This window comes from Trichechus manatus, unplaced genomic scaffold (genome assembly GCF_000243295.1).
Source record: "Trichechus manatus latirostris isolate Lorelei unplaced genomic scaffold, TriManLat1.0 scaffold00148, whole genome shotgun sequence".
Classification (NCBI taxonomy): domain Eukaryota; kingdom Metazoa; phylum Chordata; class Mammalia; order Sirenia; family Trichechidae; genus Trichechus; species Trichechus manatus.
The window spans coordinates 2,100,910-2,172,998 of record NW_004444084.1 but is presented as its reverse complement, the minus strand read 5'-3'; the positions used below and the strand labels follow the sequence as shown (position 1 = coordinate 2,172,998).

The following is a 72,089-nucleotide window of genomic DNA, read 5'->3' as shown; positions in this document are numbered from 1 at the left end:
ATGGTCAGCCTCTGCACATTTATACTTTATAATATAACTTGAAGCCCACCCAGAGTATTCTGTAAGGAAGGTTACCTGGGGACAAGACCCATAATTCTAATATTCAGGGAGAAGATCATAAATTTATGAAGACAGCTAAGACAATAGCTGAGCAGTCTATTTGTGGAGCATAGCTGAGAAGTCTAAGCAGTTTATTGCATTCATATCTAGCAGTAAATCTTGAGCATGCAAAGTAGGTACTGGCGTCAGTCTCCAGACTTCTGCATTAAGGGATTGGGCATAACTCCCCACAATGAGACTGAGGGAAGTCTTGTTTCTAATTTCAGGGGAAATCATCAGTGTGTAGCAGAGTGCCTGGGATACCATAGTAATAATAATATAATGTTTATATAATTTATTATTTATAATAATAAATATTATTATTAGTCTATTACTATCATAGCATTATTGACCTATCAGAGCTGGGGTCAAAATTAAGTTTGCTACTAATGGAGTTTGGGAGAAGCAGGGTAGACTTTTATTTTAAGACAGCAATGGAAACTAGGTGGCAGAGAAAAGTTTTCTTGTTCTTTGTAAGTCATATTATATAGAGAGTTGCTTTGTACACCTGATGAGTTTGTTATAGGAGAGAATATGGTGAATATTTACCATTGCTCTGAGCCCTGGGAGGCTAACCTCTATGCACTGCATCACCTGGGCTTCCTGTTGGGTTGGTCAGTTGGAGGCACTGGCAGAAATTATGTTGACAGAAAGAGAGAGGTCAGGGAGTTTATCAACCCATTCTTGTCTCTGCGGGGCTGAGGATTGATAACGCCTGTGTTGCTCTGCCAAAGACCATGTTCCTTCTGGGCATCCTTCTGCTACAGCAACAGCTATAGCTATGGCTACACTTCTCTGGTAACTTTTGTCTCCCTTGGCCGCTAACGCTTGTGGGTAGATTGGCTTCTGCATGCTTTTGGTGTGACCATTTCTTATTGGTTTCCCTTAACCTAGTCCACACATTTGTAAATATTTCTTCATTAAACTCGCCTCAGATATCTATATGATTGTGCCACCTGTTTTCTGCCAGGACCTTGACTGATACAGATGTTTTGTAGTTTTGTACTTTTTCTTTAGGAGGCCTTTCATTTCTATCTCAAACTACTTGAAATCACAGGATTTTATTGATATACTCCTCATTTGTGCGTAAAGCTGATTGAGTGAGCCAGAAACTATTTGTTAGGATGGCTGAGAGGTTTTATTTCCATCCCCCAAAATCTCGATCGTTTGCTAGATTTAGTATTTCAAGTAAGAAGTGTATTTCCCCAGACTTCCATAGAAAGCATATAGCAATATGCTTTTAGTAATCATGAAAGCTACATGTAAATATTTAGAGAAAAAAATTAATCTGAGGCTATATTAAAGTTTTTTATAGCCAGTCATTTAGCAAAATGACAGACTAAAATGCATTTGGATAATCCATGATATTTTGGAATGGGAAACACTCCTTGTCAGAGATCACTGGGCAATCACATTCAACAAAGCCAAATCTAGGATTTGTTTTATAAATTGAAAGAGCTACTGTACACACACCCTCTCTTCCTACATAGTTCCCTTGTGAATTTGCCTAATTCCCATTTAAACTAGAGATATGGTCTTTGAAAATATGGTTATTATAAGAGGGAAACGGTTGCTTCAAAATATCATTGAAAATTGGTACAACCACTTTGGAAAGCCGTCTGGTAGGATCTACTAAAGCTGAACATATGCATACCCTGTTGTTTTTATTGTTAGGTGCTGTTGAGTCGATTCTGAGTCACAATGACCCCATGTGACAGAGCAGAACTGCTGTAATCTTTACAGGAGCAGATTGTCAGGTCTTTTCTCCCGAGGAGTCACTGGGTGGGTTCAAACTGCCAACCTTTTAATAAGCAACTGAGCGTTTAACCATGTTGCCACCAGAGGCCCTTATGCATACCTGAAAACCAAAAGCCAAACCTGCTCCCGTCGAGTTGATTCCGACTCACAGCGACCCTACAGGACAGAGTAGAACTGCCCCATAGGGTTTCCAAGGCTGTAATCTTTAAGCAAGCAGACTGCCACATTTTTCTCCCATGGAGAGGATAGTGGTTTCGAACTGCTGACCTTTCGGTTAGCAGCCAAGTGCTTAACCACTGCACCACCAGAGCTCCTTCATGCATGCCTTATGACCTATCAACTCCACTGCTAACTATAAACTCAACATGACCTAGAATATTAATACAAGCAGTATTCTTAATAGTCTCAAATTGGAAACTACTTAAATGTCTTTCAGTATTAGATTGGATCTACAGACTGTGGTAAATTATTCCCCCAAAGGAAAACTCTATCACAAAGTGAATGAATTATAAAGAATTACATAAAAATATATAGATGAATCTCATAAACATAATGTGGAGTTAAATAAGTCAAACACAAGAGTATACAACGTATAATTCCGTTTATTTTAAGAACTAAAAGAGGTAAAACTAATCTGTGGTATCAGAAGTCAGGATGGTGGTTACCCCTAGGAAGGTTAATACCTGAAGAGGGCACAAAAAGGAATTCTGGGTGCTGGCAATTTTCGTTTCTTTTTTTGATGTGTGTGCTGGTTACCTAGCTGGGTTCACTTGGTGAAAATTCGTCAATTGGTATTCTTATGTGCCTTTTCTGTATGCATATTATATGTTAAAAGTCAAAACCCTATTTTCCATAACAAGTTTAAATATCAATTTTCTTTAATATGTGACAGTGCTGTTCTGTCCATATTAGGATGACACTGTTGTTCTGAGTCCTGTGTTCTTATACCATTTTTCCTTTCATGAGCCTGGGGGCTTGTGTCTTCTTGGGAGGTTTGAGCTATACATCCCATATGTGATAGTTGCTCAAGATTAAAGTCAGAATCTTGGATTCTGGTAAAGAGTTTTACTGAATGAAAACCTCAGGATAACCTATGACCCTGATGTCCTTAGCACTTTCTTAAAGTTAGATTGTGTACGTTCATGAAGCAATACACTCTAGTTAACATAGACTATTTCCAGATTGAGGTTAAGTAACATTGTACTTATGGATCTCTGCCTCAGTGTCCACAAGAGGTTAAAATAAAATACTGAAATATATGGTTCCTCAGAAAAACATTCTCCTTGGTTCATTAAGAATATTTTTTCCATCTTTCTTTGTGACAGTTTGACCGTTAGTTATTTCTACAGTTGAACCTGCTGTTTTTAGATCAGGATCAAACTGGTACTGATTTTTTTAAATGAAAGAAGTAGAAAAATCCTGGAAATAAAATGAAAGATAATTATCATGTCAGACAAATAGATAATGGTTTTCCACAAGAACTCTTAAAAAAAAATTTCTGTGCACAGAAATTTCTCATCTAAGTTTCAGTTCCTAAATTATTTTTTAGGGTAACAAAATGGAGAAACTCATGGTCTTTACCTCCATTTTGGAAAAAGGCATCAACTTTTTTTGCCAGTTTGTGGAAAGTCATGAATGATCTTTCTGGGATAGTTGCATCTTAGTCATCTCGTCATCAAGTGATGACTTTAACAAACAGAAGTTTATTCTCTAACAGTCTAGGAGGCTACAAGTCCAAATTAAGAATGCCAGCTCCAGTGGAAGGCTTTCTCTCTCTGTCAGCTCTGGGGGAAGGTCCTTGTCATCAATCTTCCCCGGTCCGGGAGCTTCTCAGTGCAGGGATCCTACGTCCAGAGGACATGCTCTTCTCCTGGCTCTTGTTTCTTGGTGGTATGAGGTCCCCCTGTCCCTCTGCTCGCTTCTTTCTTTTATATTTCAAAACAGATTGGTTTAAGACACAACCTAATCTTGTAGATTGAGTCCTGCCTCATTAACATAACTGCTTATAATCCGGTCTCATTAACATCATGGAGGTAGGATTTACAACACATAGGAAAATCACATTAGATGACAAAATTGTGGACAATCACACAATACTGGGAATCATGGCCTAGCCAAATTGACACATATTTTTGAGGGACACAATTCAGTCCATGACACATGGACTGCATATTTTTATCATACCTGGTTAAGAAAAATACTTAGAAGTATCAGAATATGTTATTAATATAATCATACTAATAATAATGATAACAATTAATATTTCCACGTGCCAGTCACTGCTCTAAATGTTTTCCACATACTAACTCATTTAATCCTTACAGATAGGTACTATCTCTGAGCCCTAGGAGAGCAATGGTTAAGTGCTCTGCTGCTAACCAAAAGGAGATGGCTGGATGGCAACAGTTTTTTTTAGGTACTATCTTTATCCCCATTTTTCAGAAACCCTTAAAACAATCATGGGCAGGTGCATCATTAACATGAAAACAATATGACTTTTCATTGGAAAGGGTTTTGTTCAATAACGTTATAGGACAGTAGGGCAAACTAGACAAACTCTAAGATATCCTCAACTGAAAATCTGATTGAAATTCTCCCCTGGGCTCCTTTTTGGATGCCTTTTGTTCCTGTTGGGTGTGTTTGCCTTGTATCTCCTTTTAAAACTTAATCCTACAAGTCCCTTGCATTCCAAGGACAGGCATGTGGTGTGATGATAACAGGTAGGGGACTGAATGGCTCTTGGAATGGCTACTTCCATTCACAGAAACAGCCAGAAGTTTCAGCAAAATTTGAGAACAATTTTAAAGGGCAATGCTCTTTCCACTAGAGAGATTAGATTCCCTAAGATTTCCTGGGGTCAGTCTTTACCTCCAATACTAGTTGGCAACAAAATAGTAAGTCTTTCCAGTTTCCTCATCATAAATGGCAGCATCAATTTTCTTCATTGTTTTAGGAAAGCCAGAGGAGCTGTAGACGTCCTTGGCGGTACTCGTACAGCAACTCTTCCCCTCTAAAGGCCCAGTGCCTATCATCTGTTAACCAAAAACCAGCCATGAAAAGATTTTTCTGAGACTCCAGAGGAAATTAGGCAGGATTTCCTCCAGATGTTTAGTTTACAAGAAGTGGATGGACAGTTTTATTCCAGACTGAGGTGCCCCAATTCAACCATTTCTCCTTAATGACCCTGCTCCCTCTGAAGCCCCACAGGGAGCACCTGCAGCCCATGGAGCTGCAGAGGTGGGGCTGTGAAGGGGAGGGATGCACACCATCTACAAAATATTTCATCTGAGTGAAAGACATCTCTGCACTCTTGACTTGGCTGGGTCTAGACAAAGGATGATGTATTTATTCATTTAGTAATTTCAGAATGTCAGTTTATCTTACATCATGAAGGCAGGGCATCACTGCACAAACACACGTGACCACCTCACAACAAGGCAGTTTGAAACCTCATATATACAAAATCCTTCTTATTTTCATGACAAATGCAGTAGACAAGTCTGTTTCAAAATTTGTTGCTTATAAATAAGAAAACTATTTTCAATTATTCATGTTATTTCTGTGATAGGGTCAAGTGTCTTTGTTTTTGAGCAAAACCAAACACCTGCTTATTTTCAAAGAGTTGAATGTTTGACATAATGTACACAGAGCCAGGGCTGATCATTGGAATGTGGTTGTCATGGCAGAATCCAAGCACTTCATCCTTCAATTCACTGTAGTTTATGTATCCAGATGGATAGTGGAGGGAACAACTCTATATCTCCTTCAAAATGATAACGCATATTTATGGAGTCTCTCAGACAACCAAAAAACAAATATTTGTGTTCTATGCCTGTCTTAGGCCGGGTTCTCTAGAGAAGCAAAACCAGTAAAGCATATAAATATATATAATAGAGAGATTTATATCAAGGAAACAGCTCATGTGATTGTAGAGGCTAGAACGTCCCAAGTCCATGGATCAGGGTAGAGGCCTCTCCCAATTCACGCAGGTGCAGAAGTTGGGGAAGCCAAAGTTGGTAGGTCGGAGAGTAGGCCTCCTGCTCACAGTCTGTGAAGGTCGATGAATTCCAAGACCAACAGGTAAGCTGCTAGATCAAGTCCCAAGAACCGGAGGAGAGACGACGAGAGGCAGCTGCTGGGTCTGGAACAAGCCAAAAACCTTGGCAAGGCGAGCAGGAAGGAAGTAGCTGGCAGAGGGTAGAGAGATGAAGGCTGAGGGGGCAGTGAGCCACCACAGGCCCCAGCCCAGCCAGTACCGCTCAGCAGATCCCATCATGGGGGTGATCGCATATCAAATTTCAACAGGGAAGTGATCACAACATTATACAACTGCCAAAACACTAAGAATCATGGCCTAGCCAAGTTGACATACAATCTTAACCATCACAGTCCACCCCTTGTCAAGTTGGTACCTGTACACATCTCCTGAAACCATACATAATCTCTGAATAAAGATAATTACAAAGTCATACTTGTGCCTAACATGATACAACTAACACATATAGAGTCGAAAATGCACTGGCCCTGTTTACATCTTATATTTTTTAAGTAAAGGAAACAAAAATATTTGATGCATATATACAAAGTCAAAATACTCATAACAATTACAGTCTCCATTTCTGCAACTGGTCATGTGGCCATAACTAGTATTTAGGACTATCTTCTTCCACCACCATTCTGTATTCCCTTTGCCCTCAGCAAGCACCTCAGCTGGTCGTGGTTCTTTGCCTGGTGGGATGACCCAAACCTTTGTTCCTGAAGGGTCTGGGCCATTAGTAGTCATGTCGGAATTGGGTTGCTGTAGTTTTCCATTGACTTTAATTACAGGACATGGTAGTACTAAGAGACACTCTAAAGGATCCCCAGGATTCCAGACATACTGTTCTTTACCTCCATTATGCAATATCAATCCGATTTCCTCTTGGTAATCAGGATCAGTCACACCAGCCAGTATGGTAACTCCCTTCTTTACCTGTTGATCCAGAGGCATAAGGAGCCCAAAGTGGCTAGGTGGCATTCTTAGCTTCCAGTTCCATGGAATCAGTGATGTGTCTCCAGGTGGGAGCATTCCTCCCTTTGGAACTAAGACCTCCAGACTTGCAGAGCATAAGGTCGCTGGGACAGGAAGCAAAAATCTGGTGAGTGGGTCACTAGGGTAATAGTGAGTAGTGTCACTCCCATTTCCACCCCTTGATTCCTGGACCCATGAATCCTAGCTATGAGGGAAACAGCACCATATATTGGAAGCTGGTTTAGAGCACATACAGCTTCCTGGAGAACATTGCCCCAACCTTGCAAAGTATTGCCACCTAGCTGGTGCCGTAATTGTGTCTTTAGGCCATTCCATTGTTCTATCAAGCCAGCTACTTCAGGATGATGGGGAGCATGGTAAGACCAGTGAATTCCATGAGCATGGGTCCACTGCCACACTTCATTTGCTGTGAAGTGAGTCCCTTGATCCGAGGCAATGCTGTGTGGGATACCATGATGGTGGATAAGGCATTCTGTAAGTCCACAGATGGTAGTTTTGGCAGAAGCATTGCGTGCAGGGAAGGCAAATCATATCCAGAGTAAGTGCCCATTCCTGTAAGGACAAAACGCTGCTCTTTCCATAATGGAAGTGGTCCAATGTAATTAACTTGCCACCAGGTTGCTGGCTAATCACCTCGAGGAATGGTGCCATATCAGGGATTCAGTGCTGGTCTCTGCTGCTGGAAGATTGGGCACTCAGCAGTGGCTGAAGCCAAGTCGGCCTTGGTGAGTGGAAGTCCATGTTGCTGGGCCCATGCATAACCTCGGTACCTGGCATCATGGCCACTTTGTTCATGATCCCATTGAGCAATGACGGGAGTAGCTGGGGAAAGAGAATGAGCGGTTTCCACAGAACACATCATCCTATCCACTTGATTATTAAAATCATCCTCTGCTGAGGTCACCCTTTGGTGAGCATTCACATGAGACACAAATATCTTCACTTCTTTGGCCGCTCAGAGAGGTCTATCCACATACTTTTCCCCATAAATCCTTGTCTCCAATTTTCCAATCATGTTCCTTCCAAGTCCCTGACCATCCAGCCAAACCGTCGGCCCCAGCCCATGAATCAGTATATAATCGAACATCTGGCCATTTCTCCTTCCAAGCGAAGTGAACAACCAGGTGCACTGCTCAAAGTTCTGCCCATCAAGAGGATTTCCCTTCACCACTGTCCTTCAGGGAGGTCCCAGAAAGGGGCTGTAGTGCTGCTGCAGTCCACTTTTGAGTGGTGCCTGCATATTGCACAGAACTGTCTGTAAACCAGGCACGAGTTTTCTCTTCTTCAGTCAACTGATCATAAGGAGCTCCCCATGAGGCCCTAGGTGCAGACTGGGAGATGGAAGGTAATGTGACAGAAGTGGAGACCACGGGCATTTGGGCCATTTCCTCAAGCAACTTACTTGTGTCTTCAGGTCCTGCTTGGGCCCGATCTCATATATGTCACTTCCATTTAACGATGGAGAGCTGCTGTGCACGTCCAACTTTATGATTCTGTGGGTCAGAAAACACCCAGTTCATGATGGGCAGCTCAGGCTGCATGGTGACTTGGTGTCCCATGGTTAAGTGTTCAGTCTCTACTAAGGCCCAGTAACAAGCCAAAAGCTGTTTCTCAAAAGAAGAGTAGTTATCTGCAGAGGATGGCAGGGCTTTGCTCCAAAATCCTAAGAGTCTGAACTGTGATTCACCAATAGGGGCCTCCAAACAGCATCTCTATCTGCCACAGACACTTTCAGCACCATTGGATCAGCTGGATCATATGGCCCAAGTGGCAGAGTGGCTTGCACAGCAGCCTGAGCCTGTTGCAGAGCTTTCTCTTTTTCTGGGCCCCACTCAAAGCTAGCAGCTTTTCGAGTCACTTGATAAATAGGCTGGAGTAGCACATCCAAATGAGGAATACGTTGCCTCTAAAATCTAAAGAGGCCCACTAGGTGCTGTGCCTCCTTTATAGTTGTGGGCGCAACCAGATGCAATAACTTATCCTTCACTTTAGAATGAATAGCTCCACATGCCCCACACCACTGAGCCCCTAGAACTTTCACTGAGGTGGAAGGCGCCTGAATTTTTGTGGGATTAATTTCCCACCCTCTAACACACAAATGTTTTACCAGTAAGTCCAGAATCATTGACACTTCATCCTTACTAGGTTCAGTCAGCATAATGTCATCAATGTAATGGACCAGTGTGACATCTTGTGGAAAGGAAAGATGATCAAGTTCCCTGCGGACTAAATTATGACATAGGGTTGGAGAGCTGATGTAGCCCTGAGGTTGGCAAGTGAAAGCGTATTGCTGGTCTTACCAGCTGAAGGCAAACTGCTTCTGGTGGTCCTTTGAAATACGTATGGAGAAAAAGTCATTAGCCAGATCAATAGCTGCATACCAAGTATCAGGAGATGTATTAATTTGCTCAACCAATGAAGCTACATGTGGAACAGCACCTGCAATCAAAGTCACCACTTGGTTAAGTTTTCGATAATTTACTGTCATTCTCCAAGATCCATCTGTTTTTTGGACAGGGCAAATAGGTGAGTTGAAGGAGGATGTGGTGGGAATCACCACCCCTGCATCCTTCAAGTCCTTAATGGCGGCAGTAATCTCTGCAATCCTTCCATATATACAGTATTGCTTTTGGTTTACTATTTTCCTAGGTAGGGGCAGTTCTAATGGCTTCTACCTGGCTTTTTCTGCCATTATAGCTCTTACTCCATTTTTCAGGGATCCAATGTGGGGGTTCTGCCAGTTGCTGAGTGTATCTATTCCAGTTGTGCATTCTGGAACTGGGGAAATTACTACAGGGTGGGTTCAGGGACCCACTGGACCTACTGTGAGATGGATATGAGCCAAGACTCCATTAATAACCTGACCTCCATATGCCCCTACTCTGAGTGGTGTGCCACAATGATGTTTTGGATCTCCTGGAATTAGTGTCAGTTCAGAACCAGTATCCAGTAATCCCTAAAAAGTCTGACTATTTCCTTTTCCCCAGTGAACAGTCACTCTCATAAAAGGCCATAGATCCCTTTGGGGAAAGCTGGGAGAAAGATTAACAGTAAAAATTTTTGGCAGTGTATTAGAGTCTTTCCTCAAGGGGACTCAGCCTCCAGTTCATTCAAGGGGTTGTGGGTCTTGAAACTCACTCAAGTCTGGGAATTGATTGAGGGACCATGACTTCGAGTTAGACTGCTGTTCACCTGACCTAGAATTCATCCGTTTGTACAGATCAAGTAAATATTTAGTAGGTTTCCCATCTATTTCACTCCTAGGGACACCATAACTAACTAGCTAATGCCGTAAATCCATACGAGTCACACTATTCTGATTACTGCCTTGACTCTGCTGTCCATTACTGTAACTACTCCTACCTTGTCTTTGTTGACTGAGTGCCGCCACTTGGTCCCTACTACCATGGGGTCCAATCAGTCCCATTATAGTGAAGTGTCTTAATTCAGTTAGGGAAATTCCCACTGTCAAATCCGATTTACATAAAATAGCAATCACAGCAGTCTTCAAGGATGCTGGAACTCCCTTTACAAATTTGTTCCTCACAGTTGCGGTAAAAGGTGTGTCCTCTGGGCACTCCATGTGTAGGTCTGTGGGTCTAACCTGATAAATCCACTCCAGCATGCCAATTTCCCTAAGCCTATGGATATATTCTACAGTATACCAAGGCAGGTCTGGCACTTCAACCTGATTTAATGTAGGCCACCTCATAATCCATGCTATTAGATGTTTTCCTAACTTCTCGAGCTGAAACATTGAATGAAGAATCTGTGCTTAGTGGACCCATATCAGTAAACTTAGATTGATCCATCTTTATGTTCCTTGCACCATTATCCCACACCCTTAATAGCCATTCCCACACATATTCCTAAGCTTTCTGTTTGTACATATTAGAAAAGTCAAGTAGTTCTTTCTGAGTGTAGTGTACCTCCTCCTGGGTCACACTTTGTACTTCACCTTTTGGGGCTTACTGGGACTTAAGTCTAGTTATAGGTTTAGAAGTCAGTAATGTGGAATTGTTTGGAGAACATTTGTCATTGTCTTGTAAAACATCTGCCTCAGGCGTTGCCCCACACGCACTCATGAATATATGAATGAAAGATCTTTCAATGACCCAGGTGATTGCCATTATAATTGAAGCACATGTATAGATCAAGAGTGATTTGTCTGTGATGTTTTACTTTGACTCACCATAGATGGCCTGGATGTCATTGATGGCATCCTGAGATAGTTGAACATCACTGTTTTAGGCATAGATAGGGTACATCAAAACCCCAATGTCACCAGAAGGAGAAAGTTCGAGAGAATGGCCCTATTCATGCACCACAGCACGATATAAGTTGTAATCTAAAAAGGCCAACAAAACCCATTAGTAATTATGGGATGCATATGTGATTTTCAGGCACTCAAGGAGCAAATATATCTCTAAACTGCACAAAAACTTGTTTCATGACTTGGCCTTCCACTCCCAGAAACCAAAGGATGTCTGATTCATGTCTGATATCATCTTCACTTACAAAGTGTAGTCTGAACATTCATTAGAAATTATGACATAAACCAGGCTAATTTTGTTTGCCTATCAATCTCGTGTTTATGCTCAAACAGCATGTCAACAAAGAGACTGACTTCATCCCACATATTCTATTCTCTCACGAACTCTGTACTATCTTAAGAGTGGCCCTCACTATGTACACCATAAGGTGTAACTCAAAAAGCACTCCTTGGACTTTTTAAAAATTCCACTTTACTAGTTGATTCTGCTGGTCCTAAACTCTCCCAGGCTCTGTGTACAGTATCTTTCACAGCAGAGGGAAGATTGCCTAGCAGTATATGGGCGACTCCTATTCTTTTACCCTACAGAACAGAGAATTGACTCTACAGAGAATTAACCGGCTTTTCCATTTGCCAAGGATTTCCGCCTGCTTTTAAAGCTTCTTGATATAATTTGTTTTTATAGCAGTCATGTCCCTTGTAAATCACAAACCAGCTTGGCATTGAGAATGTTGACCATGAATCCACCCTGGTCCCCAAAATAGGTGTTCGATAATTCATTCCTTAGTTTGGATCTTGCTTTCCTGGTTCTAGATTTGTTTCCTGAGAGCTGTATGGAGGGGCATGGGTAGATCCATACCACTAAGGCCCAGGGCTGCGGTATCATTTTTGACCATACTTGGTCCTGGATATTTGAACACATTTAATGCATTGGACTAGACTGCAATTACTTTTCTTTAATTCGAAAGATACTTACCTAGCATCTTCTGTGCCTCAGTCCCTAAGAGCAGGGAAAGGAGAAATGGCTCAGTAAATTATTCATGGTAACTTTAGTTCGTGCTATAAGAGTATTTTTTTTACGAAGTGCCGCAAGGACACAGAAGGCAGAGACACCAATTTCCCAGGAGATCCTGGACAAGGAGAGACAGTAGAGTTAGCCTGGCTCTATGTTTCCTGGTCTTCATTAACCCTATTCCCTGATTTTTATACCCTCTTTAATATCTTTGCATATTTGTTTCTAATTACACTTACTTTAAAAAAGGTAGTCTCATTCTAAATAATAATATTTGTGAAAATATGAGTATTATTTCCAGTTCATACCAATTTAAATATATGAATATTAAAAAAAGAATGTAATACATAAAGTTATCTTCTGTGCCACTAATGGTTTGTGTTTCGCCCTCTGGGAAAAAATGCTCTAGCCCACTGGCTGCTTCTCCCGTTTTGCTGCATAAATCTCTTTCCTCAAGAGCGTGCACTTGTCACACAGATTAGAGGGAACATTCTTTCTGGATTCTTCCACTCCCTCTTCTTTGGCAGATGTCTTCTCCCTTTGCCACCAAGTCAATTTGATTTCACAGAATCCCACAGGTCTCTTGAATCTCTCTGTTCTCCAACTAGTGGCCCCGACATCACCTGTTGCACAATAGGGATGCTCATATAGACTTACAACATATGTTGGATTAGAAATCATCATTCCCCTGTCAATTTAATGTTTAACCACAACTTTCCCATGTAAATGGAGTCATATAACGAGGGCAAGCAGAAAAAAGGAAGTGAACCAGTTTCTCGGGAAAACAAAATTCCCTTTTTCACACAGGATCCTTGGCTGTTGGTTGAGGCATAGGAAGTTAGGAAAGGAAGTACTTTCTAGGACAGATTGAATACAAGCCATGTTTTCCCAGACAAAGTGAGGCAGAAACTCCCTGCTCCCTAGAGAAGATACTCGCTGGGTGTGGAGAGACTATATTCTTGGTTCTTCTGGTGTTTCCATCCAAGGGATGACCAGGTTCACTCAGCAACTGCAGGAACAGGAAAGGGGACTCTTCACGAACTCAGAAGATCACCATTGTGACGATTGGGATGGAGCAAGAAATTACATATGATTTCATCTTAATAAAGACTTATGTAATTTAAAATCTCAATGAGTACAGTGCTTGGCAACTTTTTTAAAAGAAATTGCTATACACTTTGCTCAAGCAAAATCCTTTTTGTATGTCCTCCATATAAGTCAAATTAAAGGAGATTTATGCTGATTAAAGTGAAGGCGGTGGTCTGTAGATCCACCTTACTCCAGCCTCCTTCTCCCCCCGCACCCTCTGACACAGCCCCTGATGTCTATGGAACTGTGAGGGCCAGAGGCGCACACTTTAGAATTCACTTATCTACTACAAACCCTACATCTTTCAAAGAAATAAAGTGAAGGGCATAAGGGATTTATCACCTTCCAAGGTCATGCATCTAGTGGCAAGTAGAGCTGTAACTCAAGCCATTGTTTGCTATTTCCCCGTCTAAGACTGTTGCACTCAGTTTCATTGCATTTCAATTAAGTTGCAATGGCTTAGATTTTTTTTATTATTGTGGTAAATGTAATAAAACTTTTGCCATTTCAACAATCTTCACGTGTACAATTCAGTGGCATTAATTGTGTTCATGATGCTGTGCATCTGTCACCATTACTCATTTCTGAATTTTTTCATCACCTTTAACAGGATCTGAGTGTCACCTAATCAGTTCGTCCCTTTTTCCACATCCCCCCCTCTGGTAACCACTACTGAATTTTGACCTCTATGCGCTTGCCTAGTCTAGATATATCATATAAGTGGAATCATACAATATTTGTCCTTTTTTGGCTGACCTGATGTTTCCTGTAGGGTCAGTATGAGTCAGAATTGACTCAACAGCAATGGGTTTTGCTTTGATGTTTCCTGCATGATGTTTTCTCAGCATAATATTTTCCATCAAACAGCATTTCGTTTAATTCTCTCCTTAAATGGCAATGCATTTTAGGCTAAATTTTGGTTCATCACCATGCATTAAAGATTCTAATCTTAAAAAATTTTTTTGGAATATATCTGTGAAAGAGCTTAAAAAGTGATACATATAACACCCTTTCTAGTTTAATTCTGAGGTGGGAAAAAAACAGAGCAAGTTTTAAAAAAAAAAAAAAATCAAAAGAGAAAGCTGGAAATGGAGTTCTACCCAATCCCCAATGCCTGGAATTAACATACTTTCCAAAATTTCAAAGAAACATAAAAAATCTTATTTGCTTTTCAGGTGCAGGGTATTTTTCCGTGGGAATGCTCAAGTTTCTCCACATCTGCTTGAGGGGCAGATAGCTTTCGAATTGCCTGTCCTTTAACTCCCTCTCTGCTGCAGGATCTGGGGTAATTGCTGGTGTGACAGGGTGTTGGTGTGTGAGTGCATCTCTGATTGCTCATGGCAGTGTGGAAGGCCTCACATTATGTTCCTTTCCTTATCACACTTCTCCATATTAAAACCAATCATAGAATGTTCTTTTATACTTTTACATTCAGCTTAATTTTTTTCTGTTTCAAATGTTCAACTCATTTTGGGGATTGGTTTATAGTCTAATTTTTTTCCCAGAAATTTTGCCATGCTTTTGGACCAGAAACATTACTTATTTGATGCTGTTTTGTTAAGGAAGCTCCATCCCATAACTTTTCACTATAGTTACTCCTTAGCGAATCATTTTCATGTGATAATTAACAAATAATAAACACCTACTGTGTGTCAGGTGGAGCCCTGGTGGCACAGTGGTTAAGAGATCGGCTGCTAACCAAAAGGTCAGCAGTTTGAATCCACCAGCTCCTCCTTGGAAACCCTATGGGGCAGTTCTACTCTGTCCTATAGGGTCTCTAGGAATTGGAATTGACTCAATGACCACGTTTTTTGTTTCTTTGTTTTTTTTAAAATGATCTACCAAGTACTCACAATGTCAGGTGAAGAACTGAGAATTTCCATAGCCCTACAACCAACCCACAGCTATATTCTGAAAAAATCAGGGGCTGGCAGTACATAGAATTGGACCCTCAGAAGGGTTAATGCTGTCACCTCAGACAAGGACTGGTTTTCTCAGTTTTGAGGAGAACAGGTTCCAGAACACACTCTCCTCTAAGAGAGAGCAGTATGGTGGAGCAGCAGTTATATAGAAAGAGTGAATAGAGCATTGTGATAGTTTTCAGAGAAAACTCACTCAAGGCTACAGCCAAGACCCCACGGGTGGCTCTCTCCATGAAGCTATCCAATGAGATCACAGCTGTTTTCAGCTCCTTCATATATATATATCTTGCTGGCTATATGACTTTGTATCTATGTATCTATCTATGTCTATATCTCAATACACATATATAAAGACCCCTGGTAGCACAATGGTTAAGCACTTGGCTGCAAATCAAAAGGTTTGAGGGTGACACAGCTGAGATTTAAGCCCAGGATTAACTGATTTCAAAGTCAATGATCTTTCTGGGTTTTGTGCTTTACCCCTACAGTAATGACTTTGGCCCTGAGGAGAATGTGTGCATATGTGGGGGTGGAGGTGGTGCTTTTATAACTTCCAAACAGTGTACTTGAAAATGCATAAGATTAGAGTCCCTATAAGTCTATAAACAAACAAAGCTGTTGCCATTAAGTCAATTCCAACTCATAGAGATCCTACAGGACAGAGAAGAACTGCCCCATAGGGTTTCCAAGGAGTGGCTGGTGGATGGATTAGAACTGTCTACCCTTTGGTTAGCAGCCAAGCTTTTAACCACTGCACCACCAGGGCTAAATCCCTGCCCCACCACTTACGAACTCTGCAAATTGGGCAAGTTTCTTAACCTGTATGATGCTCAGTTGTAAAAAGGAAGTAATATTACTTCACCTACCAAGTTATTAAAGTATAATTATAGTGATAATGCTTTGTGAACTGTGATGAAAATGGTAATAATTATTATTTCTATGGCCTTAAAAAGTGTCCCTGGGAGTAGGCATATAAGGGGGAAATGTAGCTCATGTAGTATCTTCCTAGCATAAAAAGAGAGGATATAAACTGAAGTACTAAAATCACAGGACAAGTATGATACAACCCCCAACCGACTGGCACCCTAAGTAGCTTCACTGCAAATGCTGAATAATTTCATAGTCTTGGACTCATGGGATGTTGAATGGGAGGCAGCACTTTGATGTGAAAGAAACAAGATTGTGGTGAGAGGCAGATAGAAATTTCAATCTCGACTCTCATCCTTACAAGAGGGGTAAAATTGAGTAGGTTAACTTCTCTATGGTTAGGTTCTCTTGACTGGAAAATGGAATTATAACAACTATATCTCCCAAAAATGGTTTTCAGGAGAGTTAAATGACTCAATGCGTGTAACGTATATCTACCTCAGTGCTTACCACATTGAAGTACTTTGCTCAATGAGTGCTGATTCTTCTCTGAAGAAGAAAATCACCTAATTTTTTTTTTTTAAATTACCTAATTCAACCCTCTCACATGGGAAATGGGAAAACTGAGATCCAGAAAAACTAAGTTGTTTTATTTCTTAGGAAAAAAACAGCTGGGACAATGACACACGGGTCATTGATTTGAATGATTTCAATGATTTGAAGTGGACTTTAATTTCTTTTTTTTTTTTAATTGTAGTTTAGGTGAAGGTTTACAGAACAAATAGTTTCTCATTAAACAGTCAGTACACATATTGTTTTATGACGTTGGTTAAAAACCCTATGACATGTCAACACTCTCTCCCTTCTAGACCTTGGAGAACCTTTTTTTTTTTGGTGAAAATATACATAGCCAAAGATACACCATTTCAAAAATTTCTAAATGTACAATTCAGTGACATCGATCACGTTCTTCCAGTTGTGCTGCTATTCTCACTATCCTTTTCCAAATTATTCCATCACCATTGTCTTCAACTCACTGACCCCTAGGCTTCCCATCAATGCTTTTGAGTTGCTGTTGTCAGTTTGATCTCACATAGATAATTATTATTTTTTTTTGTATTTTAGATAAAAGTTTACAGAACAAGATAGTTCTCGTTAAACAGTACACATGTTGCCCTATGACAATGGTTAACAACACCACGACCTTGGGTTTCCTATCACCAGCTTTCCTGTCCCCTCCTGCCTTCTAGTCCTTGTCCCTCGACTGCTGTGCCTCATTAGTCCCATTTTGTTTTATGGGGCTGTACAATCCCCGGCTGAGTAGTGAACCTCAGGAGTGACTTCACCACTGAGCTAAAAGGGTGTCCAGGGGCCATACTCTCGGGGTTTCTCCAGTCTCTGTCAGGCCAGTAAATCTGGTCTTTCTTTGTGTGTTAGAATTTTGTTCTACTTCTTTCTCCAGCTCTGTCCAGGACCCTCTGTTTTGATCTCGGTCAGAGCAGTCAGTGGTGGTAGCTGGGTACCATCTAGCTTTATTGGACTCAGTCTGGTGGAGGCCTTGGTAGCTGTGGTTCACTAGTCCTTTGGACTAATCTTTTCCTTGTATCTTGTTTTCTTCTTTCTCCCTTGCTCCCAACAGGGTGGGACCAGCGAGTATCTTAGATGGCTGCTCACAGGCTTTTAAGACCCCAGATGCTACTCACCAAGGTAGAATGTAGAACATTGTCTTTATAAACTGTGTTATGCCAATTGAGCTAGATGTTCCCCAAGACCATGGTTCCCACAGCCCTCCACCCAGCAATTCAGTCCTTCAGGGAGTTTTGATGTGTCTACAGATCTTCCATGACCTTTCCTCATACAATTTTGCTGGCTTCGCCAGTATTGTGTACTGTCTTACCCTTCACCAAAGTTACCAAGAAGTGGATTTTAATTTCTTAAAGGAAATGTGACTCTTGAGATAATTGTTGTGCTGTGATATAAAACAAAGAAAAGAGAACTATCTTCTGCTGAATTCACATTTTAAACATTGAATCATCTCCTTACTAAATTTGGGAGCTTTGTCCAAGAGACAGACATGTCATCATGTACACCTGCATCATCATCATCAGCATGAACTAAACATTATTCTAAAAATAATTGTTAAGATGGCATATTTCCAAGACAGTTAAATCAGGCCCTAAAGTCACGTATCATGCATAACCATGGGTTTAGCTAATGACAACGCAGTTTGTTGTAACTGCCCCCAGATTGGCTCTGACTCATGGCAACCCAATGTGCAACAGAACAAAATGTTGCCCAGTCCTGCACTATCTTCACAATTATCGGTAAGCTTGAGTCCATTGTTGTGGCTACTGTGTATTTTGAGTGCCTTTCAACATAGGGGGCTCATCTTCCAGGACTAACTTGGACATTATTCTGTTGTGATCCATAGAGCTTTCATTAATTAATTTTCAGAAGTAGATCACCAGGCCTTTCTTCCTAGTCTGTCTTAGTCTGGAAGCTCCTTTAAAACCTGTCCACCCTAGGTGACCCTGCTGGTATTTGAAATAATGATGGCAATGCTTCCAGCATCATAGCAACATGCAAGCCACCACAGTATGACAAACTGACAGATCGGTGGTGGGACAATGCAGTAAGTCTCCATTATTCTTGTTAGGAAAGCTTTACTGATTTATTTAATTATTATAAATCAGCTTCCAGGTATCAACTGGTCTATCACTTGCCACTTCCATGCTCCAGAGAAGACTCTCCCCAAATAGCTGTGCTTCCTCCTGACCTTAAAAAAAACCAAAAAAAAACTCTTTGCCATCAAGTCAATTCTGACTCATAGCGACCCTATAGGACAGAGTAGAGCTGCCCCATAGGGTTTCCAAGTAGCACCTGGTGGATTCAAACTGCTGACCTTTTGGTTAGCGGCCATAGCTTTTAACCACTACATCACCAGGGTTTCCTTACAGGGATTAAATAGTTTGTATGGAACCTCAGGAGTTCCTGGGTGGTACAAACGGTTAATGTGTGCAGCTGCTAACCGAAAACTTGGAGGTTTGAGTCTACCCAGAGTGACTTGGAAGAGAGTTCTGGTGATGTACTTCTGAAAAATCAGCCATTGAAAACCTCATGGAGCATAGTTTTACTCTGATGCGTGTGGGGTGGACATGAGTCAGAGTTCACTTGATGACAACTGGTTATGGATCCTCAAATGTCTCTATGGCAGGTAAAATATGGCCTCAAGTTTTTGACATTGCACCCTGCCTCTCCCCGCCACTGCCTTTGATAGGTTAGGTAGATCTATGTCCTCTCCTCCTGAATCTCAGTAGATTCTGTGACTGCTTTGACCACTAGAAACAGGCAAAAGTGATATAGTGCCTTAAGAGATTAGCAGTCTTTCTCTCTTAGAACACTTGCTTTGGAGCCCTGAGCCACCATGTCAGAATTCTGACTCTCCTGAGGCTACATGCTGTTTGGAAGCCCAAGATAGCCATCTAGAGACGGGAGAGAGTGAGTCAGACTGTTTCAGCCTTTCCTGCCCAGGTGCCAGACATGTGAATGAAGAAACCTTTAATGACCCAGTCCCAGTAACTGTCTGACCGCAACCACATGAAAGATCCTGAGCAAGAACTGCACAGCTGTAAGTAGTCACCCTCCAGAACCACGAGGGATTATTGTTGTAAGCCATGAAGTTTTGAAGTGGTTTGTTGTTATGTAGCAGCAACAAGGGATAATCTCCCTTAATTAAATCTTTGGGAGACCGGGTCATCCCCCACCATCCACTCACTTAATGAAATAATGTTTCTCTACTCCGAAGTTAGGAGTCTCTGGGTAGCGCAAACGGTTAAGCACCTGACTAATAGCTGAAAGGTTGACATTTCAAACCTACCCATCCAGAGGCCTAGTGATTTGCTTCCAAAAGGTCATGCCTTGAGAACACTGTGGAGCACAGTTCTACTCTGCACACATGGGTTCGCCATGAGTCGGAATTGACTTGAATTAACTCTGAAGTTGTTGAACAAATGTAGTATGCATATACTAGAGAGTACTTTGGTGTGCTTGTTAGCTGAATGAATACATTATTTCTAATTTACATCTTTCCTGTTTACAAAATGGATATGAATTCAAATGGCCACCAAACACATGAAAAGATGCTCAACGCCATAAGCCATCAGAAAAATGCAAATCAAAACCACAATAAGATACCATTTCACTCCCACTAGGATGACTAAGATAAACAAACACAAAAACCAAAAATAACAAACGTTGGCGAGGATATGGGGAAACTGGAGCACTTATGCTAATTGCCTCCATGAACAATTCCCTCCTTTGTCATGAGACCAGAACAACTGGATGCTAACATTACTGAACATTTTGATCAAATATTCTATAGAAAAATCTTGATCAAAGGGGGTAAAATGCAGAATAGAATTTTAAATTCTCATGGAATCTAGAGTTTCTGGAGCCATGGAGACTGGATGAATCCCTGAAACTATTGCCCTGACATATTCTTTAAACTTTGAACCAAAAATATCCCCTGAAGTCTTCTTAAAACTAAAGCTTAATTAATAAAGAATGTCTGCCTTGAGCATTGTGCTCTTTTAAGATCTATTTATATGAGATGAAATTGACATCAGCAACTCAAAAGATTAGATAGGAAACTTGGAGGGCAGTGAATTTATGTTAATGGGGGAGGAAGAACTCGGACAAGGGGTGTGAGAATGGTTGCATAACTCGAAGAATATAATCAATGTCACTAAATTGTACACGTAGAAATTGTTGAATTTATGTATGGTCTGCTTTGTATATTCTCAACAATAGCAATAAAAATAAATTATAAAAAATGGATTTGATCAGTGATTGATTATTAAATGAATGAATGTGGCAAATGAGTGATTAAATGCACAAATCAAAGTCAGATATGAGCTTTGTGGAGACAGTTTACTCAATTGTTTCATTTATTGAATGAAATTTCATGCTCTTAATTTTAAGGTGACAAGTTGAATGCTTCACAATTTTCCCTCCAAAATATACATCAAAAGCACATACTTTTTTCTTGACTCTAACCAAACATCACCTTGGGATTCCCCAAACGTGTTATCTAACACCTCCCTTCCTTTGCTCATGCTTACCACAATAATCCCTCATGGTTCTGTGGAGTGACTACTTACAGCTGTGCAGTTTACTTGGCACTCTCTTCTTCTCCTGACAACTCTGACTCATTCTTTGCTGTAGGTCAAACATCACTTCCTTCTTAGACTTAGCAATCCATTCATTCAGTCATTCCGTCAGTCAGTCAACAACAATTTTTTGGGCACCTACTTCATACCAATGATTGTGCACCTGACTGAGTTACCTTGGTGAAAAAAGCTAGGGTGGTTACAGTGTAACGTGGGGTAAATTTGAGAGAACAGTTATAATACAGTACAATAAATATTTTGGGAGTGCGTAGGTGTGACATTCAACACAGTCCTAAAGAATCAAGTAGGGCATCACAGAGAAAGTGGCCCCTGAGCTGGGTCTTGAAGTACAAGAAAGTGGCTGGTAAGCAAGAGCAGCAGGGCATGAGAGAGGGCTTTTATGGTTTGTTTATTTTTATTTAATTAAAAAAAAAGTTAGAGATCGTTTATTGGAAAGTCAAACTGAAGTACCATTGGCCATCTAGTCAATTCTGACTCATTGCAATTCCATGTGTGTCAGAGTAGAATTGTGCTACATATTGCTGATTTGTGTTCTCAATAGCTGATTTTTTGGAAGTAGATAGCCACATCTTTCTTCCAAGCTGAGCGCATTAACCATTTATATCACTCAGGGATTCCCAAACTGCATTAAAGAGGGTTTAATGTAAGTAACTGGAGTTCCTGGATGGTGCAAATGGTTAGTATGCTTGGCTGCTAACCAAATGTTAGAGGTTTGAGTCCACCCAGAGGTGCCTCAAAAGAAAGTCTCAGCAATCTAGTTCCGAAAAACCAGTGACTGAAAAATCTATGAAGTACAGTTTTACCCTGACACACATGGGGTCGCCAGGAATTTGAATCCACTCCATGGCAACTGGTGTATTGTAAGTAATTAGAGGGTTCATGTGGCATCCAATAATAAAAGTACTTTGAAGAGGGAGTAGACAGTGATGGTTAGTTTTCTCTAGCTCATCCTCCAGCTCTTCCCAAATCTTCTAATTGCCAGGATCCCCCTGTCACTATCAGTACATTAGCCTTGGTGTCAGCAGTTGGGTGTGATAAAAACTCAATTGTTGCAATTCAGCCAGGAGTGTGATTAATTTCTAGACCTGGGTTTCAGCAGTCTGAATGCCAGCTATACTCAGAAAGTGCTTCTAGAAATAAAGTTTCCTAATTCTTTCTTCCTCTTTGATTGTTTTTAGCTTGTCGGTAACGCAACTCTTACCATGCATACTACAGGCCATTGCTGTTCAAAGTGTGGTCTGTCACTATTATAAGAACTCAAGAAAAGGTTTAAACACAGAAGAAAACATTCTTTGATGGTTACGGGGGTGGGGAGGGAGAGTGAGGGTTATTCACTAACTAGATAGTAGATAAGAATGATCTTAGGTGAAGGGAAGGACAGCACACACAACAGGGGAAGCCAGCACAACTGGACTAAACCAAAGCTAAGAAGTTTCCTCAATACAATCAAATACTTTGAGAGACAGAGTAGCAGGGGTGGGGGGCTGGGGACCGTGCTTTCAGGGGACATCTATGTCAATTGGCATAACAAACCTTATTAAGAAAATGTTCTGCATCCTACTTTGGTGAGTGGTGTCTGGGGTCTTAAAAGCTTGCAAGTGGCCATCTAAGATGCATCAATTGGTTCCAACCACTTGGAGTAAAGGAGAACGAAGAACACCAAAGACACAAGGAAAGTATTGGCCCAAGAGACAGAATGGGCCACGTAAACCAGAGACCTCATCACCCTGAGACCAGAAGAACTAGATGGTGTCCAGCTACCACCAATGAGTGTCCTGACAAGGAACACAACAGAGGGTCCCTGATGGAGCAGTAGAACGATGGGAGGCAGAACTCAAATACTAGTAAGAAGACCAGACTTAATGGTCTGACTAAGACTGGAAGCGCCCTGGAAAGCATGGCCCCTGGTCTCTCCATCACCCCAGAACTAAAATAATTTCTGAGGCCAACTCTTCAGACAGGGATTGGACTGGACTGTGGGACATAAAGTGATACTCGTGAAGAATGTGCCTCTTACACAAGTAGATATAAGAGACCAAAGGGGCAGCTTCTGTCCAGAGGTGAGAGGGGAAGGCAGAGAGAGTTAGGAGCTGGTTGAATGTTCATGGGGAATCAGGGGCAGAGGGGAGGAGTGTGCTGTTGCAGAATAGGGTGAGCGGTTGGGGTCTCATAACAATGTATCTTAAAAAAAAATTCTGTATGGGAGACTAACTTGAAATGTAAACTTCATTTAATTACATCAATTAAAAAAAGGAAAAAAAAAAACAAAGTGTGTCTGTGCTGCTTCTTGAACTGTTTGTTGCCATTCTTTAATGAAATAAGAGCAAAAATGAAGAATACGTACTTGGAGACTCTTACAGCAACTTAAAAGAGCAATTATATATACATTAAATAAAATAATTTTAAAACTAAGTATTTCTAAAATGTCTTTGTCACTTCATTTCCTAGTAATTCCTTTTCTACTGTATTTTACAAAAGTAATGGAAATGGAAATGGTCCTTCACTACAGATGGTTTGAGAAACATTGCTTTCAGAGGAGTAACCAACACCCTCCAATACTCTTGTTTCCCTCTATCCAGACCATCTCCCTCCCACTTGCCTCCTAAGTTCTTGCCCTTTGGTTACCTATTTAGATGCTTGCTTCTCTTGGAAGCCTCTCCTGGCCCTCAGTATTAAGGCTGGAGCTTCTCCTGAGTGGTCCCACAGCCATGAGTGCTTTCCCCATTATGGCCATAGTACCCAGTATCATATCATGTACACTGCTCATTTGTCCGTCTTCCTCCAGAGAATATAGGCTCTAAGAGTGGGGTCATGTCTGTAAAGCTCTAGCACTGTACCTGCTACACTATAGACATTCAGTGAATATCTGTTAAATGAGTGAATTAATCAGTGAATGAAGGAGTGGAGGAGATAGAGTGGAGCTCTCTCTATTCCTGGTCATTAAGGCATTTAAGATCCTCCTTCCAGGTTTTCCATTTCACTTCAGGATTTAGGATGAAACTCCTCTCAAGTCTGTTCTCCTGTCCCTGATCTCTGAGCTGCTTCCTAGGTGACCTGGCCCTGTTCAACTTCCTAATATGGCTCTGCATTATATCATGTTAATCCTTCCCTATTCACCCCTCCTTCTGCCTCCACCAATTCATGGACTTCCCCTTCTTCGGTCTGCTCATAGCTGGATCATCTTCCTGCATTTCAAATGTGGTTCACACGATCCTGCCCACACCTGAGCTTACCACCACCATGTCTCTCTCTCTGTGTTTTGCTCTGACTCTGCTATTTCTCTGTCTCTTACAAACATATTCAGCACAAGTACCCTAATGCTTGTTAATAACAAGAAAGGGACATTTATAACTCATGCATACCAAACCTGTTATCGTGCACAATTTTACAATAAATGCAAATGCTCTATTCTATTGCTGCTTGGTGCCTGAGTAAGAAAGGTGACTGAAATTCAGAAAGAGAAAGATATCCCAAATCAGGTGAGGACATTGATGACCAATCTTTCCTACTTCGATTTTAACCTTAGTGCTCATTCTAGAAACAGCCATGTGTTTCTCTACATCAAGGATATCACTGCCAAGTTGTGATCTCCAAAGGAGTGCAGGACATTTCTGCCTACAGATCTTCTTTGGCAGAAATGGATTTTGGCCTGAATTATCTGAATAATTGCTATGTGGCTGTGACTCCACATAAGGAGATCATTCACTGTATTAGATATCTATTGCTGTGTAACCAATTGTCATGGTTTGAATTATGTCCCCCCAAAAATGTGTGTATCAATTTGGCTAGGCTATGATTCCTGGTACTGTGTGATTTTCCTGTATATTGTAAACCTGCCTCTATGATGTTAATGAGGGAGGATGGGTGGCAGTTGTGTTAGTAAGGCAGGAACTGATCTACAAGACTGGATTGTGTCCTGAGGCAATCTCTTGAGATATAAAAGACAGAAGTGAGCAGTGAGACAGGGGGACCTCATACCATCAAGAAAGCATTGCCAGGAGCAGAGCGCTTCCTTTGGACCGGCATCCCTGTGCAGAGAAGCTCCTAGTCTGGGGGAACACTGATGAGAAGGTTGAGAGAGAGAAAGCCTTCCCCCGGAGCTGACACTCTGAATTTAGACTTTTAGCCTACTTTAACTATGAGGAAATAAACTTCTCTTCATTAAAACCATCCACTTGTGGTGTTTCTGTTATAGCAGCACTAGATGACTAAGATACCAATTATCATAAACTTAATGGCTTAAAATGACACTTTTATTATTTCAGTTTCTGTGAGATGCGAGTTTGGGGTGGATTAGCTGGGTGCTCCACACAGGATCTCACAAAGCTGCAATTAAGGTGTCGGCTGGGCTGCATTCTCATCTAGAGGCTTGACTGGGGAAGAATTCACTTCCAGGGCTCTCAGGTTGTATTTACATACTTCCATTTCTGTCTCACTATCACCATTCTATGGCCATTTATCAACAAGTCCTAGCCTGTTTGCAACTTCAGCATCCCTTTATCTCCTCAAAGTTAGAGCCACTTGAACCTCTCCTGCAGGTGCAGGCATACTCCCAATTCCCTGAACCAAAACTAACCAGTGGTAGGAAGCATTGAAACATCCACTGCACTTCTTTCTTAGACTCCTCATCAATTTACATTAATGCTGGTCTTGCCCTGCTGGTCTTGCTGGTCTTGTTCCAAATCTGTTCAATAGTCCTCGCCTACAGGTTGGATAACTTGTCTTCTGTTGTAGTCCCTGCTTAGAGATTCTTACTCTGATACAAGGCAAGCTATGATCTGTCTCCTCCTCAGATTTAAGCTATCCCATCTCCCCCTTACCCTGTTATCTGGGGCTTTGTTCTTGAACTAGGGGTTGGGACCCTGCTAATTAGTGGTATCCAACCTCCCAAGTGCAAACTGCCTGCCTCCTTGTCTGGAATTCCCAGTAGGTTTGACCTCAGATTGTTCTGTGTTCTTCTCACCTATTGGGATTTCCAATGACTCATCTTCAAACTCCATCTGCTTGACTAGATGATGACTGGACTCTGCTTTATACCCCTTTTGGATGTGTGTTTTGTCAATTGTATTGTAACTCATTGTCAGCACTGCATCCGAGATAGTTTCTTGACTTGTGTCCTGCCCCAGTCCCTGATTCTGAACAGATTTTGATTTAACAAGTTCTGTGCTAAGAAACTGGTCATGCCAAGATAGATTCCAAGACTTGCCAAATCTGTGTCAGAAATTAATCTGATGCGCGAAGATATCATGAGCAAGGTAGAAAATGATCTGGCTGTGATTTTGAGGGATGGTTGATTTTCCATAGTTAAAGAAGAAGGCGAAGGTTTGTCACAACTGGAGGCAACGTGAGCACAGGCATATTGTTAGGAAATTGCAAGGTTCAAGTAACATCTCTTTTGTGTACCTCCTCCTGTCCACTCTGCCATTCCCCTGCGGTAACCCTTTATTTAGCCCTCTTTAGACATGGCACAGGCAGAATCCACAGGATATGGCAACTGAGGGAATGTGGCCTTTGGACAAAATAAAAAAGTCAAGATGACTGAGGTTTCAAGACTAAGAGATATAAGAAGGCACTGCTGTTATTAGAACCAGGGAACACTGAAGAAGCAATAACTGTGGGGAGGTCACATAATATTGAGTGAATGGTAGAACTGTAAGAGTCAGATTTCCTGTATCTTCAGGGTAACTAGGGGGCTTCTGCCTCCAATTAAAGAATTCCATTTAATATTGTTGAATCTAATACCTCCAAACAGGCAAAAAGAAAAAAAAAAAAAAAAAAACACAACTCAATGAACTCAATACTTGTCCAGCAGAAGGAGGCAGAAGGAGGGATAAAGTGATTGAAGAAGGGAAGGATTAAGTTGATATAATGCAGAACTGCATTAGGAGGTTGAACTGGTCTAGATCACCTAAGAAACATTTTGGAGATCACAGAAGAGAAAGTAGCCTCAAAAGAGTATCTGTTGAGCGGCTTTTCAATGGGCACACTCACATATTTGAAATGATATATGTAAAAGGATATTAATTATGGAATTTTTTTTAAAAACAAAGTATCAAGAACAAACCCAAATGTGTATTAATAAGTGATTGGCTAAATATATTATGGATTCATACACTGGCTAACTATGTAGTTATTTAATAGAATGAGGCAACTCTCTGTTATTGATAAGGAACAGTCTCTAAGATACATTAAATGAGAAAAAGTGAAGTGTGGAATAGTATGTAAAGTATGCTACCCTTAGAGTTAAAAAAAAAAAAGACTTCATAAACATGCTCATAAGTGCATAGAATAGATGGAAAGAATCACAAGAAGTTAATAGCCATGGTTACCTCTCTGGGAAAGAAAACTGAATGATTAGGATGAGCCGGAAGGGAGAAAAACTTTTTATGAAATAAATAATGTTTGCATCCTTTTGGATTTTAGGTCATTTGCATATATTTCTAATTCAAAAAACCAGAGCTCAAATTGGTAGCTGTTCCATCAGCCTGGGTCTAAAAGTGAGGGCAACTTGGAACAGAGATGCCAACTGAATACCATGAAGGCCTTTTAGTATTAAGCCACTGAAATCTGGAGGTTGTTCATTACCACAGTAAAACCCGGCCTCGTCCAACTGACACATCATTTTTACAGGGTTCAGTCCTGAACCATCTTCTTGTCTCTGTAATCTCCTCATATATCCTTATCTCCTCCCATGACCTGGCGGATGTCCCAAACTCCCACAGTTTTATCTTCTCTGTTTCGAGTTTCAGAATCCTTTATCTAATGGCTTATAGCTTTTTATTACATCTGAATGACCTGAAATGATTGGATTCTGCCAACCTGTCTAACATCATCTTATTACAAAACCCCACTAGTCAGGTACCCCACTTACTAACCTCCAGTCTAAATGACCTTCTTCCAGTTTCTTGAACATGCCAAGATATATTCACCTCTGGACCGCTACACTATTTTCTGTTGTTTTATTTCTAGAATGTTCTGTCTCCTCCTTCTCCATCCACCTGGCTAATTTTAAATACTTTTCATTATTGCCCCCTCAATCTTTACCAGTTAGCCCCCTCACAAGATTATTCTTCTTTACCACTCTGTCATTTTATTTAATAACACGTTTATAATTTGTAACTACCTATTAATTTGTGTTCTTTTTTGTTTGATTTCTTTCTCTCACCAGACAAATCTCAATGAGGCTTGGTTGAATGTGCTTTCCTCACTGCTCTGTATCTTGCATCTCTGACAGTGTCTGACATTCAAGTGAATTAATAAAAGAAAGAGCAAGCTTCTATAGTGTACCAGCTCTGATGTGAGACATAGAATTTATTGGTGATAATCATGTCATAGGATTGACACGTGCACATGAACTCTTTCTTATTTACCAGAAATTGCCAGGTACAAATTGGTAACAAGAGAATATTTTAATGAAAATTGAGGAAGACTTGAGAAATTTGATTGCTAGGGCAGGGCAGGGAGCACCATGGAAGAAACACTTGGGTTAAAAATGAGGCAACTTGACTCCAAATCAGGTTTGTTTCACCACCTGTAAAATGATGAAATGGACTAGATAATTTGCTAGGTTACTAAGCTCCAACATTGGAGAATTCATTTCCTAATTATGCCCAGAACCAGCCCTACAGGACAACAATTGACCTTGCTCTTTCTTCCTTAGGTGTATAAAAAACACTTACAATATCTGGGAGGTAAAAAATAAAATCTTATTGTGGAGAGGGTGGGAAAGGGCAAGTGACAGCCATATGTCTCATCCACAGAATGTGTGATCCTACCACATCTACCAGCAGGGCATCTGTCAAAAGCTCAGTCTACAGTGTGGTCAATGTAGTGAAAAGTTATTCTAGAAAGGAAGGAACATGCCAAAAGTAAAAAAATTTATTAAATAATAAATACAGCACCCATACATTCCCTTGCCAGTTGCACATGAGTATCTTCTACTTCAATTTGATGTAATCCAAGGGCAACTGAGGCAGTTCAGATAAATGCTTCATGACACAGGAAGATGTCCACCCAAATCTTAGGGTCAAGTCTCATCTTCTTTGGCCACTGCACATTCAGGAGCAATGAATGATTTTGACTCATAATAAATTAGGTGAATAATGGATTCATGTAAAGTGCCTATGTCTTGTCCTCTCCATATCTTGCCTAACACTTTAACCAGTTGTTACTCCTCAATATATGTGTCACCTTCTTGGCGTTAGGGTCAAACTGAAACTGTGATGATCCACTGAAGAAATAAAAAAATCCTGCAAACATAGATGAGGAAAATAATGAGACATTCTTCAAGCCAATCAATTTTGCAACACATGTAACTCAGAATAACAGCAAGCTAATAATGGGTGCCATTTAAGTGATTGTTCTTTGCTGCACTAAGGGTTTTACATGCTTTATCTCATTTACCCTTACAAATAAAGTGAAAGGAGTTACTAATGAGGGAAAAAAACTGAAAATTAGGAAAGCATTGTGATTTTTCTCCAAGGTAATACTGCTAATGAAAGATGAAAGGAGGACTCAGTCTTGTCTCTGTCTGACTTCAAAGCCAGTGCTATAAAACTTTAGATTATACCGTCTCCAAATAGATAAATTCTATAATATTTTAAAACCTTGGTTTATTTTTCTCTTTCTTCGAACCTCTTCCTCCCCAACCAGTCCTAAATCACAGCTTGGAAGGCAATCAAGCCCAAGAGAATTAGACCAACAATAAAATACATCAGAGGTTCATTTCCTGCTTTGTATACATTTTGGTCAAGTCATCTTAGTAATAAGATTACCAGCTTCATAAGCATTATGGTTGTCAAACCTTGGCATCTCCCTCCAAAATTTTTTCGGGGGAAGCAACAACAGATTTTTCTTTCTCATCTGCCTATTACCAAGAATCACACTTTGTCTGTTTTGGGCATTCGGGAGATTGACTACCATTGTGAACAATTGCATATTGTAACAGAAGGCCAGTGAAGGTCCCTTGGGAAGAGATAGGAAAGGGCAACAGGATTCAACAGAGGTGAAAGACAGTCAACCATTAATAAACTTGACTCACACTTTGCTGTATTTTTTATACCACTATTGATATAAGAAAATGGCTACAATGCAAGGGATAATCATTTGATTTTTGGTGCAGGTATGAAACAAGGATTTGTGGAAATTGTATGGAAAATTCAGGAAAAATAAAATTTAAACCCAACCTGCGTAAATATTGTGAAATTTAGAGTGAAAGGATACAAAACTGAATGATTTGAAAATTGTTTTTGCTTTTCACTTCATCTTAATGCCATAAACTGCCCACATGTGCCCCCATTAACAATAAAACGAGTGTCCTCTTACCAAATGCCTGTAATGCAGCATCAACCTTTGGCCCAACTCCTGGGAAGTCGTCAGCTATTAGTCTGGGGAATCCTTTCTCCATGGACTGTCTATTTTCATCATATCTGTACCAAAAGAAATACAACTCAGTATTGTGTAGAACCTCTACACAATGGTATGATGTAATGTTAATCCTGGATAAATTTTTCAAGTAGTACCAAAAACCCAAAACCAAACCTGCTGCCATCGAGTTGATTCCAACTCATAGCGACCCTATAGGATGGAGTAGAATTGCCCCATAGGGTTTCCAAGGAGCGGCTGGTGGATTCAAACTACTGACCTTTTGGTTAGCAGCCAAGTTCTTAACCACTGTGCCACTAGGGCTCCTCAAACAGTACAAAGAACTACACAAAATGTGACTTTCCTTGGCTTACAAGCTTGGCACATAAAATAATATTTTCCCTAGAGACAGAGATGTCATGCTATTGTAGAGCTCCATACATGTGTCTGAAGTCAGTTTTCTAAGCCTGGACACAGAAGACTAAAATCATTTTTGCCACAAATATGTGAGGACTGTATACACATAGGATGCAAAATGAATTAAATTATTTGGCTAAAAATAAGCTTCGAGTTCTCTACCACACTGGGTCCCTGGAGACCTTGTCTCTAGAGTCTGCCACACCTGGGCTTCCTGTGGCAGCCACATGGTGACTGGCAGCGGGTGAGAAACAAACGTAACTTTGGCCTGCAGTCTGGACCTTAGTTGGCATCTTCTGTTGTATTTTGGTGCCTGAGTACACGACCCAGTGATCAGCCTTTGTGAGAGCCCTTTGTTGTATCAAGGAAGTCGATCTACTATTGTCTTCATCATAATTAGAAAATTTGAGGTTAGAGGAAATTAGAGTGTAGTGCTGGAGGTTTTCCTTACAGAAAGAAAATAATTTCCCTAATTAGGCTACTTACAAAGTCATTTGTATTTCATCTTACCTCCAGTATTTGTCCTCTGCAAAGAAGTATGTTTTCTTCTTTTCCTTATCAGAAAGAGCTGCATCAATTTTCCTTACGGTTGGAGGAAAGCCCAGGGTGTGGATGCCTCTTGGATAACCTGCTTGTATCTCATTTCCTCTTGTGGCCCAGAACTTACTTCCTATTAAAAAATAAACCCAAGAAATTTTGAGTGAAACTTTTTGGTTTTAGAAATGGCTTTGGTGCATTATTGTGGTAAAGACGAACTCTTGGTTTTAATTCTGACCATTAAGCCAACGCCCAGTTTATAACCAAAAAAACCCCAAACCCATTGCCGTTGAGTTGATTCCGACTCATAGTGGCCTTATAGGACAGAGTAGAACTGTCCCACAGAGTTTCCAAGGAGCGCTTGGTGGATTCGACTTGCTGACTTCTTGGTTAGCAGCTGTAGCACTGTGCCACCAGGGTTTCCCCCAGTTCATAGTAGGTATTTAATAAATATTCCTTGAATGAATCAATTAATGAATGAGTAGAACATTTATGTGTCTTATATTTATTATTCATAAATTATACTTACCAGTCTTTGTTTTTTCTTATGATTGTTGATGACTTCTTAATCTAAATTTCTAACCTACACCTCTCTCCCATGCATCAGATCCATAAGTCAATTGATTACTGGACATTTCCTCTTGGGTATGTCATAGTCATCAAGTCCAATCTGTGCTTCTTCTAAATACTTCTGGGATCCACTCAAGTTTGAGCGAATTAGTACGATGGTCTCCTATCGGTCTCTCTGTCTTTATTTTCTCCTCTTCCCCCTCCCCAAGTCTGAATCCCTGCCTCACACCCTTGGCTAGACTAACTAATCTAAAATGCCAATCTATTATGTATCTCTCTTGCTGCATCTGAACTGAATGACTTGTATTTCTCTGAGCAGCGCCAGATACTACTGTCTTACTTTCGCATAAACAGTTTCTTTTGTCTTGAAGAACTTTCCACTCTCTGCATGCCCAGCCTCTCTCCATGCAGCAAAGTTCTCTTTCAAGACTCATTCGAAACATAACCTCCTCTCAGGGATCCTTGCTGAACCTTGGGTTCCTCTGTGCTCCCATGGATCCATTTATCAGATAGTGTGCTGATGGCTTCCCCCTCAAGAACATGAACCCTTTTAGTTAGGATCTCTGCTAACTACCACAGCACCTGGCGCACCATAAGTGTTAGGTAAATTAATGGATATTAGCAATACTTTATTGTTATATAACCCTTTACAATTTACCGTGCAATCTACATTATTTCATTTAATCATCACAAAAATGAAATTAAGTCAGAAATAAATATAAAAAATAAGAAATCCTCATAGAGTTGGACATTTAACAATACTCCAAATAACTTATGATTCTATGAAAAAAAACAAAGAATAAAAATTAAAAAAACTTAAAAGTGAACAGTAATGAAAATACTGCATATCAAAACTTGCAGTATGAAACCAGGATGAAGCAAAAGCTGAGAAGAAAAGGATATTTATAGGCTTAAATGCTTATAGTAAGAGAGACAAAAGTTGCAACTTTCTAAGGTAAATATCAAACTTAAGAAAACAATAATAAGGATATGGACAGAAATCAATTAAACAGAAAATCAAAATACAATAGGAAGGATTAACAAAGCCAAAAGTTGGTTCCTTGAGAAGACCTATAAAATTATCATATATTTTATTAAATTGTTGATAATTTGAGAGAAAGGCATAAAGAATCAACATTAAGAATGAAAAAGGAAACAAAACTTCAACAATGATTAAAATTACAACAAAATAACACCATGAAAACTTCATGCCAACTGTGAGGCGGTGGGGAGGAGGTGTATGGGAACTCTGTACTTTCTGCTCATTTTTTTCTGTAAACTTCAAACTACTCAAAAAAAATAAGGCTATTAATTTTTTAAAAAGGACACCAATAAACTATGTTAAATTCAAAAAAACTTTATTGATTTGAAAACTGACAAAATTACAAATTTCTAGAAAATATGTTAACAAAACTGACCCAAGAAGTAATAAAAGCCCAAATAGGATATTGCCAACAGAACAAAGGAGGCACCAAGCCTGGGTAGTTCCATTAATCAATTTATCTGTCCTTGCCCTAATACTAAGGAGCCCTGGTGGTGGATTGGTTAAAGTGCTTTGCTACTAACCGAAAGGTCAGCAGTTCAAACCCCCAGCTACTCTGCAGGAGAAAGATGTGGCAGTCTGCTTCCATAAAGATTACAGCCTTGGAAACCCTATGGGGCAGTTCTACTCTGTCATATACGGTTGCTATGAGTCGAAAATTGACTCAACGGCAATGGGTTTTTGGTTGCCCTGATACTACATAATCTTAAGTATTAAAGCTTTATTTTGTCTTGATATCTAGCACAGCATATTTCCTCCTCTTATTCTTCTTCAGTCTCTTTACTCTTGCATAAAAATGAGAGAACCAATTTGTCAAGTTCCATGAAAAATCTTTTGGGATGTTAATTGAAATTGCCTTGTGTATATAGATAAGCTAACATTTTTACTATATTTTGCTCTTCTAGCTATGAATATAGAATACCAGCTGTTATTTAGGCCTTATTGAGTATTTTCAATAAAGCTTGTAATGTTCTATGTACATATCTAATTTAAACATTAGCACTAGGTCTTCCAGTAAAAACAAACAAAAAACCATACAACATTTAATATAGTGGAGAAAATGTATGCCCTGATGAAATTGTTCCACTAAGATTTCTTTCAACAAGTTAGAAATCCTTATGTAATACTTACCTTTAAAAATAAAAACCATGTCCTTGCTATAACTTTCACATGCAGCATCCAGTTCTGATGGAAGAGCAGGCCAAAACGTAGAAATCAAATGAAATTCAGGTTTGTGGTTCCAGGGGGTTTTGCGCCAAAAATAGCTGTAATACATCAAAGCTAATTGAAAATGTCTTTCTCCTTCAGATATTTGGGGGCGGGCGGGCGGGGGGATAACATATTCTTCTCTTGCTTTCAATAAATGCTACTTTATCCTTTTTCTTAAGTCTGGATTGGACTGTCTTCTTCCATATGATTCCAGAGCTCAGGAATCTATAGCAGGAAGTGTTTTAACAATGTAATTATTTAGCTTGGTTTAAGTCCTAAAAGCTTGTAACAGTGAGTATATGGATATTTATAGGCTTAAATGCTTATATTAAGAAAGAAGAAAAGTTGCAACTTACTAAAGTGAATATCAAACTTAAGAAAACAATAATAAGGATATGGACAGAAACCAAGTAAATAGAGAATCAAAATACAATAGAAAGGATCAACAAAGCCAAAAAAGAAACAGAAAAATATATACCTATTTATATTTGTATGTGACTAGAACATCTCTGGCAAGACGCAAAGGAAATTGGTAGCAGTGGTTGCACATATGGGGAGAGCTTGTAGGTCAGAGATGGGAAAGAGATTTATTTTTAACTCTGTGTCTTTTGCTGCTGTTTGAATATTTTGTCATAAGCAGGTATCATTTTTTCTAAAATTAATTCAAATAGTTGCATTTGTTAGCAAAGGTAGAGCTATTACTCTGATTCTTAAGATTCATCACTGCTTTTTGAAGAAATTCATGATTAATGATACGTGAAAGGACAATTATTCATCTATTCAAAACATTCATTGCATGTGCCAGGCCTATTCCAGGCTCTGGAAATATAAAAGTGAACCAAACAGATAACACTTCCCACCCTCATGGAGTTTACCTTCTAGTGACCAACAAGCTTGGTAAGTCTGTAAAAAAAATGACCTGGACAATTTTAGGGAGATGTTAAAAATGCAGCAGGAACCAGATCTGAAAGATTTCAAAACTTAGAGGAAACATTTCATTTAAAATATCTGTCAAGGTTTTGGGTTTTTTATTTCCTTTCTAAGTATTGTAGATCAAAAGAATAGATAGTTAAAATAGTTTTCCAGTCTCACCTGTCTTTAAAGAACAGAATTTCTCCCCTCAGAGTGCTGACTGCGTCAAAGGACAAGGCAGGGTCGCACAGGGATGGCATCTGGGGTGCTGGAGGGATGAATTTCGTGGGCACCATGGGTTCATCAGGGGAGGCAGGGGGAGGTCCTAAAGGGAAGAGATGCAAGGATGCGAACCTCAGGAGAAATATGATGCTCTGTCAATTACCATGCTTTCCAAGCATTCTCAAAGCGCTTTGAGTTGAAAGCTTACGTAGCATTTTCAGGTTTCCTGAAGACCATCATTGTAAAGTTTTCCTGCAGAGCTACAATGCCTAGTTTTCCAGCGTCACTCACCATAGAGGGACTGAATGCCGTTCACATCATCTTGAGAAAGGCGGAATCGGGCCAGGTCTGTGCGTGGGTTGTAGACTGGGTACATCAAAGCTTCAGGGTTGTCCGAATGAAAGAGACCCAGGGAATGGCCAAGTTCATGAGCAGCAGAAAGGAATAAATTGGTCCCTATTTGAAAAACCATAAATGTTCAGCATCTGACAGCTATTTACTCCATAAACATGCATACAAAACACGTGCCAGCTATGTAGATTATCCTTGGAATCACACAATGTCTTTTCCTTACTGTGGGTTGATTCATTGATGGGCATACTCCATACTTCACAGAAATCTATGTGTTTTCAAGGTTGACTTGAAGTCAATGTCTAAGACAGTTTTCCACCATATCCTTCCCTAATCCTCTTGTTGGTCAAGAAAAACAGGTCACTTTTCCTATAGTGACAGTGATAAACATTGTTTCCAAAAGATATTTCTTTGGATGGACTAAGACCAGTAGCATGTCAGTAAAGCTAACTCTTCTTTGTCTCTAAAAATAATCAGTTAGGCATTTTTCAAATTTAGTAATATGTACTTGTGACAACCTCAGCTGAAGTTAATCACACAGTGTTCACATTATTCCTCAAACTCTTTTTTTTTTTTAAGTAATATGTTACTGTGTTTTTGGTGAAAGTTTACACAGCAGTTTATGTTCCCATTCAACAATTTCTACACAAATTGTTTAGTGACTTTGGTTACATTCTTCATGATGCATAAATATCCTCATTATTTCCATTATGCTTGTTCCATTTCCATTAATCTAGTTTCCTTGTCTCCTTACATTCTCATCTTTAATTTAAAGTAGTTGCTGACTGGTCTCACACAGGTGATTTTTTAAAGGAACACAGTTCTTAATGGTGACATTCATTACTTTATGAGCCAATCTGTTATACAGCTACAAGGTGACCTCAGGTTAGTTTCGGTTCAAGGTTTGAAGAGTGTCCCAGGTTAATAGTCTCAGAGAATCCTCCATTCCCAGTCTCAACAAGTCCAGTAAGTCTGTTTTTTTTTTAGGAATTTAAGGTTCTGTTCCACATTTTTCTCCCATTCAGTCAGGTTCCATCTATTGTGGCCCTGATTATAGTGGCCAGAAGTGTTAGCTGGGTACCACCTAGTTCTTCTGGTCTCAGGGTAGATGAGGCCATGGTTTGTGTAGGCTTTTTTTTTTTTTTTTTGTAGACTAGTTTCTTTTTTGAGTCTTGTTTTCCCTTTTTCTCTTTGGTCCAGATGAGTAGAGACCAATAGTTGTATCTTAGACAGCCACTCACAAGTTTTTAAGACCCCAGACTATTCCTCAAACTCTTAAGCTACAAAACGTCCAGTTATTTCCCTTAGAAATTTAGCCTGAGTTGTTCTTTCTCCTATTCATTATAATCAAATAATGTTTTATTGTCAAAAACCTTTCCTTTAGTAGGTGCAATTGGATGTCCACAGTCTTCAGCTTAAAAGAGAAACATGCCCCGTAACTGTTATCTGAAGCATAAACATAGCTGGATTTAGCTTTTCTCCATATTATAAAAAGAATTTTATTTAAATCAGTAGTAGATATTATTTAACCAAGGCTCCAAACAATTGTACAAAAAAGAAGAGTTGTTCAAATAAAAGCAACCATTTCATGCAGCACAAATATCAGGTATGTTTTCTCAGTAAAGATAACTATTAAAGATCTGAATCAATCTCAGAAATAGCAATTGTTTCAACAGTGTTTCCATTTGGAAAAAAAAAAAAACAAAAAACCATGCAGTCAATTTTCGTCACTGTGTTTCTATTTACTAAAGCTCTTCAGAACTAGTGAAGGAAAAAAAAGTTTCGAAGGTGGAGACAGTGACTTAGTTATGGAAATAAGATTGAATGGTGCTTATTATAATGTGCCTGGTGGGGCAAGGAAAGAAATGCAGACATTTTATAAAGTACTTCAATAAGGATTAAAACAGGGTGCTTCTGGTTATCACTCAGATGATCAGAAATTTTACTTACTTAGGACATACCATTTACTGCTCAATCTGGATAAAGAAATTCTGCTCGGATAGTTGTTGTTGTTGTTAGGTGCTGTTGAGTTGGTTCCAACTCCTAGACCCTATGTACAACAGAATGAAACACTGCCCGGTCCTGGACCATCCTCACAATCATTGCTATGCTTGAGCCCATCGTGGCAGCCACTGTGTCAATCCATCTCATTAAGGGTTTTCCTCTCTTTCACTGATCCTGTACTTTACCAAGCATGATGACCTTCTCCAGGGACTGGTCCCTCCTGGTAACATGTCTAAAGTACTTGAGATGAAGTCTCACCATTCTTGCTTCCAAAGGGTACTCTGGCTGTACTTCTTCCAAGACAGCCTTTTTCGTTCTTCTGGCAGTCCATGGTACATTCAATATTCTTCACCAACACCATAATTCAAAGGCATCAATTCTTCTTCAGTCTTCCTTATTCATTGCCCAGTTTTTGCATGCATATGAGGTGATTGAAAATACCATCTCTTGGATCAGGCTCACCTTAGTCCTCAAAGTGACATCTTTGCTTTTTAACACTTTAAAGAGATCTTTTGCAGCAGATTTGCCCAGTGCAATATGTGGTTTGATTTCTTGACTGTTGCTTCTATGGGTGTTGATTGTGGATCCAAGTAACTATAAATCCTTGACAACTTCAATATTTGTTCCATTTATCATGATGTGGCGTATTGGTCCAGTTGTGAAGATTTTTGTCTTCTTTATATTGAGGTGTGATCCACACTGAAGGCTTTAGCCTTTGATCTTCACCAGTAAGTGCTTCAAGTCCTCTTTCCTTTCTGCAAGCAAGGTTCTATCAACTGCATATCATAGGTTGTTAATGAGTCTTCCTCCAATCCTGATGTTTGTTCTTCTTCATACCGTCCAGCTTTTTGGATTATTTGCTCAGCATACAGATTAAATAAGTATAGTTAAAAAATGCACTCCTGATTCACACCCTTCTTGATTTTAAACCACACAGCATCCCCTTGCTCTGTTCATATAACTACCTCTTGGTCTACGTATAGGTTCCTCAAGAGCACAATTAAGTGTTCTGGAATTCCCATTCTTTGCAAAGTTGTCCATAATTTGTTATGATCCACACAGTCAAATAAATGCCTTTGCATAGTCAATAAAACACAAGCAAACATCTATCTTGGATAGAGCTAGGCATTATTTCTGAAATCATCCTGAGAGATTTATGACCCACCTGATGTATCCTCCGTCCACTGTTCATCATCATCAAAGTGGACATCTCCATATATCCCTGGCCCAGGTGCATAGGCATGAGCCACAGTGGCTCCAGGTCCATCAAAAGGGGCAAAGTCTCCATGTTCTAACAGGGAAAATGGTTTATTTGAGAGATAAGTAATTAGGATTTCTTTTTAACCTTTTCCAATTAAAAAAATCAGATACATGGATGTATTTCATGTTTTTAAACATTATTATTATTGTTTTACCTCTAACGGCAAAAGAGATCATTATGTCAGCCTCTCCTTCATAAATCCTGGAGAATGTGAGAGGAGTCACTTCCTCCCAGACTTTCAGAGCTTTCTCAATGGCAGCATCAACAGCATCTCTTGACAGATCCAGTGTATAATTCACAATCCTGTAGAAGAAAAATAGAAGATAATATTTTCTCCTGTGACAGTAACTTACAGTTTTAATCTTCTGTGAAAACCTCTTTGGACCTATAAGTAAAAATTACCGGTAGGTAAGATGAGTCTTCCTCCACTTTGGCAAGCCAGGAAAGGTAGCGAAGTGACCAACGTCAGGGACTCCACACCTGGGTTTGCGAATCACCTCTAGGGTATTGGAGTCCAGGTTCCCCGTCACCTCCAACCCAAGGAACTTCTGCATTTCTTTGATTTTTTTACCAACAGTGATGCTGTCCTTTCTTCTCACAAGTTGTTTCATACCATTTGCAAGGTTGTAGTATTTTTCTAGATATTGCTTATGAAATAATAAGCATAGATTTTAGGTAATTTTTACAGTTGCCCAAATTTCACAATTTAATTATTCTCTAGTTTATGGAAACAAAAGTAAGCAGCACATTTAATTTAATATTCATTAAGACTCCTGATTTCCAACTTCCGGCAACATGGCGCTCTAGGCAGAAGCAGCACGCTGTCCCTCCACAGCAAAGATTTGAAAAACTAAGCCAAACAGAGAAAACAGCAATCCTGAAACCCTGAAACATCAAATGAAGAGATAAAGAACTCAGCCAAGCACCAAATGGAATGAGAAACTGACAGAGAACAGAGAACAAGGAGAGATTCATGCAGAGGCCCCCTATCAGCTAACCCAGTGAAGATCCACCATCTTGGACTCCTATCAGAGACAAGTGAACAGGGGGTGCGAGAGAGCAGCTTCACAGAGCTTCCAGCAGGATACAGAACAACTGTTTCTCATCTCTCTATACCTTCCTTCTCCTCCTGTCCCCTGAATACCTGGCGCAGAATACCTCTATGCATTCTAGCCAGGCTGTACTTCAACACCTGGAAGCAACTTCCCCAGACCTTGTAGACACACCGGTGGAATCCCTGGGAGCTTTGCTGTTCTTTTTTCTTTCTAGTTTTTATTTATTCATTCTTTTTTTTTCTCTTCTTCTTCCCCTTCTTGTTTTTTTTCCATTTCATAGTCTCTCATCTCTCCACTCCAACAGCAAGCTTCCCTAGCACTCTTTTTTGTTTGTTTGTATGTTTTTGGCTCCTGTTCCTCTCTCCTCTCTCCCATACCCATCTTAGCGCCACACATCACAATCTCCCCCCTTCATCCTGCCTACCTACACTGTGTGCTTAACATCACACCACCAAGCAGCACAGACACGGCCTACCGGAACCTGCCCTGCACTGATTACCGACCTACCCTGGTGGCTGTAGTGCCACAAACAACCCATCCTAGCAACTCCTCTTCAGCTAGACCTGCCGTGCTGTACCATATCTAAGCAACTGACCCTGCCAATTGGAGAAGGAAGTGAAAAGTATCGTGCCCACCGATGAGCAAACAATGAAGAACACGCAGCCCACCTGCCCAGACATAGTCAAATTTTTAAAAAAAGATGAAACAAACAAGTCTACAATCAATAAATGAGAAAAATAACTACTGAATGCCCCGAAGACAGCAGACAATATCAAAACATTTACAAAAACAGGACAGGATGGTGCCAGTAGGCATCCAAAATAAAACACCAGATGACTTTCCAGTGGAAGAAAAGGCACTAGAACTACCTGATAGGGAATTCAAATCTCTAATACTAGAATTATCCAAGAGTTGAAGCAAAAAGCAGAAAAAAATGAGGAAAAAATAGACAAATTCATGGAAAATACAGACAAAAAAATGGAGGAATTCAGAAAAACAATGCAGGAATAAAATGTCAAAATAAATTCACAACTAGAAATTATACAAAAACAACAATTAGAAATCCAAAAGATAAACAACAAGATTTCAGAAATGAACAGAGTCATAGAAGGGCTGAGGAGCAGATTTGAAACAGTGGAAGACAGAATCAGTGGAATTGAAGATAAACACCTGGATACAACTCTGTTGGAGGAAAACTCAGAAAAAAGGACAAAGAAAAATGAAGAGACATTGAGAATTATGTGGGATACAATCAAATGCAAAAATTTGCGAGTGATCAGAGTTCCAGAATGGGGAGAAAACAGAAAACACAGAGAGGATCATTCAAGAACTGCTAACAGAAAACTTCCCCAATATCATGAAAGATGAAAAGCTGGCCATCCAAGAAGTTCAACGAACCCCATATAGACCCCAAAAGAAAATCACCATAGACCCCAAAAGAAAATCACCAAGGCATATCATAATCACACTCGCCAAAACCAAAGCCAAACATAGAATCCTGACAGCAGCTCGTGAAAAACAAGAAGTCACATACAGAGGAGAAACAATACAACTAAGCTCAGATTATTCAGCAGAAACCATGCAGGCAAGAAGGCAATGGGGTGACATATATAAAACCTTGAAAGAAAAAAATTGGCAGCCAAGAATAATATATCCTGCAAAACTCTCGTTCAGATTTGATGGTGAAATTAGGACATTTCTAGATAAACAGCAATTAAGGGAATAAGTAAAAACCAAACCAAACTTACAAGAATTATTAAAAGGAGTCCTTCGATGTGAGAACAAACAACTTCAGCTCACAGGCTGAATCTAGGATGCAGGATCATACCAGCCAGATACCAATCTAGGAAATTAACTCTCGAGGACTATCCAAAACCAAAAGAAATACAACAGGGAATCAGAGCAGTTAATCTGCAAATGACGACAACATCAGAACAATAACAGAGGGAATAAACGGTGTAGGTATAGAACCTTCTAATGGAGAGGAAGGCAAGGCGATACCAAGTAATAATAGACTGCTTTGAACTTAGATAAGGGTAAATTTCATAGTAACCACAAAGAAAGTTAACAAACATACACATAAAAATAAACAGGAAAAACATAAAGTCTCAGTAAAAACAAAACCTACAAAAACAAAAGAAATGAAAAAAAAATCCACAAACAAAAGGAATTCGGCATAGGAGAGTAAGAAGAACAAAGAAAACATCAGCACCGCAAGAAAAGAAGTACAAAATGACAGCAATAAAATCACATCTATCAATAATTACACTGAATGTAAATAGACTCAATGCACCCATAAAGAAACGGAGAGTGACAGAATGGATAAAAAAACAGGATCCATCAGTATGCTATCTACAAGAGACACACCTCAGAAACAAAGACGTGAATTTATTAAAATCAAAGATTGGAAAAAAATATATCAAGCTAACAACTACCAAAAAACAGCAGGAGTGGCAAGACTAATCTCAGATAAAATAGACTTTAAAACGAAGACTCTTGATTTCATTATTTTCCTTTTGTACTAATTTTTAAATTTCATTGCAATTTATTTTGCTAGCCAGGTAAAGAATTTGAAGTTGAGAATTCAGATCAAGCATGTTTAAAAAAGAGAAACATAACTGTAGGAATATTTTGAGCGAGTGTGTCTAACTTTTTCCACTTTACATTGTTAACATAAATCTGGTCAAGTCTGAATGGGACAAATTCTTTTGTCCAAACATGCAAAGCAACAATATAAACATTACTTGGTATTATTGAAAGATCGAAATTGACATGCTCCCCTCACCCTGCAATTATTTTAACTAAAGAAATTCTAAAACCAGAGAAGTTTCAGAAGTTTTCCATTTATTCTTTTCGCTTAGTCCTGAAGCTGCCTCTACTATTTTATCGTATGGCCTTAAGTAATTATCTCTTCTTCCTGGGCCTCTTTTTCATTCTCTGGTAAATGAAGGAATCTTCCACTTCTAGCACTTTAATATTCTCTGAACCTAAGTTATCCCAACACAACAACCTCCAACCAAATCATTCTGCTTTGTATTGGAAGACCAAGTAGACTTCTCCACTTGGGCTGACCAGGGCTGTCGTGGCTTCCACTATTAATTACCTGGACAAGATCCATGTTTGAATCCTTCTTCACTGCCCCAGCCAGTGGATAAGCCAAGCAAATTGGCAGACATAACAGCACAAGGACGACAAGATGCCTCATTCTCACTGTCTTCACCAAAGGAAAATACCTTCTCTACCTATTGGCTTCTCTCTCTACCTGCTAGTGGCTGGACTTATATAGGATGACAGTGCTTAGATCACCGTGTGTGTTTGGTGACTCATGGATGTGTGTGCTCTTTTTTTTTTTTTTAATCTGTATGACTCCAGGAAATGTTCACCAAAATTCAACACAAAGATGATACAGACTTCATCAGTAATTTCCGTTGACCCTCTAAATTTTCACAAGAGAATGACTAATCTCCAGGAAATAGCATGTGCGTTTATAAAGAGGAAAAAGAAATAATAATTCATGTTTGTTTGTTTACGGAGTGGGAGTGAAGCCTAGTAAAATGTCAAAAGTTCAGACCTTTTTAAATCTGTTGAATTTTCTTTTAAGAATGCTATATTTTAAGCTCAAACACAAGTGGGTTAAGAAAAAGTAGATGAATAGAAGGAACTTCCAAATACAATTGTAGTGTAAATATGGGAACTTACCTCTAGGAGGATATTTCATTTTTTGAGTCATTGTTTAAAGTAGTTATTACAAATTTCCAGATGGATTTACTGGCCCTGGAGGAGGAACACCATGAGAAGGGAGCGGGCCATGGAAAAGAGGGTCTGTAGAGGAAGGAAGAATAACACTGATTCTTCCTTGGTTTTCATTCATTGTCCATTTCAGAATAAATGATATGTTCTTAGTAACTGCTTGATAAAAACTTGTCAAATTGCCTATTAGAATGAAATGTTCCTCCTACTTGCCTCTCCATTGTTGCTTTAAAAAAATCCTTCAATCTTCTTTTCCTCCTCCCAAAGTACAAAGGAGAAGATGGATTTAGATTTGTGAACGGGAGTAATTTCAAACACTCCTTTTCCTTCACGTATCTAACCATCCACTCCTGCCCATCAATGGCATTTTCTCTGTTTTTCCTCAGCCAAGTAGAGTGCTTTCACGCTCTAAGTCTGAAATAACTTTTTTTGTCAAATTAATCTATTAACATAAAAGACTTTAAAATTCTTTTAAGATAGAATTATCTTTTTTTTTTTTTTTCTCACTAAAGATAAATGAACTCTACCACACCTGAAATATGTAATTTCAGAGGAACGGGAGACTGAATTTATGAGTGTCCAAGATTAACCCCTCAGCACCATCCACTATCTCCACCCTACCTGAAGTTGACTGGACAGGATGGAACCTTCGGAAAACTGGAGGCTCTGAAACCTTTCACTAGAATTGAGGAGAACCTTGGATGGGCACTGATCCAGCCATGTCAACCTGTGGCTTAATATAGCCAAAGGTTTGCTCTACAATGTAGTGCAGTGGAAGGGACCTCAGGTTGAAAATCAGGAGAGGGGCTTACAGCCAGACTCAAAGTCAATTATATGGCTTTGAGCAAGTACACGATTTTGTTCAGGATATTTATTGTGCTTTAGGTGACAGTTTACACAGCAAATTAGTTTCCCATTGAATAATTCATACACAAATTAATCCTTGACATTTGGTTGCAATCCCCACAATATGTCAGCACTCCCCATTTCCACCCCGGGTTCCCCATTTCCATTCGGCCGGTTTCCCTAACACTACCTGCCTTCTCAGCTTGGCTTTTTTTTTTTTTTTTAATTTTTGCTTGTGGTCAGTAGATAACTTTTATTAAATAAAGATCTATCCTTGAAAGTACAAATGCAAACAATTATAACTCAACCACTTGCTAATTTCCTTTTACTAAAGGCATTTGAGTTTTGATGGGAACCTCATAAATATCAATATTAACAAATTCAACTGGCTAAAGAAGAAAATTAGAGTGAAAATCTATCAGAGAGTGAACATCATCCTAAATAAAGCCCATTGACATGTTGAGTACATGAATGTGCAAGCAGAGAAGAAAATGACAGAGCTGGTTGTAGTGTGGATTTCAGCCTTAAAATCACATCACTCGCAGGTACCTAAATGCTAAGAATTTTTTGAAACATTACAGCATTATAGATCTTGCTGAAAGCAAATTTCTATAGAAACAAACAGTTATCTTGAAAAAATGAGGAGTACTATCCTAACTGCAGATTAGTTAACCGGTAGTGTGGGTGGACATGATTTGTAAATTTAAGATGGTTAAAAAAAACTCAAAAATAATTTAGTAAGCAAAGTCTTGAGCATTTATGGGAATTTAACCAAATTCCCACAGCAATAGTAGAACGGAGTTTTCCAACAATTCAGCATTTCTCACTGATATAAAAGCTACATTGGTTATTTCAAGTATTTTAGAAGTGTTACATTCCATCAGGGAAGAGGATACAAGTTGCAATGCCAGTTTCCTTTCTTGTGCTGATTTCATTGAAGCCACGGTTTGCCACTTGGTCTCGGACAGAAGCTTTCAGGCTTTGCATTTGACAAGTCGCTTAACTTGTTCCCCAATGTAACAGGCTTTCTAAAACATAGTTTTAAAAACATAGGATAGCAAACACCTCTCCTTAACAGAACTTGACCTCTTATTATTTGGGGTGAGTCTCTGTTGCTTCCCAAGCAGCTCATTTAAAGCAATCCATTTGTACTTTGTCCAGACTTCCAGATAAATGCACACTTAAGAATCTGGATTTTTCTTTTTCCTCTAATTTATTTTATTTTATTGTGCTTTAGGTGAAATTATACAGCGCAAACTAGTTTCTCATTAAAAAATTTATACACAAATGGTTTTGTGACATTAGTTGCGATTCCCACAACGTGTCAGCATTCTCCCCCTTTCCCTTTACACTCCAGCTACCCTGTGTCCATTAGTCCAGGTTTCCTGTCCCTTCCTGACTTCTCGTCTTTGCTTGTAGGCAAGTGTTGCCCATTTGGTCTTGTATACTTGATTGAACTAAGAAGCACTTTCCTCATATGTGTTATTGTTTGTTTTATACGTATGTCTCATCTTTGGCTGAAAGGTCGACTTCGGGAGTGGCTTCAGTTCTGAGTTAGCAGGATGTCTGGGGGCCATAGTCTTGGGGGTTCCTCTAGTCTCTATCAGACAGTGATTCTGGCCTTTTTTTTTTGTGAATTTGAATTTTGTTTTACGTTTTTCTCCCACTCTGTCCTGGACCCTCTATTGTGATCCCTGTCAGAGCTGTTGGTGGTGGTAGCCAGGCACCATGTAGTTCTTCTGGGCTAAGGCTGGTGGAGGCTGCAGTTCATGTGGTCTATTAGTCCTTTGGACTAACATTTTCCTTGTCTTTGGTTTTCTTCATTCTCCTTTGCTCCAGACGGGATAGGACCAATAGATGTATCATAGATGGCCGCTAACAAGCTTTTAAGACCCCAAATGCTACTCACCAAAGTAGGGTGTAGAACACTTTATGAACTATGTTATGCAAATTGACCTAGATGTCCCCTGAGACTATGGTCCTTAACCTTCAAGCCCAGTAACTCAGTCCTGTGAGGTATTTGGTTATGTCTAAGAAATTTCCATAACTCTGCCCGTATGTGCTCTGTTATATATATGAATATACATGTAGCACATACAAGTATGTGCAAAGAAATATCCACAACTAAGCCTATATGTGCATGTGGGTGTACTCCCATATGACCTCCTACACTCATTTAGCATATATATCAACCTATATATACATGTATATCTGCTCACAAATTATTGTTTTTTATTGCTGTTGTTGCAGGATTTTATATGTTATAGTATTTACCATTGTCGCCCGTTATTCTTGCGTATCTCTCAGTGTCTTCGTTTGCCTTGGTCACATTGTGCTGACTTCCCCATATTGTGTATTGCTTTTCCCTTCACCATAGTTAACATGTGTCTACTATCTAGTTGGAGCCCTGGTGGCACAGTGGTTAAGAGCTCGGCTGCTAATCAAAAGGTCAGCAGTTCGAATTCACCAGCTGTTCCTTGGAAATCCTAAGGGGCAGTACTACTCTGTCCTATAGGGTCACTATGAGTCAGAATCTACTAATGGCAATGGGTTTGGTTTGGGTTTGAACTATCTAGTTAGTGATTCTCCCTCTTTCCCCCTGCTATCCCTGGCAACCAACCAAAAATGTTTCTTTTTGTGTGTAAACCTATTCTTGACTTTTTATAAAAGTGGTCTCATATACAGCCTTTTGTGATTGAATTATTTTACTTAGCATAATGTCCTCCAGATTCATTCATGATGTGAGATGTTTCATGGGTTCATTATTATTCTTTATCATTGCATAGTATTCCATTGTATGTATGTACCACAATATGTTTTTCCATTCATTTGTTGGTAGATACTTAGTTTGCTTCCATTTTTTTGCTATTGTGAATAACGCTGCAATGAACATGGGTGTGAATATGTCTTTTGTGTCACAGCTCTTATTTATCTAGGATATATACCTAGGAATGGGATTTACTGGATCATATAGTATTTATATTTCTAGCTTTTTAAGGAAGTACCATACCATTTTCCATAGTGGTTGTACCATTTTACAATCCCACCAGCAGTGTATAAGAGTTCCAATCTCCCCACAACCTCGTCAGCATTTGTTGTTTTCTGTTTTTTTGATCAGTGCCATTATTGCTGGGGTGAGACGGTATCTCACTGAAGTTTTGATTTGCATCTCTCTAACGGCTATTGACCACGAGCATCTCTTCATATGTTTGTTAACCACCTGAATGTCTTCTTTGGTGAAGTGTCTGTTCGTGTCCTTTGCCCATGTTTTAATTGGGTTGCTTGTCTCTTTGTTGTTGAGGTGTTGAAGTTTTCTATAAATTTCTATAAATTTTAGAGATTAAACCCTTGTCAGATATATCATTTCCCCAGACTGTAGGTTCTCTTTTTACTCTTTTGGTGAACATAAGTATTTAATTTTTAGGGGGTCCCAGTTATCTAGTTTATCTTCTGCTGTTTGTGCATTGTTGGTTATGTTGGATAGATTATTTATGCCATAAATTAGGGTCCCTATCTTTGTTCCTATGAATTTTATAGTTTTAGGTTTAACATTTAGGTTTTTGATTCATTTTGAGTTAGTTTTTGTGTGTGGTGTGAGGTATGAATCCTGTTTCATTTTTCTGCAAATGGATATTCAGTTTTGCCAGCACCATTTGTTGAAGAGACTATCTTTCCCCAATTAATGGACTTCAACCCTTTGTCAAAGATTAGGTGTCCATAGGTGGATGGATTTATTTCTGTGTTCTCAATTCTGTTCCCTCTGTCTATGTGTGCGTCATTGTACTATTACCAGGCTGTTTTGACTACTGTGACTGTATAGCAGGTTCTGAGATCAGGAAGTGTGAGGTCTCTTACTGTATTCTTTTTCTTCAATAATGCTTTAGCTATTTTGGGCCTCTTTCCTTTCCATATAAAGTTGGAGATTAGTTTTTCCATGTTATTGGAATTTGGAATGGGATTGCATTATATCTATAGATCTCTTCGGGTAGTATTGACATTTTTACAAAGTTAAGTCCTTCTATCTACGAGCATGGTATGTTTATCCATTTATGTAAGTCTCTTTTGGTTTCTTGCAGTAGTGTTGTGTAGTTTTCTTTGCATAAGTCTTTTAAGTCCCTAGTTAGCTTTATTCCTAAGTATTTTATCCTTTTGGGGGCTATTGTAAATGATACTGTTTTCTGATTTCCTTTTTGGTGTTCTCTTTGTTAGTGTAGAGGAATCCAACTGACTTTTTATGTTGATTGTGTACCCTGCCACTTTGCTGAACACTTCTATTAGTTCCAATAACTTTCTTTAGAGTCTCTGGGATTTTCTATGCATAAGATCATGTCATCTGCGAATAGTCATAGCTTTACTTCTTCCTTACCAATTTGGATGCCCTTTATTTCCCTTTCTCGCCTTATTGCCCTAGCTAGGACTTCCAGTACAATATTGAATAAGAGTAATGATAAAGGACATCCTTGCCTGGTTTCCATTCTCAATGGGAATGGTTTCAGTTTCTCTCCATTGAGCGTAACATTGGCTGTTGGTTTTGTATATATGCCCTTAATTATGTAAGGAATTTCCCTTCTATTCCTGTTTTGCTGAGAGTTTTTATCAGGAAAGGGTGTTGTATTTTATCAAATGCCTTTTCTCATCAGTTGAGAGGAGCATGGTGATTTACATTGATTGTTTTTCTAATGTTGGTATGAATCCCACTTGATCATGATGTATTTTTTTTAATATGCTGTTGAATTCTATTACGTTGAATTTTGTTGAACATTTTTGTGTCTATATTCATGAAAATTACTGGTGTGTAATTTTTTTTTTTAGTGATGTCTTTGTCTGGCATTGGTGTCAGGGTTATGCTGGGTTTATAGAAGGAATTAAGGAATATTCCTTCCTTTCCTTTTCTATGTTCTAGAATAGTTTGAGTAGAATTGGTGTCAACTCTTTCTGAATGTTTGATAGAATTCTCCAGTGAAGGTGTCTGGGCTGGGACTTTTCTTTGTTGGAAGTGTTTCCTATGACCTCTTCAATTTCTTCTTTTTATGGATCTGTTCAAATTTGCTGCCTTAGTTTGTGTTAGTTTAGGTAGGTAGTGTGTTTCTAGGAAATTGTTCATTTCTTCTAGGTTTTCAAATTTGTTGGAGTACAATTTTTCATAATATTCTGTTATGGTACTTTTTATCTCTGTTGTTTCTGTTGTAATGTCACCCATCTCATTTCTTATTTTGATTATTTGCATCTTCTCAATTTTTACTTCTGTCAGTCTGGCCAGAGGTTTGTCAATTTTATTGAACCTCCCAAAGAACCAACTTCTAGTTTTGTTGATCATTGTTTTTCTGTTTCATTTAGTTATGCTCTAATCTTTGTTATTTCCTTTCTTCTGGTGAGTGTGGGCTTCTTTTGCAACTATTTTTCTATTTGTTCTAGTTGTAGGGTTAAGCTATTGATTTTGGCCCTTTCTTCTTTTATGATGTGTACACTTACTGCTATAAATTTTCTTTGGAGCACTGCTTTTGCTGTTTCCCAAAGGTTTTGATATGTTGGGTTTTTGTTCTCATTTGAGTCTAGGAATTTTTTTATTTCATTTTTACTTTCTTCTATTTCCCAGTGGTTTCTAAGCAAGGTGTTATTCAGTTTCCATGCATTTGATTTTTTTCCCTGTTCTTCCTGCTGTTGATTTCTAGTTTTATAGCCTAGTGATCAGAGAAGATGCTTTGTATTATGTCAGTTTTTTTGAATTTATTGAGGCTTCTTTGTGTTCTGAAATATGGTCTGTTCTGGAGAATGATCCATGTGCATTGGAGAAGAAAGCATACTGTGCTGCTGTTGCGTGGAATGTTCTATATATGTCTATGGGGTCAAGTTGGTTGATTGTGTTATTTAGGTCTTCTGTATCTTTGTTGAATTTTCTTTGTAGTTGTTCTGCCCTTTGTCAAAAAAGGTGTGTTAAAGTCTCCTACTATCATTGTGGAACTGTCTATTTCTCTTTTCAATACTGTTATAGTTCGTTTTATGTATTTTGGAGCTCTGACTGCTAATCTTTTTGTTACCAGCTTTTAACCACTGTGCCACAAGGGCTCCTCTGTCATTGAGTGTGTATATATTTATTATGGTTTTGTCCTCTTTTTGGATTGGCCCTTTAATCATTATATACTGCCCTTCCTTGTCCCTTTTGGTGGATTTTAACTTCAAATCTATTTTATCACAGGTTAATATTGCCATGCCTGCTCTTTTTTGGTTACTGTTTGCATGATAAATTTTTTTCCATCCTTTGATTTTCAACCTCTTTGTGTTTTCGTGTTTAAGGTATGTCACTTTTAGGCAACATGTTGATGGGTCATGTTTTTTTAAATTCATTCTGCCACTATCTGTCTCTTGACTGGTGCACTTAAACCATTTACATTAAGTGTGATTATTGACTTGTATGAATTTACTGCTGTCATTTTGTTATTTTTTTTTTGTAGTGTTGACAGTTTCTTTGTTCTGCTTAATTTTCAGTGCTTTTTTTGTGATGGATTTTCTTTTCCTTTCCTTCTTTGTTGTTGATTTTTTTGTTTACTGAGTCTTCATGGTTTTCTTCTTTTTTATTTTGATGAGTAAGTTTATTAATTATCTTTGTCGTTACTGTGAAATTTATCTTTATCTTCTTAAGTTTAAAACTGTCTGTTATTTCCTGATATCACCCTGACTTCCTCTCCATATGGAAGTTCTATAACTACACTATTTATTCCCCCTTTTTGTTTTGAAGTTGTCATCTTTTACAAATTGACATCTCTGATTCCCTTTCTTTCAGATTTGTAGCTTTATTTTACTTTTGAGAATTCTTTATCTGGGTTGATATCTGGGTAAGGTTGTTGTGTGTCTTAATCTCAGACTGTTGTCTGATGTTGTTGGTTCTCTGATGGAAGGACTCTCTTTAATATTTTCAGTAAGGTTGTTCTGGTTTTTACAAATTCTCTTAATTTCTGTTTATCTGGGAATGTCCTAGTTTCGCCATTGTATTTGAGAAACAATTTTGCTGGATATATGATTCTTGGTTGGCAATTCTTTTCTTTCAGGGTTTTTATATGTCATCCCATTGTCTTCTTGCCTGCATGGTTTCTGCCAAAATATCAGAGTTTAGTCTTATTGGTGCCCCTTTTTAGGCAAAATTTTGTTTTTCCTGAGATGTTCTCAGAATTCTTTCTTTATCTTTATACTTGGAATGTTTGATTATGATATATCTTGGTGACATTCTCTTGGGGTCTATCCTGTATGGGGTTTGTTGAGCTTCTTGGATGGAAACCTTCTCATCTTTCATGATATTAGGGAAGTTTTCTGCCAGCAAATCTTCAAAAATTCTCTTGGTCTTTTTTTTTGCCTCCTCTTGTTCTGGAATTCCAATCATGTGTAAATTTTTCTTCTTGAAAGTTTCACTCATAATTCTTAGACTTTCTTCACTCTTTTTTCTGATTGTTCCTCAAACAAATTAGTATCAAGGGATTTTTCCCCTATTTCACTGATTCTTTTTTTCATTGTTTCACTTCTACTTCTATGTTCTTCCATTGAGTTATCTATTTCTGATAGTTTATTGTTAATCTTCTGGATTTCTAGTTGCCGTTTTTGTGTGGTTTCTAATTGTCTATTTATTTTGTCATTTTGTTCTTGTATTGTTTTCCTGAATTCTTCTATTGCTTTATCTGTGTTTTCCTTGGTTTTGTCTGTGTTTTCCTTGATCTCTTTGAGGATCCTATATATAAGTCTTTTGAATTCCTTATCAGGTAGTTCTATTACAATTTATTCCTCAGGAAGTTTTTCTGTCCTTTTATTTTTGTCACTTTCTTGAGCCATCTTGTCCTGCTTCTTTATATGATTAAAATTGTCTGCTTTCCTTGAGGCATTAAGGTGTTATTTTATTGACTGATTGTAAGTTTATTTTCTTTGTCCTGACTTTTTGTTTTGTTTTGATATATGAGGGTGAGTGGGGCAGGGTGCTCTACTGGTCAGTAGTCTGGCAGCATAGGAGTGCTCAACATCTGTCTCCAGGTGTGAAAGGCAGCAGCTGGCAGTGTAGGTGTGGGTCTCTGTTCACTGGTCATTTGGGGCACCTCAGTGTGGGCTGGGTGGGCATTGGCCATCTCCTGTCATCAGTCCAAGGGTGTGAGAGTGGGTGATGGCACTCGTCAAGTGGGTGGGGTGGCAGGTGTGGTGGATGAATGAGTGTGGGAGTGTGCTCTTTGCCACTTGCCTGGTTTGCAAGTAGGGGTGAGCAGTGGGTTAGTGGGGGCACAGGGCTATGCTCTCCACAGCTCGCCAGGTCAGCTGGTGGCATTGGGTTGTAGATGAGAAGAGGTGTGGGAATGCACTTTCCTCTGCCTGCTGGATCAGCAGGTGGGGGTGTGTGGCAGATAAGCAGGACTTCTGGAGTGCTCTTACTGTCTTTTGTCAGATGGGCTGGGTACAGTGGCAGATGGGGCTGGGAGGGAAGGGGAGCTTGTATCATTGTCTCTGGACAGGTGGAGTGTCAGGGGTATGACGGTTCCTGCTGCTAATGATGGGAAACATGGGGGAAGGGGAATCATGCTCCTCTGCTCACCAAATGTGGGTGCCTGGGCATTTCTCATTGGCTGCACCCATCAATCCAGATCTGGCCCCAACCTAGTGCAAGAAGCGGGGTGGGGGGGTGCTGTCAAGGGTCTGGTTGGTGGGGAATCTCCAACTGACACTCTATAGATCTATTACTCTGTGTGCAGCACCCACTCTAATGGTCAGGAACGGCTATTAGTGTGTATACCTGTCCCTGGATCCTGGCTCCCTCCTTACTCTGCGGAAGCCAGAATCCCTGGATCTCTCACCCTCTTTCCTGTACTTTCCCTCCTTAGATCTCGATCATGTTCTGTTCACCTTACTTTACCCTGGGTAAATTTTCTCTGTCTCTTATTGGGAATTCTGTGAAGTTGCCTTCCTGTGCTCTTCACCCAGTCACTGCTGGCTTTGTCTTCAGACTGCCACATTCTGCTGGGGGAGATGGCAGAACACCTCCACTCTGTATCACTCCTTGTTTGCAGGCTTGGTTCGATTTCTTCTTCCAGTTGGTATTCAATCAAATTCTTTATCCTTCCTTTCAATGTTCAGGGTTCAAGGATTGTCATCTGCAACTGTTTCATTTGCTTCAGGTCTTTGCTGTAGAGGGACGGCATGGTGTGTCTGACAAAGCTGCCATCTTTAGGTTAAATATATCTAATTTCTGAAAGCCATTGTTCTTTCATCCTTAAAAATGGGTGGCTATAACATCACTTACAGGGTTATAAGAATTACATGATATGTTATATATAAATTGTCCCTTACTTAGTTGGTGCACCATAAATGTTAGTCCTTTAATTTGCCATATGGATTCTCTTTTTTATTTTCTTTCTCTCATAGTTTTGTAAAAAAGATTTGAGGCATTTCACTCAGTGTATAATGCAGTGGTATACAAAAGGTGGTCAGTGGGAATAATCCATGCTGCATAGAAGCAATGACAGAGACCATCAGCCATAGAGAATTTAAAGCAGTAATAAACCAAAAAACCAAACCCATTGCCATCAAGTAGATTCTGACTCATAGCAACTCTAAAAGACAAAGTAGAACTGCTGCATAGGGTTTCCAAGGAGTGGCTGGTGGATTGGAACTGCTGACCTTTTGGTTAACAGCCATAGCACTTAACCACTGTGCCACCAGGGCTCCAAAATTAAGGCCAATTAAAATTTGGTCTGTTTTACAGTGAAAATAAAATATAAACATGTAATTAGTGATAAAAACAACAAAAGGGGGAGGAGAGGATTGTTATAGATATAGAGTTTCTTATATGTTACTTAAGATGGTACCAACTTACCCTAGAATGTTACAAATACAAGCTCTTAAATGTAATATTCATGGTAACCACTAAGAAAATATATAAAAAACATACACAAAAGGAAAGGAGAAGGGAATCAAAAAGGCTCAATACAATAAACAAACAAAACACAAAAGCAAGCAGTACTAAAGGACAAAGACAAAGAAAGCTTATGACACACAAAAAACAAAATGACAGAAATAAGTCACCTCTTATCAGTAATTACAGTGAATGTAAATGGACTAAATGCTCCAATCAAAAGGCTGAGAGTGGCTGCATGGATTAAAAAAAAAAAAAAAAGATCCAATTATAGGCTGTTTACAAGAGACATACCTTAAACCCAACAACACAAATAGGTTGAAAGTGAATGACACAGGAAGCATCGAAAGAAGATGGAAGGACGGAAGGAATACACAGAGTCACTGTACCAAAAAGAATTGGTCAGTGTTCAGCCATTTCAGATAGCAGCATATGATTAAGAACTGATGGTACTGACAGAAGAAGTCCAAGCTGCAGAGAAGTCAATGGCAGAAAGCTAGGCTCCTAGAATTGATGGAATACCAACTGAGATGTTTCAATGAATGGATGCACAGCTAAAAGTGCTCACTCCTCTATGCCAAGAAATTTGGAAGACAGCTACCTGGCCAACCAACTGGAAGAGATCCGTATCTGTGTCCATTCCAAAGAAGGGTGTCTAACAGAATGCGGAAATTGTAGAACAATGTCATTAATATCACTGTCATGGATTGAATTGTGTCCCCCAAAAATGCCTGTTGGCTTGACTGGGTCATGATTCCCAGTATTGTATGATTGTGTAATCTGATGTGATTTCCTTATGTGTTGTAAACTCTATCACTATGATGAGGTTATACTGATGAGGTCTACAAGACTGGATAGTGTCTTAATCCAATCTCTTTTGAGATATAAAAGAGAGAAGTGAGCAGAGACACATGAGAACCTCATACCACTAAGAAAGCAGTGCCAGGAGCAAAGCGCATCCTTTGGACCTTAGGTTCCTGCGCTGAGACGCTCCCAGACCAAAGGAAGACTGATGCATCACAAGGACTTTCCTCCAGAGCTGACAGAGAGAGAAAGCCTTCTCCTGTTGCTGATGCCCTGAATTTGGACTTGTAGCCTACTGGACTGGAGAGAATAAGTTTCTCTTTGTTAAAACCATCCACTTGTGGTATTTCTGTTAGACTAAGACAATCACAAACAAGTTAAATTTTGCTGAAGATCATTCAAAAGCTGTTGCAGCAATACGTGAGCAGGGAAATGCCAGGACTTCAAGCCAGATTCAGAAGAGGATATGGAAGGGGTATATCACTGGTGATGTTAGATGGATCTTGGCTGAAAGCAGAAAATACCAGAAAGATGTTTACCTGTGTTTTATTGACTATGCAAAAGCATTCAACTGTGTGGATCATAACAAATTATGGAAACATTGCAAGAATGAGAATTCCAGACGACTTAATTGTGCTCAAGAGGAATCTGTACATAGACCAAGAGGCAGTCATTCGAACAAAACAAGGGGACATTGCTTGGTTTAAAGTCAGGAAAGGTGTGCATCAGGGTTGTCTCCTTTCAATATACTTATTCAATAAATATGCTGAGCAAATAATCTGAACAAGCTGAACTATACGAAGAAGAATACAGGATCAGGATTGGAGGAAGACTCATTAACAACCTGTCATATGCATATGACACAACCTTATTTGCTGAAAGTGAAGAGGACTTGAAACACTTACTGATGAAGATCAAAGACCACAGCCTTCATTATGGGTTACACCTCAAAATAAAGAAGACAAAAATCCTCACAACTGGACCAATAAGCAACATCATGATAAATGGAGAAAATAGTGAAGTTGTCAAGATTTTCATTTTACTTTGATCCACAATCAACACTCATTGTAGAGGCAGTCAAGAAATCAAATGAAGTATTGCATTGGGAAAATCTGTTGCAAAAGACCTCTTTCAAGCGATTAAAAGCAAAGATGTCATTTTGAGGACTAAGGTGTGCCTGACCAAGCCATGATATTTTCAATCACCTCATATGCATGTGAAAGTTGGACAATAAATAAGGAAGACCAAAGAAGAACTGATGCCTTTGAATAATGGTGTTGGTGAAGAATATTGAATATACCATGGACTGCCAGAAGAATGAACAAATGTGTCTTGGAAGAAGTACAGCCAGAATATTCTTTAGAAGCAAAGACGGCGACTCTGTCTTACATACTTTCGACATGTTATCAGGAGGAACCAGTACCCTGAAGAAGGCCATCATGCTTGGTAAAGCAGATGGTCAGCAAAAAAGAGGAAGTCCCTCAAGGAGATGGATTGACACGGTGGTTGCAACAATGGACTCAAGTATAACAATTATTATGAGGATGGTACATGACTGGGCCGTGTTTCATTTTGTTTTACATCGGGTCACTATGAGTCGGAATTGACTTGATGGCACCTAAGAACAACGAAAATAATTTCTGATGAATATAGATGCAAAATTATCAACAAAAATCTAGCCAATAAAATTCAGCATCATATCAAAAAAATAATACACCACGACCAAGTTGGATTCATACCAGGTTGGATTCATGCAAGGATGGGTCGACATTAGAATCACATGATCGTCTTTATCAAATGCAGATAAGTATTTGATAAAGTCCAACACCCATTCCTGATAAAAACTCTCAATAAAATAGAAATAGCAGGGAAATTGCTCATCATAATAAAGGACATCTATATAAAACCAACACCCAACATCATTCTTAATGGAGAGATGCTGAAAGCATTCCACTTGAGAATAGGAACGAAACAAGGATGCTCTTTATCCCCACTTCTATTTAAGATTGTGCTGGAAGTCCTAGCTAGAGCCATAAGGCAGAAAAAGAAATAAAGGACATCCATCTTGGAAAGGAAGAAGGAAAACCATCCCTATTCCCAGATGATACGATCCTATACGAAGAGAACATCAAAGATTCCACAAGAAAACTACTGGAACTAATAAAAGATTAAGCAGAGTAGCAGGATACAAGATCAACATACAAAAATCAGTTGGATTCCTATACACCAACAAAGAGAACTTTGAAAAGCAAAACAATGTCATTTATAACAGTCCCTAAAAAGATAAAATACTTAGGAATAAATCTAACCAGGGACATAAAAGACCTATTTAAAGAAAACTCCAAAGACTATTGCAAAAAACCAAAAAAGACCTACATAAATAGAAAAAATACCATGTACATGGATAAGAAGACTCAGCATTATGAAAATGTCAATCCTTCCCAAAGCGATCTACATATCTAATGCAATCTCTATCCAAATACCAACAACATTCTTTAATGAGATGGAAAAACTAATCACCAAATTTATATGGAAAGGATAGAGAACCCAGATAAGCAAAGTATTACTGAAGAACAAGAACAAAGTAGGAGGCCTCACACTACCGGATCTCAGAACCTATTTTACAGCCAAGGTAGTCAAAACAGTCCGGTACTGTACAATGACAGACACATAGACCAATGGAACAGAATGAAGAACCCCGATTTAAATTCATTCACCTACAGTCAGCTGATCTCCGCCAAAGGACAGAAGTCCATTAAATGGGGAAACGACAATCTTTTTAAAAAATGGTGCTGGCCAAGTTTGAGAAGGGACAGTGTTGCCGTGTCATGGGGTTGTTAACCATTTTCATAAAACAACACGTGTACTAACTGTTTAATGAGAAACTGTACTGTAAACCTTCATCTAAAATACAATAAAATAAAATAAAAATGGTGCTGGCAAAACTGGATGTCCATTTGTAAAAAAATGAAACAGAACCCATACCTCACACCACACACAAAAGCTAATTCAAAATGGATCAAAGACCTAAATATAAAACCAAAAACTATAAAGATCATACAAGAAAAAATAGGGTCATCACTAGAGACCCTAATACACAGCAGAAACAGCATACAAACCATAACAAACAAAACACAAACAACAGAAGATAAGCTAGATAACTAGACCTCCTAAAAATTAAACACTTATGCTCATCAAAAGACTTCACCAAAAGAGGTAACAGAGAACCTACAAACTGGGAAAAATTTTTTGGCTATGACAAATCAGACAAAGGTCTAATGGCTAAAATTTATAGGAAAATCCAACATCTCTACAACAAAAAGACAAATAATCCAATTAGAAAATGGACAAAGGAAATGAACAGACACTTCACCAAAGAAGACATTCAGATAGCTAACAGACACATGAGGAAAAGCTTGCTATCTCTAGCCATTAGAGAAATGCAAATCAAAACTACAATGAGATACTGTCTCACCCCAACGTTACTGGAATGAATCGAAAAACAGAAGATAAGTTTTGGAGAGACTGCCGGAGGATTGGAACTCTTATACACTACTGGTGGGAATGCAAAATGGTAAAACTATTTTGGAAAACAATATGGGGCTTCCACAAAAAGCTAGAAATAGAAATACCACATGATCCAGCAATCCCACTCCTAGGAATTTACCCTAGAGAAGTAAGAGCTGTCACACGAATACACATATGCACATCCATGTTCATTGAAGCATTATTCACAATAGCAAAAAGATGGAAACAAACTAAGTGTCCGTCAACAGGTGAATGGATAAACGAACTATGGTATATACGCACGTAAACTTCTCACAACATGGATGAATCTGGAGGACATTGTGCTAACTGAAATAAGTCAATCATGAAAGGACAAATACTGCATGAGACCACTATTTAAAAACTCGTGAAAATGTTTACACACATAAAGAAACAATCTTTGCTGGTTATGAGAGGAGGGAGTGGTGGGGAGGGAAAAACACTAACCAGATTGGTTAAGAGCTCGGCTGCTAACCAAAAGGTCAGCAGTTCAAATCCACCAGCCACTCCTTGGAAACCCTATGGGGCAGTTCTACTCTGTCTTATAGGGTCGCTATGAGTTGGAATGACTTGATGGCAATGGGTTTGGTTTTTTGTGCATGTGTTTGTGTTTTTAGATGCTAGATAAGTGGTAACTTTGGTGAAGGGTAAGACAGCACACAATACTGGGTAAGTCAGTGCAACTTGATAAAGGCAAGGTCATGGAAACTTCATAGACACATCCAAACTCCCTGAGGGACTGAATTACTGGTCTGAGGCCTGGGGACCATGATCTTGGAGGACTTCTAGCTCAATTGGCATAACATAGTTTATAAAGAAAATGTTCTACATCCTACTTTGGAAAGTAGTGTCTGGGGTCTTAAAAGCTTGTGAGTAGCCATCTAAGATAATAGACTGGTCCCACCCCATCTGGAGCAAGGGAGAATGAAGAAAACCAAAGACCCAAGGAAAATACTAGTCCAAAGGACTAATGGGCTGCAACTACCACAGCCTCTGTCAGATTGAGTCCAGCACAAGTAGGTGTTGCCCAGCTACCACCACTGACTGCTCTGACAGGGATCACAATAGAGGGTCCTGGATAGAGCTGGAAAAAAATGCAGAACAAAATTCAAACACACACAAAAAAGACCAGACTTACTGGTCTGACAGAGACTGAAGAAAACCTGAGAGTATGGCCCCTGGACACCCTTTTAATTCAGTATTGAAGTCACTCCTTAGGGTCACCCTTCAGCCAAAGATTAGACTGGCCCATAAAATAAACAGTAATACACGTAGCTCAACCATTTATATGAGACTAAATGGGCACACCAGTCCAGGGGCAAGGATGAGAAGGAGGAGGGGACAGGAAATTTGGATGAATGGAAATGGGGAAACCAAGGTAGAGAAGGGAGAGGATTGGCACATCCTGTGGTTGGCAACCAATGTCACAAAACAATATGTGTATTAATTGTTTAATGAGAAACTAATTTGCTCTGTAAAACTTCATCTAAAAAAAAAAGTACAACCACTTCAAAAAAAAAAAAATGAAATACCATCTCACCCCGACATTACAGGCAGTAATAAAAAAAAAAACAAAACAGAAAATAACAAATGTTGGGGAGGTTGCGGTGAGATTGGAACTCTTAGGCACTATGGAAAAAGATATGACGATTCCTTAAAAAGCTAGAAATAGAAATACCATACCATCCAGCAGTCCCACTCCTAGGAATTTACCCTAGAGAAATAAGAGCTGTCACACGAATAGACATATGCACACTCATGTTCACTGCAGCATTATTCACAATAGCAAAAAGATGGAAATAGCTTAAGTGCCCATCACAGATGAATGGATAAACAAATTATGGTACAAGAACAATGGAATACTAAGCCATGATAACGAAAAATGATGAATCTGTGAAACATCTCACAACATGGATGAATCTGGAGGGCATTATGCTGAGTAAAATAAATCTATTACAATAGGGCAAATATTGTATGAGACCACAATTATAAAAACCCAAGAAAAGGTTTACACACAGAAAAAAAAAATCTTTGAATGTTATGAGGGAGGGGAGAGGTGAGGAGGGGAAATCACTAACTAGATAGTAGGTAACTTTTAACTTTGGTGAAGGGAGAGACAACACACAATATAGGGGAAGTCAGCACAACTTGACCAAGGCAACATCACAGAAGATTCGTAGACACATCCAAACACCTTGATGGACCAAGTTACTGGGGCTGAGCGCTGTGGACTATGGCCTTGGGGGACATCTAAGTCAACTGGCATAACATAGTTCATAAAGAAAATGTTCTGCATCCTAGTTTGGTGAGTAGTGCCTGGGGTCTTGAAAGCTTGCAAATGGCCGTCTAAGGTACTTCTATTGCTCCCATCATGCTAGGAGCAAAGGAGAATGAAGCAAACCAAAGACACAAGGAAAATATTAGTCCAAAGGACTAATAGACCACAGACAACATGAACCACAGCCTCCACCAGCCTGAGCCCAGAAGAACTAGATGATGCCCGGTACAACCACTATTGGCTCTGACTGGGATATGATAGAGGATCCCAGACAGTAGGAGAAAAATGTAGAGCAAAATTCAAATTCACAAAAACAGACCAGACTTAACTGGTCTGACAGAGTTTGGAGGAAACCTCAAGACTATGGCCCCAGGACACCTTGCTAACTCAGAACTGATGTTACCCCGAAGTCCACCTTTCAGCCAAACATTACACAGGCCTAAAAAACAAACTGACAACCAAAAAGTTGGCAGTTCAAAAACATCAGCTTTGCAGGAGAAAGATGTGGCAATCTGCTTCAGTAGAGATTTACAGCCTTGGAAACCCTGTGGTATGGGGTCACTGTGAGTCGGAATTGACTTCATGGCAGTTGGTTTGGGTATTTTTAAATTTATTTTTTATTTTTTGGAAGGAGGTATAAAACAAACTATAACACACGTGAGGAACGTGCTTCTTAATTCAATCAAGTATATGAGACCAAATGGGCAACACCTGCCCAAAAGCAAAGACCTCGATGGCAGGAAGGGACAGGAAAACTGGACTTATGGACACAGAGACTACAGGGTGGAAAGAGAAAGGGAGAGAATGCTGACACATTGTGAGGATTGCAAGCAATGTCACAAAATAACTTGGGTATCAATTTTTGAATGAAGTAAAAAAAAGATTAATAGAGGTGATACTGATACAAGTGTTCTCAGACCAATTGTTGATAGACATACGTGAATTGTGGTAATATTTCAGGACCTCAGTGTCCTTCTCTATGCGATGAGACAATTTGAAAAATTATTTCTGTCCTTCCAACTAGCTGCTAAAAAAATCAGGCTAGGGTGTAATATACTATAGGTTTAGATCATTAATTCAAAATTGGATATACACATACACTTCATAACTGTACATTTTCTATTTGGTGAATAAAAATAATAGAAATTCAAAGTGACAGATTTATGTAAGTTATTTGAGAAATATCAGTGGATTTTGCAGTGTTATTTTAAAAGACGTTGCTGAAATTCAATAATGGAGACATAAAACAAGTGGTGAACCATCTACAGAATAAAGCACTTTCTGCTTATGTAATAGGTGTGAATAAAAACCTATCTGAATAATCCAAGATATATGCAGCTCAACAATCAAACATAAATGCTTTCCTTCACAGTTGTAATCTCCACATTTTTTGTTTGTACATTTAATGTATTGTTTTAAATATGCACAGACACCAATCATGGACATTTACATCTTTAATTCCAGAAAAAATTCAGAGTAGAGAAAGTTAAATATACAGAGATAGCTCTCTAACCTTGGCCTATATACCTGTTATTTTCACACTTAAGCTACGAAGTATTTTCTGATCGATAAAACCCAACCCATAGCTGTTAAGTCAATTCTGACTCATAGCAACCCTATAGGACAGAGTAGAACTACTCTATACAGTTTCCAAGGAGCAGCTGGTGGATTTGAACTGCTGACCTTTTTGTTAGCAGCCGAGTTCTTAACCACTGCGCCACCAAGTTTCCTGATCCATACTGTTGTGGAAAAGAACTAGCTGCTTAGATTTAAAGATAATATTTAGTCTGTTTGAGCCCATGTATCTCCTCTACAAAATGGGGTGGTGTGTGTGTCTGTGTGCATGTGAATTAAATGAGCTCATCTATGAAAAACATCCATTTAATAGTAAGTGCCAAAAAAAAATTGGTTACTTTTTCCATATTTCTTTTCCCCTTTCTTCTATTTCTCTCAATTCTCACTTCAGAAATTCCGTACATTTGATAATAAAATAATTATTTGATATCTAAAAGTGAAAATCCTCTCAACAAAAAAAAGTCCAGGACCAGATGGCTTCATTGGGGAATTCTACCAAACATTAGAGAAGAATTGACACCAATACTATTTAAACTCTTCCAAAAGGTAGAAAAGGAAGAAATACTCTCTAATTCATTCTATGAAGCAGACATAATCCTGATACCCAAACCAGACAAAGACACCACAGAAAAAGAAAACTACAGGCCAATATCGCTTATGAATGTAGATGCAAAAATCCTCAACAAAATACTGGTGAACAGAATCCAACAGCATATTAAAAGATCAAGTGGGATTTATTCCAGGAATGCAGGGATGGTTCAACATTAGAAAATCAGTCAAAGTAATACACCACATCAATAGAACAAAGGAAAAGAACCACATGATCATTTCTATGGATGCAGAAAATGCACTTGATAAAATCCAACACCTTTCTTGATGAAATCCCTAAAGAAGATTGGAATAGAAGGGAAATTTTTCAATATAATTCAGGGCATATATGAAAAAGCAACAGCCAACATGATACTTAATGGAGAAAGACTGAAAACTTTACCCTTGATATCAGCAACAAAACAAGAGTGCCCACTCTCATCACTTCTATTCAATATTGTATTAGAAGTCTTAGCCAGAGGAATGAGACAAGAAAAATAAATAAATAAAAGGTATCCAGATTGGAAAAGAAGAAGTAAAATTATCTCTATTCACAGATGATATAATCCTATATATAGAAAATCCCAAAGAGTCCACAAGAAAACTTCTAAAGCTAACAGAGAAATTTAGTAAATTTGCAGGGTACAAGATCAACAAACAAAAATTAATTGGCTTTCAATGCACCAGCAATGAGAAATAGGACAGGGAAATTAGGGAAACAAGTCCATTTACAATAGCATCTAAGAGAATAAAATACCTAGGAATAAATTTAACCAGGGAAGTGAAGGACTTATACAATGAAAACTACAAAACTGCTGAAAGAGATTACAGAAGACTTAAATAAATGGAAAGATATTCCATGTTCATGGATTGGAAGGCTTCATATTGTTGAGATGTCAATACTACCCAAAAAGATCTATAGATTTAATATAATCTCGATCAAAATTCCAACAACCTTCTTTACTGAAATAGAAAAACTAATCCTCAACTTTATATGGAAAGGCAATAGGTCCTGAATAGCTAAAACAATGTTGAAAGAGAATGTCTTGGTCATCTAGTGCTGCTATAACAGAAGTATCACAAGTGGATAGCTTTAACAAAGAGAAATTTATTCTCTCACAGTCTAGTAGGTTACAAGTCCAAATTTAGGGTGCTGGCTCCAGGGGAAGGCTTTGTCTTCTCTGTCGGCTCTGGAGGAAGGTCCTTGTGATGCATCAGTCTTCCCTTGGTCTGGAAACATCTCAGCACAGGAACCTCAGGTCTAAAGGATGTACTTTGCTCCTGGCATTGCTTTCTTGGTGGTATGAGGTTCCCATGTGTCTCTCCTTGCTTCTCTGTTTTATATCTCAAAAGAGATTGGCTTAAGACACTATCCAATCTTGTATACCTCATCAATATAACTGCTGCTAATCCATCTTATTACATTATAGCAATAGAGTTTACAACACATAAGGAAATCACATCAGATTACAAAATGGTACACAATCATACAATACTGGGAATCATGACCCAGCCAAGGTGGTAGATATTTTTGGGGGACACAGTTCAGTCCATGACAGATATATTTACAACAATGACAAAAAAAAGAAGAGTAGCTCCTGAGCCTGCTTATGTATAACTAAACACCTTATGGGATTTGATTTCTTGGTTTGGAGGCTTAAGGTCATGGTTTCATGGGGAATCCCAGTTATTGGCCTAATACTGGGTTTAGGGCTTCTCTTCTGCCTCCCAGTTCATTGTGTAGTGCATGGGGTTTTAAAACATTTCAAGCAGACATCCAAGGCACAACAATTGGTCTCTGCTCACCTGGAGCAACAGAGGAAGAAGGAGAGACAGGAATAGGAAGAGGGTATGGAATATGTGGCTACTTGCTTCCATGAGCAACTGCTTCCTTTTCCATGAGACCAGAAGAACTGGATGGTGCCTGGATACCATTACTGAACATTTTAATCAAAGATTCCATAGAAGAATCCTGATCAAAAGGGGGAAAATGTTGAACAGAATTTAAAATGCTAATTGACTCTAGACTTTTTGGAGCCATAGAGGGTGGATGAACCCCTGAAACTACTACCATGAGATAATCTTTAAACATTAAACCAAAAATATCCCCTGAAGTCTTCTTAAAACTGAACAATATTTTAGCTTAACTAATAAAAAATGTCTGCCTTGAGCATTATGCGCTCTTAAGAACTGGACCCCTGGTTGCACAGTGATTAAGCCCTCAGCTGCTAACTGAAAGGTTGATAGTTTGAACCCACCAGGCTGCTCCACAGGAGAAAGATGTGGCAGTCTGCTTCTGTAGAGATTACAGCCTTGGAAACCCTATGGGTCATTCTATTCTGCCCTATAGGGTTGCTATGAGTTGGAATTGACTCAACAGCAACAGGTTTGGTTTGGTTTGGGATACGGAATCTTTTTTTTTTTTTTAGTCATCATGCAATTGCAATTCTAAAGAATGTCAGTGATAAAATACTCCTCCATAAAAAGAAATGTTTTGTTGGTCTACGTTCACTTGCTGTAATTACAGTGGCCCTCCATCTCTAACACATATGAACTCAGCTTTATACATTTGTTTAGACAGAGAGTAAATTAAAGAAGTTCTCACTAGTTCAGCTTCAAGTAGGCATAGTTTTCAAATGACCAGTTCAGTCACTGTTTCATCACTTAAAATTTTATACCTCCAAACGCCAACTGCTCAATAGAATGACAGAATTGAAGTAACTCAAGTTATGATTCTTTGTTTTTTTATAATTATTGAATATCACTTTTTATTTCAAACCTACTGCTGTAAAGCTGGCAAGGGAAGTTCCACCAGGATTGGAGACATAAACTGCATGCAAACAGAATTTGAATTTTTCTGAACTATTAAAAATTTGCTGGGTGTTCTCCAAATTAACTTTCATGTGGATTTCAACGTTTGTTAGAGGATAAGTAAATTTTCTTCAAGTGCTAATTTAAGGCTTATTACTAAAAATAACTTAGTCTTTTAAAAAAGAAAACCAAAAACTATACCTGTTGTGTTGATTCCGACTCATAGCAAGCTTATGGGACAGAGTAGAATGGCCCCATATGGTTTCCAAGGAGCGGCTAGTGGGTTTGAACTACCAACCTTTTGGTTAAGCACTTGACTACTAGCAGAAAGACTGACGGTTCAAACCCACTCAGAGGTGCCTCAGAAGACAGTCCTTGCCATCTGCTTCTGAAAGGTCACAGCCTTGAAAATCCTGTGGAGCAATTCTACTCTGCACACATGGGGTAGCCATGAGTTAGAATCAACTGGACAGCAAATAACAACAAAATAAGATGAAGTATTAAGTGAAATATTGCATGTAAAATCAGGAAGAGAGTTTACTCTAAAAATACGCCATGACTAAAGGTGGCATGTTTTGAGGAATGCAATTCATTTTTGTACATCAAAAGTGTACCCAGCAAGCTTGCAAATTTCTTTTTTGCATACATTGCTGTTTTAGAATACTAGTACTCTGTTATGTATTTTTGCATCTACGTTCATGCATAAGGTGGCTGTAACTTGATAGGTTTCTGATGGCCTAGCAGAGAGCTAAGCTTTAATCGAGGTGTCTGAATCACTGAGCAGACAGAGAAACGGACTGTCTCCGTACCTCCTTCTAGATAGCCAGATTTTAATGCTGCATTTCTGAAAGTAAAGCCTGGACCTGACACCAAATCTTTGTCTCAATCCAGCTGCATTATCCTTACAACATGTAGACATTCCTTTTAAAATATATCAATCACCAGACCGTTAGTCTTGATTTTCAATATTGTGATTATACTTTTTTTTTTTTCCTTCTTCAAACCATTTTTGGATATTTTAATGCAAGACTGGGAAAACCTGCTTCGAGATCTTCCAGCCAGGCATCCTCTTAGCTGGGAATCTTCCCATTAAATATTCTTTTGTTGTTGTTGTTTATTGTTGTAGTTTAAATAAGTTTATATTTCAAGTTAGTCTCCCATACAAAAATTTATACATACATTGTTATGTGACCGTAATTACTCTCCCCATATTGTGACAGCACACTCCTTTCCACTCCTGATTCCCTCATGTCCTTTCAACCAGCTCCTAACCCTCTCTGCCTTCCCATCTCACCCCCGGAGAGAAGCTGCCCATTTAGTCTCTTGTATCTACTTAAGCTAAGAGACACACTCCTCATGAGTATCACTTTATGTCCCACAGTCCAGTCCAATCCCTGTCTGAAAAGTTGAACTCAGAAATTGTTTTAGTTCTGGGCTTATAGAGAATCTGGGAGCCATGCTTTTTGAGGTTCCTCCAGTTTCATTCAGACTGTTAAGTCTGGTCTTCTTACTAGAATTTGAATTTCTGTACCTCATCTTTCTCCTGCTCCATCAGGGACTCTCTGTTGTGTTCCCTGTCAGGGCGGTCATTGGTGGTAGCCGGGCACCATCTAGTTCTTCTGGTCTCAGGCTGATGAAGTCTCTGGTCTATGTGGCCCTTTCTGTCTCTCGGGATAATACTTTCCTTGTGTCTTTGGTGTTCTTCATTCTCCTTTACTCCAGGTGGTTGGGACCAATTGATGCATCTTAGATGGTCGCTTGCAAGCTTTTAAGACCCCGGGCACCACTCACCAAAGTAGGATGCAGAACATTTTCTTAATAAGCTTTGTTATGCCAATTGACCTAGATGTCCCCTGAAAGCATGGTCCCCAGACCCCTACCCCTATTACTCTGTGCTCCAAAGTGTTTGATTGTATCCATTACATATTCTTAATGAGATGACCGACAACATCACAGCTGTGCTTCTGGAAGATTTATCTGGCAGTAGTTTAAAAGATGGATTGAAATGGGGAGATATGGGGTTGAGGAGACTTTATAACCATCCCGAAAGGTGTAATGGGAGTTTGAAGGAGGGCAGAGATGGTGAGAATAGGAAGACAAGAGAGAAAGGAGAGTAATATTTGGGCAAGTCCAGCAAAAGAATGGGATGAGAAAGACATAATATGGGACTGAGTCTCACGTCAAAGCTAGTGGCTATTACTAGCCTTTAAATTGGCATGTAAATCAGCTGCCATTGAGTCCATTCTGATTCACGATGACCTCATGTGTGTCAGAATAGAACTGTGCTCCATAGGGTTTTCAATGGCTGATTTTTCAGAAGTAGATCTCCAGGCTTTTCCTGCAGGCACCTCTGAGTGAATTTCAACCTCTAACCTTTTGGTTAACAGCCAAGTGTGTTAGCTTTTTGCACCACCCAGGGACTCCAAATTGGTATATAAACCATTGCGGTCATGTCAATTCCAACTCATAAGGACCCTATAGGACAGTGTAGAACTGCCCCATAGGGTTTCCAAGGAGCAGCTGGTGGATTTGAACTGCCAACCTTTTGGTCACCAGCCAAGCTCTTAACCACTGCGCCACCACGGCTCCAAATTGGCATACAGAAAGGAGGAATTGAACAACTAACTGTCTGAGGAAGAAACGTCTCAATCTTTTCTTTGTGCTTTGCTGAGAGGTCATGTCTTTGCCTGGAGAAAGTTGTTTATGTACTTGGCTTATGTGCCTCTCTAATAGAAGAAGGCCCTGTATATTCCTTTTGCTGGAGGGCTGCTTTTCTTGTTCCTCACATCTTCTTTTGCTTAAAACCTGGAAGTCATGTGTGCTTTATGATAGAGACAAGTCTCCTCACATTTGACTCCAGCATCTTTAACAGACACAAAGCTTGTTGGCCCGACAAATATGTGGCAATGCTCCCAGAACTGATTTGTCGAGCTCTGAGATGTCTCATCTTCATTTGAGTCATAATCGTATTGGTGTTGGCACACATTGATGAAGGATCTTATTATATGGTAATGATACAACGAAAGTTAATATTGTAGTGACAACTGTAATTATAGTTGGATAAATATCAAAGCATATGCCTCATAGGAGTTATGCTGATGTGCAAGCTCATTCTGCATTAAACCATCACACCTGGAAGAAATGAATGACTTGGAGCAGGTGGAGCCTTGTGTTTGTCTTTAAGTCATTCATTACTTTTGAGATACCAAAGTATGCATATGGTCTGGCAAGAAGATATACAGAATTGTTTCTTGAAGAAAGGTGAGGGACTTCCAGGCAACCTGGCACTATAGACAGAAGCACCATGCTGTCCCTCCACAGCAAAGATCTGAAAAACTAAGTCAAACAGAGACCACACACTTCATTCCTGAAACCCTAAGTGTCAAATGAAGAGATAAAGAACTCAGCCAAGCACCAAATGGAATAAGAAACCGACAAAGAAAAAACAGCAAGGAGAGATACATGCAGAGGTCCTCTATCAGCTAACGGAGCATGGATCTGCCATCTTGGACTCCTATCGCAGATTGGCGAACAGGGGTATGAGAAAGCAGCTTCACAGAGCTTCCAGTAGGAGACAGAGCAACGCTTTCCTACCCCCTACCCTTCTTTACCCCCACTCGGCCTCCTCTGCTTCCTGCAGCCAGTCTCTTGGCCAGGAAGCACTGGCTGCACCCCGATGAGGATTGGATTCCACCCACCGGCACTGGTCGGCTCCCTGAGTGCCATTTGTTGGTTACTGGTGTTGCTTTTTTCCGCTTCTTTAAATTTCTTCCATACCTCTCACCATCTCCCCCTTCTTCATCTAAAATACCTGGCTCCATGTGCCATCTTTGCTTCTTCCAGAAAGGCTGTGAAACACCACTTGACTGTGAAACTTGAAACTGCTTCCCGGCCCACGCTGTTACACTGGTGGGACCCCAGGGGCTTTTTGTTTGTTTGTTTGTTCTGATTAGTTCTGTTTAGATTTGTTTGCTTGTTGGTTTTCTTTTTCTCTTCTTGGCTTAGGAGCCTCTTCTAGCCAGGCAGTACTGCTTGGCTTGGGAGCTACTCCCTCACTCTGCACAGACACACAGTGGGATACCCGGGGGCATTTCTTTTTTCTTGTTTGTTTCTTTGTTTTGTTTTCTTCTCTCTCCTTTTCCCTTTTTGTCTTTCTTTATTTCTCACTTTCTCATCACTCTATACTTACCTTCTCTTTCTGTCTCCTGAATACTTGGCGCTGTGTGACTCCTCTACCCCTTCTAGCCAAGCTGTACTTCCACAGCCTGGGAGCAACTTCCCCAGTCCTCACTGCAGCACCAGTGGATCCCTGGGGGCTTTTCTTTTTTGTTTTTCTAATTTTTATTTATTCATTTTTTATTTTACCCTTTTTCTTTTTGTTTTTCTTCATTCCACAGTTTCTCATCTCTCCAGTCCAACAGCAAGCTCCCTTAGCACTTTTTTTTTTGCTGTTGTTGTTTTTTGTTTGTATGTTTTTGGCTCTGTTTCCTCTCTCCTCTCTCTCCTCTTCCCTGTACCCATCTTAGTTCCACACATCACAAACTTCCCCCCTTCCTGCCTACCTGCACCATGCTCTAAACATCACACCCCTAAGCAGCACAGGCACAGCCTACTGGAACCTGCCCTACACTGATTCTCAGCCTGCCCTGTGGACCCTAGTACATTCCACAAACAACTGATCCCAGCAACTCCCCTTCAGCTGGACCTGCCCTGCTGTACCATACCTGAGCTGCTGATCCTGTCCATTGCAGAAGGAGGTGAAAAGTGTCATGCCTACAGATGAGCAAACAACAAAGACTGCACAGCTCACCTGCTCAGACATAACCAAATAAAACAAAAAAGCAGGATGAAACAAACAAATCTACAATCAATAAACAAGGAAAATAACTACTGAATACCCCAAAGACAACAGATAATATAAAAACATATACAAGAACAAGACAGTATGGTTTCAGAAAACACCAGATGACATTCCAGTAGAAGAAAAGGCACTAAAACTACCTGATAGGGAGTTCAAATCTCTAATATTCAGAGCAATCCAAGAGTTGAAGCAAAAAGCAGACAAAAATGAGGAAAAAATAGACAAATTCATGGAGAAGGCATACAAACTCATGGAGAATACAGACAAAAAAATGGAAGAATTCAGGAAAATAATACAGGAACAAAATGCTAAAATAAATCCACAGCTAGAAATCATACAAAGTCAACAATTAGAAATCAAAAGATAAACAACAAGATTTCAGAAATGGACAGTGTCATAGAAGGGCTGAGGAGCAGGTTTGAAACAATGGAAGACAGGATCAGTGGAATTGAAGGCAAACACTTGGATACAACTCTGTTTGCGGAAAAAATCAGAAAAAAGAATGAAGAAGACTGAAGAAACCCTGAGAATTATGTGGGTACAATTAAAAGCAAAAATTTGAGAGTAATCAGAGTTCCAGAACAGGGGGAAAAAACAGAAAACACAGAGAGGATCATTGAAGAACTGCTGACATAAAACTTCCCCAATATCATGAAAGATGAAAAGCTAATTATCCAAGAAGCTCAAAAAACCCCACATACAATAGACCCCCCAAAAAAATCACCAAGGCATATCATAATCACACTTGCTAAAACCAAAGACAAAGAATTCTGAGAGCAGCTCAAGAAAAACAAGAAGTCACATACAGGGGAGAAACAATAAGACTATGCTCGGATTATCTGGCAGAAACCAAGCAGGCAAGAAGGCAATGGGATGACATATATAAAACCTTGAAAGAAAAAAATTACCAGCCAAGAATAATATATCCTGCAAAACTCTCATTCAAATATGTTGGTGAAATTAGGT

General features: G+C 39.3%; 1 protein-coding gene across 2 annotated transcripts; it reads right to left on the bottom strand.

Moving 5' to 3' along the window:
• Positions 1 to 29,389: 29,389 nt before the first annotated feature.
• MMP10 (matrix metallopeptidase 10) lies at positions 29,390 to 43,395 on the bottom strand. 2 transcript variants are annotated; one of them, XM_004385858.1, is made up of 10 exons: positions 43,288 to 43,395; positions 39,532 to 39,776; positions 39,284 to 39,432; positions 39,034 to 39,159; positions 35,805 to 35,969; positions 35,472 to 35,616; positions 34,302 to 34,435; positions 31,532 to 31,691; positions 30,566 to 30,669; positions 29,390 to 29,490 (listed from the first exon to the last, which is right to left on the bottom strand). In XM_004385858.1, the coding sequence occupies exons 1-10, from the start codon at positions 43,387 to 43,389 to the stop codon at positions 29,390 to 29,392; spliced, it is 1,431 nt and encodes a 476-aa protein (XP_004385915.1). In that variant the 5' UTR covers positions 43,390 to 43,395. The 2 variants fall into 2 exon arrangements, with proteins under 2 accessions (XP_004385915.1, XP_023595899.1); XM_023740131.1 differs by having other exon boundaries at positions 31,532 to 31,687; positions 34,298 to 34,435; positions 43,288 to 43,389.
• Between the last annotated feature and the right edge of the window lie 28,694 nt (positions 43,396 to 72,089).

Coding starts and splice junctions, on each gene's coding strand:
- MMP10 (XM_004385858.1), bottom strand. CDS start 43,389: ATGAGGCATCTTGTCGTCCTTGTGCTGTTATGTCTGCCAATTTGCTTG. Junction 34,436..35,471: donor ATTCTGTTCTTTAAAGACAG/GTGAGACTGGAA, acceptor GATGTATTACAG/CTATTTTTGGCGCAAAACCC. Junction 30,670..31,531: donor GCAGAGGACAAATACTGGAG/GTAAGATGAAAT, acceptor CTTTTGGTACAG/ATATGATGAAAATAGACAGT.